A 72,089-nucleotide genomic window follows, 5' to 3' on the forward strand; every position below is an offset into this window, starting at 1 on the left:
GAAAGTCACCTGCTAGAAAGTTCCAAACAACTTTCTAAATAGTCTGGAGGGAGTAATGTTTGTGTATATATAATGCCCTGTTTTTGTATCTTGTTACTTTTGTACTTGATACAGAGTCTGAAGAAGACCTTGCTAGAAGGTTGAAACGTTACGTTTAGTTTATGTTTTTAATAAAATAAATTACTGCCTTGGTCAGCATATTTAGTTTTTCATAATCATGGAAACAAGGCTTAATGGTGTTATACTTGCACCTTAATGGTACTTATTCTGTTATTCTTGAGTACTCACCCTGAGGTAAGCATTGAATATCCACCATCTGGTGTTGGATTCTGTTGATGCGGTGCAGCAGAACAGCAGCCGAGAGGAACAGCAGCACAAGCAGAACTGTGAAAGTAAGCAGTAGAGCAGTAATAGTGTTGGACGTGGCAGATTCAACAAAGGGAGGTAGCCATTACGAATTCGACTGTGGAGACGTTTGATTGGGACGCGGCCATTCAGTTTATTTGTGCAGCCAGCAAGAAACAACAAATGTTAAAATTTAATACAATTATCTTGTATACCTTTTCTATTTTTTTCTTCCATCAATTTATTGTGTTTTGAAGGAAAGGTCCTTCATTTCAAATACAACTAAATGGAAGTGATAAGTTTTTTTTACCTTATTGTGCAAATATCTGCTTTTCTGAAGCCAAAAATTTGCAAAATATACACCCATTCTACGCACCTCGGTTTAAAGTGGAATCCAGATCACTAAAATGTTATTTCCCACAATGAATCATACATAGGATCCTTTAATTACACAACTATCATGCTACCCAGTTAACCCTGTCCATTCACACCACACGATGAGCTACACAAATCATGTTCTTCCCTTCAAAATGTATTTCAACAATAATAGAATACAGAGTGGTCACAAATAATTGAGTATATCTCATATTAAAGAACTAAGGAACTTATCCAACTGTGTTATGAATCAAGTGATTGAACAGTTAAAACAACCAAAATCAATTAAATATGTGCTATATTTGTGGCACGTGCAGTATGCAGTCAGTATTCATTTTCTCAATGGGCATGCCTTAACATTTTAGGGTTTATTACTTCAATGGCCAATACTATTCATCATTCAGATCCAACAATTAAAGACTACTTGAGTTGTTCTCAAAGATTTGATGTATAATACAATTGGATAATTAAGTTGGTTCTTTTATTATTCGTCACTAGGATTCATTCAATAATTTATGACTACAGTGTGGTCACGGTACATGATATGACAAAAAAGACAGAGACAAGTTGTATCATGTACAGAAGAAGCAAATAAGTTGGTTGAATTCTAAAAATCCATTTAATGCACAAATGATGAACCTCAGATTCACAACACTTTACACACGTTACACGTCACCAGATTACCATTGCAGTGTTGTTTCCATTATAAACGAAGTAATTTTTAGCACTTCACAACTTTTTTTGTGTATTGCAAATATTTAATTTATTTACCTACGATATGACTGACCTTTATATGCATTCAGGTTGATAAAATTATATTTGTACTTCCCTGTATGGAGTAGGCCTAAGAAGCCTGTTACATGTAATATTCCTGTTAGGTACTGAACGTTTCATGTAGGATGTAAAAATATATAATTTGACACATCACAACTGTATTTTTCTGTCACAAATGCACCAGTTTCACTAACAAGAACATCAGTAAAGACATCAAAAGAAACAACACAAGAACCAGTCATGCAAGCTGCAAATGCAAATAGATATCACACATGCAAGACATTTTGTGACAGTGCATATCAAATTTACGATCTTGCATATGAAGTTATGAAACAAATTCAGTATCATATAGAAAAATGAGAAGTTTTAGTCATGTAATAAAATTTCTTAGCCTTCCAACAAAGTGTAATTTAACTAACAAAACAATTAACAACATATAAATATATATATATATATATCTTTGTCTGTTTTAGTGGGAGGATTTTGGCACAAGAAGCACACATTGGTCAATTCTTTTTGAACTAAATGTGCAGAAACAAATGTACATTGACATAACTTTCAGTAAACTGTAACAAGCAACATAGGAATTTATAATATTCAGTCAAAACTACTATGTAGTGAATGCAAAACCTCTATATTGTTACAATGCATAATATTGCTTTATAGACAAGCTTGGACAATAAATTTAGTGCTAATACATTAATGATTACCAATTTGAACCTGACAAATAAAACAGGTAAAAGTGTTCTCCCCAGTGAACCACGAATGGGGGAGGGGGAGCAAAAAAAAATGTGTGTGTAAATCAATGTAGTGATATCCTACATTTTTATTTTTATTTCAATGTAACTCCACCCCAAAAAAAAGTAAAGGAGGAGGTTACAAAAAACAAAAGCATGTGCTACATTATGGAATTTATTAGAGAAAACACATACACAGTCACATTTCACAGTTCTGTTTGCCCTTTGTTGTGAATCAGGGAGGACTTTTTTGAGAATGTCTCCAGTATCAGACGCTAGGGATGGGGCAGATTAATAGAACTCTATCAATATTAACCAATATAGGCATGACAATGTATCAGTAAAATAACAACAATTTTACCAATCCGATATAGCCTGTAATTTGTGCACAATTCATATAAAGCTCTAAAAGTAAAATCTAAAACCCATTGCAGTTACCTAGTCAGTGCTTGAAGTGAGTGGGGATGCAAATAGATGAATCCCCCAGCTGGGAAAATTACGCAATGCATTCCCCAGATGTCCTCTTGTCCACAGATAAACATACAGCCCCCAACCAGCTACCGTAACATTCAAACAAACATCCCCAACCTAGCAATTTCCACGTTGAGCACTACCCCAGTTACAAACATTAATTATTAATCAGGACTATGGAACATTTGTAATTGTATATCAGACTGATACAACACTGAATATCTGCAATGGTAAACTTTATATTAGTACATTATCGGCATCAAAAAAACATATCGGTCCATCAGTTGAATGCCTACCCAGATAGCAAGGTAGACTTACCTCAAATCCACATTAAGTTTGCAATGCAAGTAACGGGAACTTGCAGGAAAATTTCAGAGCAAGTCTGTAAATTTGCAGCAAATTGAAAGCAAAGGTACTAATTACCAACATTTGAAATTGCAGTAAGTTCTAACTGTAACCTGCAGCTAACTTGCACGATAAGTCTCAAGGCTTGCTGCAAGTTAACATGAAACTTGTAAGGCAGGTGTTAAAGTCTCCAAGGCTTGCTACAAGTTAACCTGAAACTTGCAAAGTTGGTGTTAAAGATCTGAGGCTTGCTGGAAGTTAACCTGAAACTTGCAAGGCAGGTGTTGAAACTTGCAGCAAGTTGACCACAATCTTGCTGGGCAACTAACACCAGCAGGTGGTGGATCCGAATAAGATAAAGTAGTAGTAGGAAAAAATGGTGTATCAGAGAAAATTAAACCAATAGTTACACATACTTATTAGAAAATGTGGTTTCTAATGAGTGTGTGTAACTACTGATATAATTTTCTGTACTACACCATTTTTTCCTACTAGCCCTTCATCTAATTCAGACCCACTACATGCAGTAGGGTAAATATTCCCACCACAGAACCAAGTAGTCACATTTTTAACCAATATTTCCAAATCTAAGGACGAATGATATGTAAAATTGACACTAACTACTAATTGATAAAATGAGTAACATGAAGAAAAATGCAAAAAAGACAAAAAAAAATTGTCTAAAACTAAATTCAATGCCATTAAATGTACATGAAGCATATACGAACTATTTTGTAATTCTTATGTACACATCAAACTAATTAATAGTCTCCAATAAAAATACATAAATTTGCTGCAGAAAATAAAATAGCTAAACACATGGAAAATACTTGAACTATTTTTTTTAAAAAAAAGAAACAAAAGATATGGACTAATTAATCGGAGAAGTATGAATAAATCTCTCATCAAAGGGAAAGTGAATTTCTAGTTAAATATATTCATTTTGAGTTTACACCCAAATCCAGCAATGCGCTTCCCCCAAAATTATATTGGACAAGGCTTTACTACATTTGCAGCCTGCGGTTGTAAACAGATCATTGTAATTTGATCAAAGTAAAAGTGGATGTAGTGTTATAGATGTGGCATTCGTTCATTTTATAATAAAATTGCAGTTAATAAATTTCACCTGTAGCTTGTAAGTAGGCATAAAAGAAAAATAACACACGTGTAGTTTCAACTCATTATTTATATTTCTCATGTTTTTACAGATCATGTATTCATTCAGTCTTGTAAGGGGTCCTTAGTCAGGCTCTTCCATCACTTCCTGTTGGGTCTATGTGGGCTTCCAGCTTCATTTTTCTGAAATAAAAAATGGTGGAAAAAATAAGATTCGTGGCATCAATTCAAGTTCCATAACTCCAAAAATATTTTCTTTAACAAAAACACACACAAAAATACATTTCTGGGTACGGCTGAATTTACAGTGTACTCCAGAGGTGTGACATTATCAATACTTCATTACTTCAACATTGCAAGAATTCCTAATTTTTTTGATTACATGTGACAGTTTTCAATGCATTATAAAATGCGACATATTCTTTGTTCTTTTAAGCTGATTTTACACACACACACACACACATAGAGCAAATGATACTAAACCTTCAATTTAAAGTTATATCTCAACTACCATGCATCCTCTCAAGGAATCCAACCTTGAACCTTTTTTTACTAGGCGGTGTTAATCTTTTTTTTTACTTCACATTTCTGCCAGTTTTGGCTAATCATAAAGATGAGAATGTTGATGATATGATAAAATTGGTTAAAAGACACTCACAACGAACATCCATGTCCCGGCTGAGATTAGAACCCAGGTTCTCTGGCTTCATAGAGTGATAATATTATCATTGAAACAATAAATATACTTGGATACTAGAGACCCCAATACATACACATACAAGCATGAGCGTATAATTGTTACTTCCTGTTTTTAACTACAACATATTTTTGTCAAAAATTGTTTTCTATCAGAATAATTTCTTTGGTAGCTAGAATCCACGAATTAAAATAGAAGTAACATTTCTGAGCACCACAGTTGGAATAAAGCATGTTAATGAAGACCCTTACCTACCGTCTCGCACAGTGCTCTGAATTTCTCTTTTAGCTTATTTCTCACACCCCTCCAACTATAAATGAACACTTGCCTTTGTCTGTCGAAATCTTATTGAATTATATTTTGGGTGAACTGTCTGGCAGACATACCATAGTAGTTGTTTTTTTTTAACGTTCTCCTTCTAATGGCTCGTTACTAATTTTTAATTTCAGCAAAATATTACATATAACTTTGAACTCCTGCTTAAATATAGAAATTTTAAGAATTTGGAATTTCCTCCCTCCCCTTCCCCAAGACAACTGTTACAATTTTTGGCCCATTTTCTTCCTCATTGCATAAATTAACTTATATTTCTTTAACTATAAAATAATAAATGAAAGCTGCTTTAAAATAGTCTTCTGTAACCATGTAAAGTAATGTAAAACACGTCAGAAATTGAGAATAGTAAAACAGGTAATTTACAGATCAAAATCAAAACAGCAGTCTGAACAGACCCCTCCATACTAGTTGTGTGATTATTGACATCCATAGTACTTGTGGGTTAATAATAAATATTTTTTTTAAAAAAAAAACTAAACATAGTTTTTATCAAAATCAAATATAAAATGCTATTTTGGTGTTAAAATCTAAAATTGCTTTTAAAACCCTAAGGTTCTCTACCTTCATTGGTGTCTTGTAGAATTTTGTGCAGAACATTTACATGGAGATGAATGATGAAATTGATGAATGGACATTCACAAATATCCATGCCCAGGCCAGGATTCGAACCCGGGACTCCTGTATATGTATGAAAAGATAACAGTTTCTCTGCATAACTTCTATCAGTTCCTGCCAAGATAAGAACTCAGACAATACTTAACAATTTGAATTACACTAATTAGTGTCCAGTGCTTGCCAAGCCGATTTTTAAATTTAACATTTCACGTTTGTCAAAAACAATGTATTCAACATTCTGTATTTATTGAATATAAAACCAGAAAAGAAATGTAAATCTACTTACTCACTATTTTGGTGCATTTTGGCCTGGTTTCTCCACACGTTCTTCTCATCCCTTGCAATACTACTGCTAGTGTCCTGCATGCACCTGGAACAATAACATTTTGTGTTTCATGAAAAAAAAGTACTCAATACTTTACGAACAAAATGAAACCTAAATTATTTAGGGACACTTCAGTACACTTCAGCCCTGACACAACAGTACTTAAAAGTTACTTGGTATGAAAAAGAAGAAGAAAGAAAACATTGTACATAAATTATCATATTCAATTTTTTTAGCAGTTACAACAGGCCAATGCCCTAAAATGTCTCTATAACAAGGTTACTTTGCACAGTCACGGACACTTGTGGGTTGTAACGATTCCATTGAAAGTTAATGGAATTGTTATAACCCAGAAGTGTCCGTGACTGTATATACAATATACCATAAATAGGTTAGGATGAATACAATTTTATTTCAATGATACTCAAAAATATGTCATTTTCCTGGCCATTGACAGAGAGCCCCACGAACCATTGATGGATAGCCCCAAAAACCATTCACGATAGCCCCACGGACCATTCATTTCCGGCTAGGTTAGGTTAGGTAAGCGTAGTTAAAAAAAGAAAAAAAAATTCTTGTAAAAAAAGGCACGTTTGGAAACACTGGCGAGACACTTGCACAATCTGCAGGTACATAATGGAAACAACAGTATAATGTCGCTTTACAGAAAATGCAAGTTCTTTACATAAAAAGTGATTATTCCTTGTTCTACAGCATTCTATGGTGAACTTTTCAGTTTCCGCGAAAGAAAATACCTTGAAGAACTTCGACAATGCTACAGAAACTGATTTCAGTACGTAGTTTCTCCTGTATATTTGAAGAAATCCGTTCGGGCGATATCGCATATTACAAATTGCAGTGAAAAACACAAAAAAATCTGACTTTACAGACCAGCTTTGCAAAAAACTGACAAAGATCAAAAACATTTTTTTTACTGTCAATATTGACCATTTTCCATTTGCATGGTTACAATAAAGTGCATGACATGGAATCAGTGAGTTAATTTTGAAAATATGGTTTTCACAGTAAATCTGGATAATTCTTGTGATCATGAAGGCCACTGTCATTGCAAATGGTTGCACAGATATTAGAAAGCCAAAATATTTCAACACAAGAAATATAAGGTTAAAGCAAAGGACAAAAACTATTATACTCACAGGAAAAAGGTTGACTAATTTCATTTCCAATGGAAAGCTATCTGTCACCTGCAAAAGAATCAAGAATTAGTTAGTACAGATTAAATATAATGAGGTACAGTTACTCTTATATTACCGAACAGTGACAGTTAGAAAAAACTTGGTTGTGACTATTATCTTGTAATCAAAGAGTCTAGACTTAGAATCCCGATGGAGGTGATGCAGTGAGAGTCACATCAAACAATTATTTTTGAAGCTCAATATTTGTCCGTTCCTCATTTCAATAGTGGCATTAAATCTATCAAGATGAAAATTAGGCCTCTGCACACAACTTTAATGTTAACACAAAATATACACAAAACAGACATGTCACTAAATTTATGTTGTGTAAAGCATAAAAATGGACCTATTAAAATAATAAGAGACGTAATTTTCGAGAGTGGACATTTGGTCACCAGCTCCTTCTATAACATTTGAATTTATTTCTCGCATAAAATTTGATTGGTTTAAAAAAAAAATATGAAGTTTCTGGTGCATGGAAATAATGGAGTTTGGGGGTTAAAATGAATTCTGAAATAGTTAAGTTTTTCTCACAACGAACTTGTAAAGTAATTTGGTAACGGTACCAAATGTTTAACAATGTTCCCAAATTTTATAGAAGTATTAAGAAGTGCCTTAAAATACCTGACACATTTGTGGCTGATTTCCATGTGAGGCTCAAAGGGGGTTCGTGCTTGAGACCAGATGTCACATGAGCATGCATTGGAAGCATTTAGTGATGTCATTTTAATTCTAAAAGCCATAAACCTGACTCACCTAGCCTAACAAAGAAAGCATTTAGAGATGGTTTGTGAATGTTAGAGCCCTAAACTTAACATGCCTAACTTAGCAACGAAAGCATCATAGCTCTGTCCCCAACGCATGTGAAGTAAATGGTAGTGGTAGCCCGTATCCAAGCTTACATTAAGTGAATATCTGTTCACAAACAATCACATAGGAGTATACGGAAGCAAAAAAAATTGGGTAAATGTCTGTTATATCGGAGACACATTAAAATCAGATATTTTGTGTTTCGGATGGTTCGTACTTACCAATTGTGTATTGCGTACCATAGTTGAAGGTGCCATTATGCTTTTTACATGAAAATAACTACGATTTTCACAATACGAGTAATTCTTTTGGTTCCTTTCTTCCGTTGCAGAACACACAATATGGCTCACACAGCTGTGGATCATTGCGCGTCGGGCTTGTGTCTTGTCGATTTGGAGTGGCTATGCAGTGTTTCCACCTTCTTAACTTTAGTGTTCATTATGTCATCACAAACCATTGGCGGATAGCCCCAAAACTCATTCACGATAGCCCCACGAACCATTGACGGATAGCCCCAAAGACCATTCATGATAGCCCCACAAACTGTTGACGGCTAGCCCCAAGAACCATTGATGGATAGCCCCAAAAACCGTTCACGATAGCCTCACGAACTATTGACGGATAGCCCCACGGACCATTTCCAGCAAGGTTAGGTTAGGTTGGGTTAGGTAAGCATAGCTAAAAAAAATTCTCGTAAAAAAAGGGACGTTTGGAAACACTGGCGAGACTGCATGACTTCCGACACTCGGCCATCTGCAGGTACATAATGGAAACAATGGCATAATGTTGTTGCTTTGCACGAAATGCAAGTTTATTATATCAAAAGTGCTTATTTCTTGTTGTGCAGCATTCTACGGTGAGAAAATACCTCCAAGAATGGTAAGAGTCTAGTTTACGTCCTTTTCCTAAGAAATACATGTCATATATCGTTGGAAAGGTTATTTTATAAGGAATTCAACAAAGTAAATCCCAAGGCGAGGAAAAATTTCCTGGAGGAGAAAATCGAGAAAAACCGATGTTGTCCGGATATGCATGATTGAACGTACTGAGGACATTTTTCGATGATGAAGCACATATTTAGGGGTGAAATGAGTGCTAATGGAACCTAACATAACAGGCCTAACCTAACAGGCCTAACCTAACCTCGTAAGCATACCTCGTTCCCGTGAATGGTTAGTGACAGAAAGTGTAAAAAGAAAAACTTACTTACTCTACGGATGCCGGAGTGCCGGCTGCCTGCTAGCACGGTTTTGTAAACTGGCAAGAAGGAGTGCGCAAAGAAAGACGTAAACGGGTAAGAAGGAGTGGACAAGAAGGAGGTAAACTAGACTCTAGCCCCAAGAACTTTCAAAATGCTACAGAAACTCATTTCCGTCAGTGGTTTCTTCTGTAAAAATGAAGAAGTGTGTCTCCGATATAACATACATTTACCAAAAAATCGTTCTTCAGAAAGCATGGAATAAGTTATCACTCATATTCCAAAGCAAGTGTTACCAGACATAAATAGGAATCCAATTGTGTAAAAAAAATGTAAGACTGCAGAATATGGGCTGCTTAGGAGGAAAGCGATTCCTAATTCTATGGTAATGGTTTGAAGTTATTAATCAGGAAAAGTAACTTTCAAGGTGCGGAAATGTGTAATTTTCGAAAAAAAACAACAAGAAATAAGAGTTCAGGATGGGCGCTCTTGAAATCGTGGCACTGCACAAATGTAGTGAAAGCAAAAAAATGCGTACGTTGTTAGGTAGCTAGGTTTAATTCTCTTAGCCTAAATAATAATTTGTCATTGTATTTATGCTAACAAAACCTAACCTAACGTTGTAGGCATTCCTCGTCGAAATAATGAAAAAAACTGTGCGTAAACAATATGGACGCGAACGAATGGAGAAATGCATAGCTTTTAGTAGCATGAAAAACAGTTTTCATTGTATTTATGCTATTGGAACCTAACTAACAGGCCTAACCTAACCGTGTAGGCATTCCTCGTCTCAAATAATGAAAGAAACTATGCGTAAACAATATGGACACGAAGGGAGAAATGAGCCGAGAAATGCATTGCTTTTAGTAGCAGGAAAAACATGTTTTCGCACAAAAATATAAAACTAATCGGAAAAATAACACCGGAAAATGGAAGCAAAATGTACGTACTTTCAGGGAATATAAATTTTGTTCGTCTACGTAGAGGAACATGTTCTGCAGTGAGACCCAATTCTTACCATCATTAATCTCGAATGAAATCACTTTATATATCATGAACACCGTTGAAATTTAAAAAGTCTCAGATTTTAACTGCATGATCTAAGCCATGCGTACATATCCAGCTGATTTTTTTCTTTTCTTTTTAAGAGCAATCTAATCTAACTACTTGACTTAACAAAAAAAGCCATAAAGAACCTCGCCCGATAAATAAATGCAATATTATTTTTTATTATCATTTCTGTCATTTTCCCAGACAATGCTAAGAGTATTGTGAAAATATATACGGTATTGTTTCGTATCTCACATAGGTGTACGTTTTTACTGAATTGTTTAAAACTAGTTTTAATTATTACTTATGAACTGTATAATTATTTACTTACCTTAGTGGTCACAAAATTCTTCTCTTTCTCGTTTAATCGGCTTGATAAACCACACGAAAGATTTTTGTTTGAAGTACTTGTGATCATGTCGCCATCACAAAACAAAAGAAACCGTGTGCGTACTTTTGCATTCATCTTTCATTAATGAGCAATTCTACATGACAAACACATTCTTGTTTCAGCAATGACCAATTTTACATGACAAATAAATCTTTAGCATATTTTTGAGTTAGTGTTTTAAGTCCACTTTATGCACAGTAAGGCTAATCGGGACTGGACCTACAGTTTAAGGTGGGATCCGAGCCACTTGTGCCTCCACCGGGTATCGAACCCGGGACCCCTTGATTACAAGGCGACGACGCTACCACTGCGCCATCGGGGTGGCCCTCTCTTGAACATATTAATTTCATCATGGGTTAACCTATATTCTTTTAACGAGAATCTGAATAGTATATATAAAAATAGTACTCCAATCATCTGTGCCGTCGTGCAGGAATCAAAACGCCAAAGCCAATAAGAGGGGTTAAGAGGGCCGCGGCCCGAACTTTCAATGAAAAAAATCATAAAAATGGGGAGTTTTTTCACATATTCGATAATGTAATGCACCCAGGAACATGAAATTACTTTCATTCGGTTTAAAAAGGACCATTCTTTGAAAATAAGGCTAAAGTTTACCTCTCCTTCCCAAAATAGCGGGGAAAGAGAGGCAACTCCCCATTTGTATGAATTTTTCATTGGAAGTTGTGGGCCGCGGCCCACCCAACCCCTCTTATTGGCCTTGGCGTTTTGATTCCTGCACGGAAGCATGCCCTGATGTTCTAGCTGCAAAACAAAAGTTACCCGAAGTAGATTGGTCAAATAATCTACGAGTTATCATTTTTTCGGTTTCGCCGAGGCCTTTTGGCGCGTATTTTAAATTCGTACACTTATTTGACAAAAAATGTTATAACTCGTAGACTATTTGACCAATCTACTTCGGGTAACTTTTGCTTTGTAGCTAGAACAACAGGGCATTCAACCGTGGAGAAATCAAAACGCCAAAGCCAATAAGAGGGGTTGAATGGGCCGCGGCCCCCAATTTTCAATGAAAACATCATAAAAATGGGAACTCTTTACACATATTCCATAATGTAATTCACCCAGGAAAATGAAATGACTTTCTTTCGGTTGAGAAAGGACGATTCTTTTAAAATAAGGCTAAAGTTTGCGTCCCCTTCCAAAAATAGCGGGGAAGAGGGGGCAAGCTCCCTTATTTTTATGATTTTTTTCATTGAAAGTTCAAGTTGGGGCCGCAGCCCACCCAACCTCTTTTATTGCCTTTTGTGTTTTGATTCCTGCACCAGTGACCATCGGCCAACTACGCCTATATTTTCTATGGGTTACATGTGACCCATAGGCCGAGTAAATGTTAAATAACAATAAATGGGTAACGGGGTAAACGAGCAACTCTGGGAGAGAGAGTAAAGGCGGTCGGAGCGTGGTGCTGATCACAGCACCCTCAAAACGAGGGGGCGAGATCGAGAATCTGTGTTCGGGACAGGCCCGTAGCCAGGAATTATTTGTAGGGGGGGCGAAGTCAATCCTAGAGGGGGCAAATTTTTAATATATTGTGTCGCATTGGCAGATATGGTAGGGTACACAGAGGCACTTGCCCCCTCCCCCAAAAGCTATAAGTAACAGAAAAGGGATGGTATCTTGAAATTGCAACGAACAAAAAGAAACTTCGAGCAACATTAAATATCAATATTTCGATAATGACCTTTCCAGGTTGCCAAAGAATATAAAGTTTAACATAAATATGCTAAAAGGGAATGTACCTACTTGATATTGTAATTGATTGATTTGGTGTTTTAATTCCACTTTATGCACACTAAGGCTAATTGGGACTAGACCTACAGTTTAAAGTGGGATCCAAACCATTATGTGCCTCCACCTTACTTGATATTTACAGGTCGATAATGTTAATTGATGACTAACAACAGCTTTGGGCCTCTCTGCAGAACTGATTAAGGGAGCCCGTTATAAATCGTGCTTCATAATGATTCCCTCTAGTTTCCAGTATGCAAGATTTTTACGCACAAAGGAATCTATCGAGAATCCAACAACGCCATTGTGTTGTGTTGTACAAGCAAAATCGGATTAATTGCATAATAATGGTTACATATTATCTGCACTTTGATGAATTGTGGAAAAAATTGTAATACTTTTTTTGACCTTGCTAAAACATTAAAACATGGGTCCCTTAGTCCACCACGGACTCTATTTCCTTCAAAGGGGAGACTCTTGTATCACTACAGACAATGTTTGCCTACTGGTTACGTTAACCATTTTGCAAAATATTGTGTGAATTGTATTATATTATAGTTGAAATACATGTTTCGACACCTGACAAAAAAAATAGGAATCCCTTGATTGATCAATGACTTCTTGGATTTACAGTGTCATCATTAATATTTGATATTAAGTTTCATAGAAAGAAATCATTTTAATAGGGCGCAAATAATTTTACGGGGGCTCCCAGGGCCGACTCCCGCCGCCCTATATAGCTATGGCTCTGAACTTGGACTATAAGAATAGGAGAAATTGCGAGCGAAGCGAGCAAGAAAATTTTACGAAATGTATGTTTATTTGCATACATTTTAAATCGAAGGGGGCAATTGCCCCTGTGTGCCCCATGCAAGTACCCTTGGCCGTTTGGAAGAAAAATGCAAGGAACACGTCCTCCCCGATGGCGTAGTGGGAGCGTCATCGTCTTGAAATCAAGGGATCCCAGGTTCGATACCCGGTGGAGGCACAAGGTGGTTCGGATCCCACTTTAAACTGTAGGTCCAGTCCCAATTAGACTTACTGTGCATAAAGTGGACTTAAAATACCAAATCAATCCAATCCAAGGAACACATAAAAACTAATTCCATCATGAGTATCCAATTGTCCTGCTATTCTTAGATCCTCCTAGTCTTGTTTTTTTACTTCAATGTTTGCTTCCCCTAGAATGAACTTCCGTCCAAGGTCTGAAGGGGGGGATATGGCCCTTGCCCCCTGTGGTTGCGGCACTGTCTATGAGTGTCTCTTCATCAATTTCACGTCATCATTCATTATTGAGATTAGCTAGAAGTGGCAGAAAAGCAACGCTAAGTAACAAGATTCAAATATCCACTCCCTCCCTCTACCACATGAATCACTATTACCAAAAAGTAGACTTGGGAAACAAAAATTTAAGCAGTTCCAAGTTCATAGCAACACATCCAAGAAAAAACATCGGAACACATTCGGCACCATTAATACAAGACTACTCAAAATGTCACAACTGTTCTAGATACTTAAAATTGTGAAATTCTGGAAGGAATTCCCCCCCTCCAATCCTGATACCACATTATACGGAATCCCATACACCCTAATAAATCACAAAATTAATTAGTGTCTTTGTTATGTTGCTGGAGTAACACATATAATTTTAAACATTAGTGAGAATTTCAGGTAGGAATGTGTTCTGTATTTTTCACAGGGGGGGCAAAGGAGGCTCTCAGGGGGGGCAGTTGCCCCCCCCCTGCCCCCCTCTAGCTACGGGCCTGGTTCGGGATTCCAAACAGTCGAGAAATTGCAAATTATCATATATAACAGTGACCAAATCTTGCGTAGTTTCTGCACTTAAAAGGTCTGGAATTTCTTTAAATGGCCAATTTTTATTGCAGATGTGCAAAATCAATCACTTTGGGGGGAAGTTCAATTCTAGATTTTCACAGTGTTGGGAAATTTCGAAAAATTTACTACCTAGTCGGGGAAATGGAGATTTTCTCAATACCGGAAATCAGAATTATATTTAAAAAATCCCTTCCCAATGCCATTACAGCAGTGAACATGATTCTAATAACAGCTGAAAACAGTCTCCCAAGATTTTGTAGGACATGGTAGCAAATTGCTGAAACTTTACAGCCTGTAAATCATAGAAAAAAAATATTTTGATTAAATATCGCTTCAATTTAACCATTCGAATTCCATGAAATATTTCCAGATATCTCAAAGGGGTAAGTGGCCCCCTGGTCCCCTTCTGTCGGTCCCCTTGCTGAGAGATACCTCTGCGTTGAGCCAAGAAGCATCAATGATAGCTAAAATGTAAAAATGTTGCACCCTTCGGAGTACGCAATACGTTCTAATGACGACTTGAACTCCAGGCTTGCTGCAAGTGTGATACGCAAGTATCATGCAAATTGTCACTTATACACCTGCTGCAAACTTATATTCACTTAAAATGCAAACTCATGGTTCCTGCACACTTACAGTGAACTTGCATTCAACTTGAAGTGCCAAGCAAGTCTCGCAAGAGAAATGCAAATCAAGTGCAAACTTGCACTTAACTTACGTGCTATCTGGGTAGGATTTTCAAAAGGTTGTGGGGGGGGGGGGGTTACGCATAACAGGGTACTGTCCCATTCACTGACTGTTGTAGGGACAAGCAACAAATGCAATTATGAAACCCGACATTTGTTTTACAATTGTGTTTATTTTTAACACAATTAATATGAAAATTATAAAACAATAGCAATATAAATACAGTTACTTGCAGGCTAACCCTGAATCTTTTGCTTTCCTTTATTGCAGATGGTTCGCAAATACGAACAAAAGACCACCAGACAAGAATGGGCAGCGACGTCAATGCAAGAGGCTGTAGAAGCAGTTATAGAAGGATATGTGGGCTACTACGTACAAAGCTGTTCGTCAATTCGGTGTTTCTCAGACGACATTGGAGTACCACGTTGCTAAAAAGCGAAAGAACCCTTATTATGTTGTGAAGAAAGTGTTTGGACCTTATCAGTGTGTTTTTAATAAGGAGCAGGAGGCTGAACTAGTGCAATATTTAACAAGAATGGAAGTGCAGTTATTTGGTCTAACAGTGAAGAAACATTGTGAATGTGCATTTTAATTAGCCGAGCGAAACAACATTAAGCATCCATTCAATAAAGTAGACTATTCAGCTGGAAAAGACTGGGTCAAAGGATTTTTGATATGCAATCCTACCTTGTCTGTGAGAAAACCTGAAGCAACAGGAACAGCACGAGCAATGGGATTTAATAAGGTTGTAGTACAGACATTCTTTGATATCCTTTCTAAGCAAGTTGATGATCATAAATTAACTGGTGATAGAATCTACAATGTCAACGAAACCGGCATCACTGTAAATCCAAAGGGCCATACCAAAATCATGGCAAAGGCATGGTGGACAAAGGCAAAACTGTGACTGCTGTAATTTTCTGTTCTGCAGCTGGTTCTTACGTACCTCCTCTGCTGATCTTCCCTAGAAAATGAATGCAGCATCAGTTCTACACGGGGCTCCCTCCTGGTGCTACAGCAGAAGTGCATGAAACTGGGTGGATCAACAAGGGACTCTTTATGAGTTGGTTCCGGAAGTTTGTGATATTCACTGGAGCATCAAAGGAAAAACCATTACTCCTCATTTTTGACGGTCATAGGACCCACACAAAGAATTTGGATTTAATAGATTTAGCTCTAGCACATGGAGTTGTTCTGCTATGTTTACCACCACATTGCTCTCACCGCCTTCAGCCTTTGGATGTGTCGTTCATGAAACCATTGAGTACTCATTATGAACATGAAGTTTGCAAATGGTTACACACAAATACTGGGAGAGTTGTTACTTTGCACCAGATTGCCCCATTATTTGGTGCAGCATTCATCCAATCAGCTACAATGAGCATTGCAGTGAATGGGTTCAGAAAATCTGGACTGTGGCCAGTTGACAGTAATGTGTTTATTGAAGCAGACTTCTTGCCTTCTGCAACAACCGACATTCATCTCCCTCCCGATGCTACCACAACAAAAACAGCTTCAAGCCTTCATGCTCAGCCTTCAACATCTCAAGTGCCCATGCCTGCTGAAGTACCAGCGCCATCCTCCTTTAAAGTTTCAAGTCCTGAAGTCATTGTGCCTATTCCACACGTAGATCTAAGAACAAAAGAAGATCTTCAAAACGACGTGGAAAGACAGCTATCCTAACAGAATCACCATACACAGCAAAATTTAGAGTAGAACAAACCCATCAAATAACGAAAGCAGCACCTAAGTGGAAGTTAGTCTTTCCAAATCCAAGAAACACAAACAAGACAGTAAAGAAGACAAAGTCCCCATATTCAGCACAGAAAACATCAAATATTCCTTCTTCATCTTCCTCTTCGCAACATCAAGGGTCCAGTGACAGTGTTGAAGAGCATGATCATGTGCCTCTACTGTCAGGAATTTTCTGATGAAGGTTGGATCAGGTGTTGTGTTTGTGCACGATGGGTGCATAATTCTTGTGCAGGTGTGTCAAGTGAAGATGAAGATGCTGTTCATGTTTGTGGTTTGTGTGAAACTTAATTGTTTGAGTAAGTTTACACAATTTTACAAATAAAACTATGTTTCTATAATTATTCTAACTTAATAATGTTACAATTAAGTAGCATGTAGAGCACGCAGTTATGGTATCCCATCTTTCCTCCTCATGTAGGGCAAGACGGGGCAAAATCTCTTTTTTTTCAAAATCACAATATATCCCAAATATTAGGCATATCTTTTCAGTTTTCACATTTTTTAAATACTAACAAAGAATCAATAAAACTATTTGTGGCAATAAAAATCATATCTGATTTCATTTTGTACTTCAAACATGTGGTCAAACATTAGTCAACCAGTCTTGCCCTGCCTTCCCCTATGTTGTTAGCTTCTATGTCAATGAACATGTACAATTGGGGAAGATACTATGGACAAGAGTATAGTCGCAAACAGTAATGCCATACTTTGATTTCTACAGGTATGGATATTTGTAGGGTGTGTTCCAGGGAAATTGAAATAATATTATTTTTCAAAACACAGCTTTTATTTGAAATTATAATACTATTATGCTGAGTGCATACAACTAAGGTAATTATTGGCACCTTATAATAATTAGCATGAAGATGTGATTCGGTTCAAAATTACTGCATTCCTGCAACAGTCAATACCAATATTATTTGTCATTATCATTTCATAATACCAATCTGTGACTGAAATAAAATTATATGTGTGAAATATATAATTTTAGGGTCATGTTTATTTCCATAGGGGAGGGGGGGGGCATGGCCCGATGCCCCTTCTTCTGAATGCCCATGAGTGTGCCAAACCTTTAAAATGATTCTTGTATATAATGAAGACTTCAGAACTCTATTAACTCATCATTCAACTTGTATTTGAACTGAAAGAATAATTTTCGAATTTGGAAAATTCCTATTCTGGTACAAATACTTGAACTATCAATGCTTTTATAGTATTCCCATATGTAAGGGCAGAATGAAACAAAGTTACCACAAATATACATTTGAAACAACGTTTCAAGATTATGACTTCATTGCACATCAAAAAGCCTTTAGAACAAGACAACACGATTTTCAATTCAGTGAGCTACATACTGACGCGTATGTCAAACTGCACTGTTACTCACACCTGTAACATGCATAAAGTTTAACTTACTTTGAAATATCTGAGCCTGTGCATTGTCTATGTGGTTGTGTACAAACTCAGCAGTAGAGGGCATGCATTGTGCCAGGGTGACATCCTTGCTTTCTGAGTGGCTGATGTCCAGCAGGGAGTCAATTGGCGTTGGAGGGAGGGAACACTCGATGGCTGAGTCATTTCCACTGCCGGACATGCTGGAGTCTTCGTCATTCATATTTATATCCCCACTGGCTGAATCATTTTCATCCTTAATTTCCTATTTGAAGGAATACAATAACTATACAATTATTATGTTCTTTATGTGTGTAGTGTATGCATTTGTATAGTTTCTTTCTGTTAAATTCAGATTAACACATTTTTTGTTGTTACATTTCAAAAGAACATGCACTCACTTCGTCACATTTGTTTGTATAAGCAGAAATTTAACAAAATTGTAAGATGAAAATTATTCCTTTGGTTTAAACAATAAAATGCCAAATTATATATCCAAAACATCTACTGACAAGATTAATTGTGTAACTGCTTTCTAAAATATATTTGAATTGTTAAATTTTACCTAATGTTATGACTGTAATCTTGGTAAAGTCTAATCAATGTGAATGTGTTTTCTCCAAAAATGTAACAATAAAAAGTGTGTTACACTGAGCGGAATGTCAGAAAGAATCATGATACAAACTAAGTACAAGTATATGCACAATACTACTTGAAATTACTGTTAAGTTACTATAAAGGTGAATACAAATTCACCGATAAAACTCCAAGTATTGACTTACACCAAAATATTACATGAAGAAACTCTATGTCCAGTTAGTGTCAATATATAGGGAGTAATTTGAATGTTACAGTACAAAGATTGGTTGATTGATTTTAAAAAATTGTGAAGATTAAGTAGATGAAGGGACAATAACAAACACACATATGGACAGCACAAAACACATGTCCCATGTAGGATTATACTGACCATGGGTTCAGACACCAGAGCCTTGTTAGTCTGCAAAATATAGTCCAGGGTGTACTACATGTATGAGAGGTTGACATTTTGGTGCCTTTAGCAAAGGACCCATGGTACAAAGAACTGTTCCCTATACACAGACACCTCTTCCGTCAAATGGTCGATTCATGATCACACCAAGGAAGGACGCAGGTCTGAGTTGCGGCCTAGACATGGATATTTCTTTGAGTCTCCCTTTATCAATTTCAGATAAACATCATTCACCCTCATTGTAGCAATTATCCAAAAGTTCAAGAAAACTGGCACTAATAAGTTAATAAGAAATAAGAATGTTCCATATCTGCAGCTCAGACCTTGACGCAGTGCCACTAGTGCCCAATGTGTAATTCTCTTGGATGAGGAAAACTCAATGGTATCAGGGCAGGGAAAGGGGCCATTGGAACGCATGGCTTTATGGTTTTTCCTTTGTGCTGTTAAATCTTGAATAATAATGTGATGAAGTGTTACTGTAACATTCATTATTGCTAATAATATTTGGAAATAAAGACATAGGGAAAAGCCCTACAGTGCTGGATATCATGCAGTAGTGACAATGCTATTTGTTGCTTCCAATGATAAAAACCAGCAGTTTACAGAAGTTAGTGCAAGGAGTATACATCATTGCGCTGCATAATTTGGACATGCCAGTCTGTGTCGAGTGTCATGGGAACTGATTTCCAGACTGATATTTCTTGTTAGAGGTAAGTAGTTAATATAGATTGCAGATATATGGCACATATAGTTAACAAAAGATTGATTGATTGATTGACTTACTTTATTTTACTTCACTTTTTGTGCCACTTTTGGCTAATTTCCGAAGATGGGGATGAGTGATGATATCATGAAATTGATGAATCGACACTCACAAACATCCATGTCCTGGTCGGGATTCCCCAGAACTCCTGGCATCGTAGTGCGATGTGCTAACCACTCTGCCACGGAGACCAACAAAAGATTCATGATTTATTTATTTATTTATTCATTATTCATTACTAAACACAACAGGCGAATGCCCAATTACAGTGTTCTACATTTCTTATTTATCTTTACACTCAGTATATCAGATCTTTACCACCATGTACAATATATATAAGATACAGATATAATATATTATAAATTACATAAAAATATGGAAATAAAATAAACAAGGATAAATCAAGGATAGAAGTTATTTACATTAAAGAAATATATTAATTATGTGTGTAATAAATTACCTGTAAATAATTGACACACTAGAAAGTACGTACATATATGTAATTGAGTATAAACTACGAAAGAAATATATATTTACAAATATTGCGTTTATGTTTACATTGTTGACATTTGTTCTTCCATTCCTTGAATAACATTTTTGAATGTCCCAATAGGCATGTGAAATATGTCTAATTTTGGTTCCCTTTCGGAACATCTGTTGTACAGTTCACACATTCTCCTGATAGGTGATTTATTTATAATGTTCGATCTTCTGTTACTACAGTAAAAGAGGCCCCCTTTGGATCGTGTCTTGGAGATAGGAACACGTATGTGTATTTGTTCTAGAAGATGTTGCACTTGAATATTATTGTTCATGATTTTGTATAAGAAACAGAGCATTTGCGTCTTCCTTCTTTTGCTGAGAGAAGGCAGGTTGTGGTGTTTACAGAGGGAAGTGTATGATTCGTATCGGGGATATATGCCTGTTTCTTTATAAGTAGCGTACCTTACGAATTTAGACTGTAGCATTTCTATTTTATGCGTGTACTTTTTGTCCTGAGGAGCCCATATTTCTGCTGCATATTCTACTTTGCTTCGGACTAAAGCGTTAAATATTATTTTCATTATTTCTTTGTTCATAAACTCTTTACTCATTCTAATTGCGTACCCTAGGTTCCTGTGTGCCTCATTTACGACCCTTTCAACATGTGTTGCAAATGTAAGTTTTGAATCAAATGTAACTCCTAGATCTCTCATCTCGTTAACCCTTTTAATTTTTGTGTTATTTATTTTGTAATCGAATTCAATTTGCTTTCTGTTGCGCGAGTATGTCATCGTGCAGCATTTTGCTATGTTCAGATTAAGATCATTTATTTCGCACCACTTTGTTACTGTATTGATTTCACTTTGTAAGGATTTGCAGTCATCAATATTACAGATAGTCTTACCGAATTTCAAGTCATCGGCGTATAAGAGTCTGAATGAGTCACACAGGTACTTTGGTAAGTCATTGATTAGAATTAAAAATAACAGAGGTCCGAGATTCGAACCCTGGGGGACTCCTGAGAAAACTGCGAACTCTTCTGTTAAAATTCCATTATAAGATACGTTCTGCTTACGGTCTTTTAGATAAGAAGCAAAGAAATTTAGTGCTGGTTTGGAGAGGTCGTAACACGAGAGTTTACTCAACAAGATATCGTGGTTTACTCTATCGAAGGCTTTGGATATATCTGTATAGATGACATCTACTTGCTTTCTTTCTTCTAGATTAGTTGCTACGAAATGACTTAGGAGGGATAGGTTCGTAACAGTGGATCTACCCGGGACGAAGCCATGTTGGTTGGCAGATATTACTGGGGATACGTGTGACAACAATCTTCGATAAATAATACTTTCGAAAACTTTTGCGGGCGCAGACAATAAAGATATGGGCCTATGCTCTTCAATGTTACCGGTGCCACTATTTTTGGGTACGGGACGCACTGTAGATGTTTTCCATTTCCTGGGAAATACAGATGTGGTTAGGGAAAGATTGAATATTTTCATTAAGGGTAGGGCTAATAAGCTTGCACAACCTTTTAACACGTAGGGCGGAATGCCGTCAGGGCCACAAGATTTCTTTGGTTTTAACTTTTTTATTGCCTTTTCAACATCATCAATACTGATTACGTTTAGTACAAATTCTTCGCCTACGTCTATCTTTTGGTGGTCTTCGATTAAATTGCAGTCGTAATTCGCGGGCGTGCTCTTATAGGTGGAAAGGAAATGCTGGACAAAGGCGTTCGCAATTGCCTCGTCATCGTCTAGTGTAGTGTCATTGTATTTGAGGGACATGGACGTATTTTTCCTCCCTTTATTTTGAACGAAGGACCAAAAGTGTCTAAAATCGAGTTTTATATAATTTTCTGTTTCTGATATGTAATTCCTGTAAGCTTTTTCAATTTGCCTTTTGGTTATTTTGCGGAGAGTTTCAAACTGTGCACGATGAAAGTTGGTATTACCAATTCCACGTTTCCATTTCTTATGGTGGTGGGATTTGCTTTTAATGTTTTTAATTATGCCGCTGGTGAACCAACTAGGATATCGTGATGTTATGGATTTCTTTTTGTACGGGACGGTAGCTTCGAAAACTTTATCCAGATTTTCGTAAAAGATATCAAGCGCGTCATTTACATTCTTTTGATTGGATATTTCTTCCCAGTTGATGGTAGCAATTTCACGGTACATTACTTCAAAGTTTGCTTTTTGGAAATTACGCATGCTAATTGTTCTCTCTTTATTTGCTTTAACATGTTTCGAAACAAAGAATTCGATGCTAAGTTGGGGGTGATGTTCATCCTCCGGTACTAACGTTTCAGTTTCTTTACAGACCGACACGTTTTGGATGTTAGTCAGAACTAAGTCTAGTGTTTTGTTGTTGGTGTTTAACACATTATTTACACTACTTAAATTGTAGTAAGACATAAAGTTGGAGAGAGTTTTAGATTTTTGCGAGCCTTTGCTGAAATCATAATTAGAACCTGTTACTTCCGGCAAGTTAAAATCACCTACGAGGAGTATGCGTGAACTGGGAAGACATACAGAATAAATCGCTTCATAAAACGCTTCATAAATTGAAATAGTACACAAGGGTGGGAAATATACTATGCATATATACAGAGACATAATATCGTTAATTACAGTTTTTTCGAGGACACATTCAATTGGTAGGTCAGCTAATTCTATGGTGGTTGATCTGTATCTGTTTTGTATTCCTAAAATAACCCCCCCTCCATCCTTTTTTCCCAAGGTTTTCATTTTCCGGTCACATCTAGTTACGCCATATCTGTCATCAAACAGTTCACTGTCCCTGATGCCAGGTACCAGCCAGCTTTCGACTACAGCCACTGCAGCATAGTCGTTGGCAAAAACGCTTCGAGAGAAAGATAGTATCTTAGGTGTTCAACCTATAAATCATTTAAGTTAAAAATAATATTGTGTATTTTCATTGACCGTATTTTTTATTATAGGTCTTTTCACTTCTTACGGCGGGCGCTCTGCAAGCTGGCAAGGGAAGTGGGGAGCCGGGAATTCGCCGCCGACCAACCAGACATCAGCAGTGGCGCCGAGAGATACAACGTGGCGGAAATAAGTACTACGTGAACCTCGTTCTACAGGCTGCTGGGTTTCTTATCAAGCTGGATTGGTTGCTTCCCCGCTTCACACTTCCCTTGCCAGCTTCCAGAGCGCCCGCCGTAAGAACTGAAAAGACCTATAATGGCGAACTTGATAAATGAAATACATAAGTTATGCTAGCAAGTGCATTCAAAATTCTTGAAACAGAGGAGAGAAGAGAAACAAAACCCAAAACTGAAGAAAATGCAATAAAAACGTGTAACGTTCCAAACTCGTGGACCAAGGTTGGCTTAGCACGGGCATCTCTGGAACCGACTCCATAATGTTTACTATAATTCAGTCCAATCTGCATAGCAGTATGCAAGAGTCGTCGTCGCCCTCCACAGAGATAGGACTAGTTTCAGTTTTACCCATAATGCCTAAGACGGAGAGTAACTTCTCTCATCCGAGGATGGAGCGAGGCTATCTTTCACCGGAAAGTGGAGCGGATTCTCTGACCGGTGGACAGAGTCCAACCTCTTATCTCTCGTTCGGAGACGGAGCTCAGCTTAGCGGAGCACACCTTCTCTCGGCCGCAGGCGGAGTCTAACTCACCTGCCAGCCAAGTTTTTGCCTTTATATAGGGTCTGCGATGCTAGCGAAAACGGGCGGAGAAGAAATAAACTAATAAAAGTATATTCCTAAAGTAAGTTTTCCAAAATAAAGGGGGAACTCATTTTTTAAAATTTATACAATTCTCAATTTCTCAGATTCTTAGAAAAGTCATAAAAATAGAGGTGCGACTCGTACAATTTGTGACGAGACGGGTTCGTTACAAACGACAAAAACTACGGAAAAATGACCTAAAATCCAAAAAAGGCAGAAGATTTTAAAAGATACAAAACAAAACCATGTTTTCTAGTTTTAACTTAAGACAAACGGACTTATATGATTGTTTTCAAGAATAAAAAAAATATGATTTTTTTCGTCAACTTCCGAGACGTAGCCATGAGTTTTATTTATTTATGTATTTATTTGTCCCTAACAGAGCATACATAGCTCCAAGAGACTTATACCAATTCAATTGTTACATTATTTTATATATAAAAATAAGAGAAAAAGAGAGAAAAAAGAAAATACAATATAATAAAGAAAGATTCCAGATTTACAAGATTTAAAATACTGATGGCAAACATTGAGCATTAGATTTATATAAAATAACTATAAGTGATATATTCATAAGATATCGACACACGTGAAGATAACATACAAATACTCCATTGTATATATTCATTCGTACATTGCTATATTAATATAAGATGCATATATACATACATAAATTCACATATATAGGTTACCATATCCCATTACAATATATAAGAATCAGTCGTAATAATTTAATTTCTATAGTTATGAATTTCATTTGATTTATACTGCAGTAAAATTACAGCAAAATTTCATAAACATCGTATCATTTACTTTGGTCCTTACAGTAATGTTGTTCGCTTTATATCCGACCATTTTTGACAGGTACTCACCTTAAGAGATACCGCGCCGCCACCACCGATCATGTGCTCTTGGACCCCCAGCATTGTGGACTATCGCCCGGCATCGCAGTTTCCATTGCAGCAAGCTCCGGCGCAGGACAGGCATCGAAATTCTGCCCCACTCCTCCCTGCAAGCTTTCCATAGACCATCCAGGGTGCGCGGGCGGCGATGTTGAAGACGTCGTTTCAACAGTCCAAATGCGCAAAAATCCATTGGACTGGCATCTGGGCTTTTCACAGGAATGTCTTCAAACGGAATGACACGAATTCCTAATTCCTCTGGCATTTCTTGATAAAAACGTAGTGATGTTCTGGCGGTATGACTCGAAGCCTTGTCCATATGGATCATCATCACCTGGTTCGCGTCCATTCCATACAATTGTGGGATGTCTCTCCGATAGATAGGTGTCAGAATGGAGTCTTGGAAGTATCTGGCATTCACCTTCACGTTTTTGTCCACCTTGCGTATCATCAACTTACCCTCATATCCGAATCTCGTCACAACCATAAAGCCAGGAGGGAAACTTTCCCTACACTGACGAACAAAGTTGCTGCGCACCTTGCCGTCAATGTCACGGTATGTGATCGCCCGAATGTGACCACCAGTAGTGAGATGGACATATGATTCATCCATTGTGACAACTTTCTTCCATTTGGAACCCGCCAGGTACTTTTCATACAGTTTCCTGCAGTTCGTCTTACGTTCGGCAATGTGACGCGGTAGAAGGTGGTGTACACGGGCCTTCCGCACACACTTCAACCTGAGGCGCTTGCGAATCACGTTGAGTCGGGAGATTTTCTTGGCACGCCAATCGACGGATCCCCCTTAGCACTACGGGTGACACTTTGCTTGCAGCCCTTCCCCTGGTGGTTTTCGTGGGTGAATGTTTCGCAAGAAGAGCCTGTTGTGTGTAACGGGCCACAATAGCTTTCGCAGTAGTCACCCCGAGTGTTCCATTCTCCCGACACTGTTTCACAATGCGTACGTATGAAAACTTAGCATGGAAAAGGGCCATTACGTAACCCTCCCAATACCAGTTGATTTTCGGCGCCATTTGATAACATTCACTACCAACACTCACGCACCTACAAGGTCAGACACAACACTGCTCCCGCCAGCAGACCCATATTTCCAGCATGAAACGCCAGTTGGCAGCGCCGAATCGAAAATGGTCGGATATAAAGCGAACAACCTCTGTATATATTCTTTCAAGTTAGTATCAAAAATGCCTTCTGTTTTAAGGAAAATCTATGTCAGGGTTAATTTGAACTACATAATTAAAACTCATTCTTTGCAGAGGTGAACTCTTATAAGCCATAGTTCTTGGTGTCTTATAAGAAAAAAAAATTGTGCTTCTTAAATTAACTTTTCTAGCGTTAAAGTTATTTTTTTGTAAGAAATCACTATTATCTAGTAAACCATTTATCATTTTATAGAGTACTGCATGTGGAACGATTTCACGTCTACTTGATAATGTTAAGTATTTAAATTCTTGCAATAGGTCCTTATACGATATGGTATTTCTATATATAAATTTATTGTATTTTTTAAAATACAAATACCTCAGAAATCTTTTCTGGACACACACTATTTGATTTTATAAGATTTTAATATAAGTGACCAGATTATACTCGCATATTCTAACTTACGTCTTGTTATTATATATTTTATCAAGGTCATTTTGAAGTATAAAAGTAACCTCCACATTGGTTATCTCTATATAACTTCACATCATCAGCGTAAATTAGACAATTAGAGGAATCTATAACAGATGGTAAGTCATTTATAAAGAGTAAAAACAACAAAGGACCCAGGTTTGATCCCTGTGGTACACTTGAATTTACATTGAAAAGAAAAGATTTTGCATTTTTTACATAACAAATTGTTCTCTATTACTAAGATAAGATAGAAATAATTTAATTAGTTGGCTTGTCAACCCATAACTTTAGAGTTTGTTTAGCAGAATATCGTGATTGATCGAATCAAATGCTTTTTTTAAAATCTATATATACTACATCTACATCTTTAAGATTATGTAATGAGTCATAAATATATTCATGGACGTCCGCATGATTTTTTCCAGGGAGGGGCAAGGAAGGTATTTTTTCCAGGGGGGAGCAAACATGGCATATTTTCCCCAATAATAGTGTTCATACCTCAAAAAACATTGCTTAAATTTGAATTTATCATGTTCGTGCAATAATTAGCACGCATTATTGTGGCCGAAATTAAATTATGTGTGTGAAATATGTAATTTATGGTTTACTTTCGCTTTCCAGAGGGGAGCCACGGCCCACCTTTGCCCCCCCCCCCTTCCGGACGCCCATGAATATATTGTTAAAAATTAACCATGTTAGTACAGCTGACCGCTCAGGAGAATATCCCTGACGGAAGTGAAGTGACGTAGCAGCAGGCGACTCCATTATTAGGGTTGGGGGTGTGCACCCTGAGTGAAAGAACACATGTGGGCTCGCTGTAAGCGGTGCAGCGACGCAAGTCGTTTAGGGTTACCAGAAGTTCTCTTTTACCCGGACAAATCCTGTTTTTCGGGTACTAAAAATGCTCCGGGTAGGTTTTTAGGAAAATTTGGAAATATCCTATTTTTTGGGGTATAGACAGCTGCTTAACTTCAAGATTAGTAACAAAATGTTATTTGTAAACAATTGTTAGTATTGTTTCCGTTTTCAATTTCAAAGTAAAGAAATACAACACTCTCAGTTGCAAGCGCAAAGAAAATAAACTATTCTTGCAACAAAGAAAATTGTTGGACCTTTGCGTCTCTTCTGTTGTCACCGCCGCGCCGCGTGAGGTTTTGATTTCAAACCATTTGTAACATCTACCGCGGCTCTTGGTGAGCAGCAAGTTTCTGACAATAGGTAAGAATATGCAATTCGCCGCGGCTTACTTTGATTTGAGTTTCATGACAGAATTCAGAAATAAACAGTATTTTTTAACTGCCGTACTCTTGTTGTTACATGGCAGTTGAGAAGTGAAATTGTGTCGATCAGCGATCTGAATCATGCCAAAATGCAAATGTGTTTTAGTGACGTCTTACAAAATCGGTTTCCTGACTTTAGGCCTGGAAGAAAAAACTCAAAGGCAGAATGTCAATTTATGTTATTCTTTTAAAGTAAGAGACCAAGCTTCACAACCGTATAATATTAGGAGCATAGTGAATAAATATTAGAATATTAAGACATTTGCCTACAATGAGACCTTTTATTAGTTTTACGGAAAAGGTGTAAAATTATTTTACAGGGGTGTGTGATCTACAAGCCCACCAAAACACCAGTAAGCACAAAACGTGTGTCTTCGTCTAAAGTTAACATTTTGCAATATAAAAATGCCTTCTTTTTTAAAGTTTGTCATCTGGTAACCCTAAAGTCGTTGCCGTATATTCTTTTTAAAATTCTTTGAAATACAGTCTAAATAATGCACAAAATAAGCAATACAAAAGTATTCTGGCCACTGAAAGAAAAGCAGCAAACTGTTGCTGAGGACACACGCTCTGCGTGATTGACGCAAATCAACTCCCACGCACTTCGAAAATCCGCAGCGGAAGGCTTTCTGCTACCCCTAAAATATGCAAATGGACCGATCCTTTCCTTCACACCCGCTCCCCGTCACCCTCGTTTGAGGATCTTCTCGTGAGCGGTGATCTACCAGGGAAAAAACCCAATAGTTAAAACATTTTCCGCACTGTCTTTTGGGATTTACGTCCTGCCTAGGAACAGGTTTCTGACATTCACTACACGAACTCATAATTGCTCATAACCCGACATCGATATCTTGAACTTGCTCCTGTATGTCGTAACTTAACTTCACTGTCTTTGTTTACCTTTGATACAACATTATTTTACACCATTTTCTGTCTTACTCTTAATACACCATTTGGAATCCAAAAAATATCCAGGATAAGAACCCAAGTACTTACTGTAATCCATGCATCATGTATCACTCCATGCTTTCAGTAATTCACTCACAAAAATCAAAATGTTGCGAAGCAAGAACGATAGACCCACACCAACTATCCAACCATAATCGGTGTTGTCTGTTTTGCTTAACTACGTTCAACATTCAGTTAAAAATTCTCACCCATTTCTTTCTTGATATGTCGAATCACCTTATATATATGGCTATGCAAATATTTCATACTTGTTTATTTCAAGATAATGGTTGTATGCAAACACACACACACACACACACCATCACACACACAAACACACACACACACACACACACAAACACACACACACACACATACATTACTCCGGAATGTCTGGAGTAAGAGAACGCGAACGAGTCCTGAGCGCATGTTGCGGGTGTGTGCCTCATCCAGTGAACGCGTGGAGGGGGGGGGGGTCGCGCGGGAGGGGACTACTCGACTGGTCATTCGCGGTCCAGTAGTTCTGTAAAACATGACAGCTCGCAGGCCTGCTAGTCTCCCCACCTAGTCTGGTCCCGCCCACAAGCTTTCTCCTCTGCGCGTCGCTACTCCAGACATTCCGGAAAAGGAATATAATACAAATAATTGCAAGACGAGGAATCTCCACGTTCTTCTTCCTTTCATGTCTCCGCTCTTTGGGATTATATGTCTCTATGCCCCCAGCACGAACCAGGCTAACCTATCTGGGAACTCATCTTCAGGACATTCTCCTCGATCTGCCGTCTCCCTTTCTCTCTCTGCTGAGCAATGAGGAAAATGAAACGTGACAACGACGCGAGACGCATTGTTACATTTCATTGTTGCAGCGAGAACAAAGCATGAGCTGTAGATATTTCTACCGTGGTAACGGAAACTACGATCGTCTTGTTTGCTACGTGTGGTACAGGTAATAAATCACTAGTATTTTTTTTGTGTATTTTTCGTGTTCCTTTAGAAATGTTGGGTTAATATAGTTTGGGAATATACATACATGTTACCTACTACTATCAGATTAAAAATTATACATACTCGAGTTTGTACTCCAATTAAAAATTAAACAGTGGACCAACATTAAAACGGCTTATATCAAAATTTAACTTATTGAATTCTGCGTTAATCTACGAGGTTCACTATTTATATTTTCAGCCTAACAATGAAAAAACAGGAATTTGGCATTGAAAACTGCTTTATTGTTTTTCGAAGTATTCTCCATTATGGTCAATACACTTTGTATTCGTTCGAACCATTTGTCAAAGCAGTTTTTCCAATCTTCTTGAGACACCTCCATAATATGGTTTTTGAACGCATCAACGGCGTCTTCCGCCGATGAAAATCGTTGTCCACGCAATTCATTCTTGGCATTCGGGAACAAGAAGTCACTGGGTGCTTTCTTTCTTGCTCTGGTTCGGATTTAAGATTATTTGTTTTAATTGGGATTAAACATACCCTTCCGATTGACCGATGAAAGATAGCTATGCACCTACATACTGGACCCCCATAGGTACGTGGTACACCATACATCAAGTAATTTAATTACTAGAATATAAAGTTCACTGGAAAAGATTGCATGACAGTTTATTTAACAAAACTTCAATTTAGTATTAGAACAATAACATTATATATATACATAAACTGTCATTAACAATTATAACGTCAACGATAACATTAATATACAAATCAAGATAATTTTCAATAGTTATCCTTAACTAATAATTGACTTTCTCTCCTTTCGCTGACTATTTAATGTGTATCATTATTCATCCATGTTCACCTAATTACCTAAGAGAATATTTCTTTGTTAAATTTCCCCCTTTTCCTACTTGTCTGTAATGACGATCACTCGGTATAGATCAACAAGCAAATTAATATAATACTACAAACAACTCTACAAAATTAAATAAAATACTATTAAACTAATGCTCTACGAAAGAAATGAAATTAAACCATCACCACTACGTTCGTCTAAGTCCCTTGTTGACCTCTCGAGTCACGTCGAGTGCCCTGTTGGATTGTGATTTTGAACGTGTGCCAGCTGGAAGTGGAGTGTTTCGGTTCAGGATTCTTACATCCAACCGGCAAAATGAATGACGTAACCTGTGATCAGTGCCATCTATTGGCTTTTACCTTAACCATACCTTCTTTCATTCAGAGAGAGAGAAACCAAAATCTTACACAGGCTATAAACTGCCCTCCCCCAATACTTGAACATTACCTGTGGAGGATTTTAACATATATATACAACAATATTGATCACTTACAATAAACAAAATAACACAGTTAGATACTATAGTTGCTTCTCACAAATATCCTTCAATTTCCTTAGGATTCTTTTTTCATTAGATGTTGATTGTCGACATTTTTGTACCATTGAGGAATACCTGTCAATACAAAACAAGCAACAGTATCTCAACTCACATTTTACAACACATTCAAGAATATATATATGAATGGCTTATTGCAGAAAGGGACCTGAGTCACATTTTTGAGGTATCGGAGTTAATTTTTTCATCTCCACTGTGTCTAGCAGCATACTGCAGGGGGGTGCATTGAGGGTTGCAAAATTAACTATTCATTATGTTGAATATTTGAGCCAACAACGGCACATTTCTTTCTTACACTATTAATATTATACGATTTTTCATTGTTTTTCTCAGAATTGTGCAAAAGTGACTCAGGTCCCTTTCTGCAATAAGCCATTCAATTATGATGATTATGAACATGAAATCACAGCATTGTTTAAACTGACTCACTTCCTGGATACTCTATACAGTTTTATCTGATCAATATGACAACGTTTTTCAATAGATGGATTTTCAACCTTCTCTAACAATACAGAAACTGGGGTTAAAAACTTCTTGATTACATATGGACCCTCATACAGCATACTTAATGACCTTGTAATACCATCCAGCAATGATGCTTTAGGATGAGTCCTTACAACTACTTTATCATTGATTTGATAAGTCACATTACTGTATTTTTTCTTGTAATTTCTTTCACGTTTATGCCACTCACTTTTCATTTTTTCTAATGCAGGAGACCATTTTATTTGATTACCTTGGGTCAAATCTAACATTTCATTATCAGTCAATGGCCAATTTTGCAACAATGGATCAAAAAGTTTCCTTCCTAAGAAGAGTTCTGCAGGGGTACAATCTATTGATTGATGATTAGTATTATTGAAACAATACTGTAAATAATACAAATATTTTGACCACGTCGATTGGTTGGTGGAACAAAAACATCTTAGAGCTTGTTTCTGATTTCTAATCATTCTTTCACACAAGTTTGCTTTTGGATTCCATGGACTAATTGTAATATGTTTGCAACTAATACCATACAGAAATTCACTGAATAACTCAGAAGTATAATAACTAGCGTTATCTGAACAAAATTGAGAAAAATATCCAAAATTTGAACAATATCGTTTCAAATGTTGAATTATTATTTTCGACGAAACTTGTCGTAATGCTTGATACCAAACATATCTCCTTTCCCAAGTAAAATTTCTTTGAAGTTTTCTCAAAGTTTTGGACCAATTTGAATGTCCTCCACCTTTGGCATTGGTGTAATAATATTGAATTAACGGTTCAATTAAGTGTTTGGGGACTAGCACCTTGAATGGCTGTCCTTTATTTCTAATTTTCTTATATACAATTCCATTACGCACACAATAATTAGGAACTTATTCATTGGCCTTGATTTTGTTCTTTATGACATTTATCTCATCATCTTTATCTTCCTCAGACAAAATGGAATTTAACAATGTAGGAAAACCCCATGAATTTAAACAAACAGAATCAATTCCAGATTTATCTAAATCATCGGTATCGTACTGAGAATGATCATACATTCTTGAAAGAAAATCTGCGATTACATTACTGGATGATGGAATATGATGTAAATCGAAACTAAATGAAGAAATAAATTCAACCCACCTTGCAAATTTTCTATATTTCTTCGCTCTCTTCAACATGTGAAATAAGGCCATATTATCTACTCTAATGGTAAATCTTTTACATTGCAAAAAATATTTGAACTTCTCTAATGCTTGAACTAGACTGGTTAATTCTAGTTCATATATTGTTTTATTACGTTCTGTCTCCTTTAATCTCCTTGAAAAGAAATATACTGGCTTTAGTTTACCTGAATAATCTTCTTGCATTAGACAAGCACCATAGGCCTTCAATGAACATTCAATAACGAATTTTTTTGTAAAATCACGGAGAGCTAGGAATACATGCTCAAGAAATTTACCTTTTATTTCTCTGAAGGCATTTTCATGAAATTCAGTCCAACGAAATTTATTCTTCGGGCTTCTAAGTTCATTTAATGGTCCTATTATTAGAGCATATTCTGGGATAAATGAACTATAATAATTAAGTACGCCTAAAATTCGCATTAATGATCTACGATTTTTAGGTCGAGGAAGACATTGAATCGCTTTGATTCTTTCAGAATCAATGTGCATTTGCTTGTCTTTAATTACATAAGCAAGAAATTTTATTTCTTTTAACATAAATTTACTTTTGGATTTGGAAATAGTAACACCATATTTTTTGAGTCTATCTAACACAATACGTATGTGTTCAAGATGTTCATTTTCATTTTTTGAAACAATGACTATATCATCGCAAAAATATTCAACAATTTTACCCCGTAAATCTCCCAACATTATTTGCATCATGCGTGCTAGACAAGCACTCCCAATTGAGATTCCAAAGGGTACGGATTTAAATCTATAACTTGCTGTTGATGTTGAGAATGAAGTACAATCTCTAGAAGCTTCACTTAATCGTACCTGATGATACGCCTTTCTAACATCTATAACCGAAAACACTGACCCTTTGTTAAGGTTACTTAACGACTCTTGCATTCAATTTGCTGGGAAACCATCAAAAATTACCTTTTCATTTAGTTTTTGGTAATTAACAACAAGCCTTTTACTATTATTCTTCCCTCGTACGACGAAACATGGAGCTGAATAAGCAGATTGCGATTTCTCAATAAGATCAAGATCTAAAAGTTCTTTCACACAATCATCCACTTCCTTTTGTTTTTCGCGTGACTGTACATAAGGTTGTTCGCGCACTGGTATTTTGTCTTTCAGATGAATCGTGTATTCAAATTCATTAAATACACCAACTTTATCAGAAAATACTTCAGGGTATGAATTTAAAAACATACCTAGTTCTTCCGTGTAATCATGCGATGTTCCTGGACATTGTTGCTGTTCTCGTTCATGTAGAAAGACAGACGGATTATCAGGATTCGACGTATCTTCTGCCGCAATCATGTTGTAGCTACCAGCTGTTGCTCTGGAACGCCAAGGTTGCCTTCGGATGTTACTTCCTTGCGAAACTCTGTTCCTGCCACCAGACCAGCTTTCCGGAGTTCTCGATTGCCAATGTGACCTTGAACTTGAAACATGACAAACATTAGTTCCTTTACATTTACGTGTTTCCTGAAATGAATGGCTCGTATTAATAACACTGTCCGAAATCCACTCCATTTGCATCTTTTCACGAGAATACGGAAATGTAATAGTTTTGTCATGAGAATTTAATAGAAATTGTCTATCTTTAATGAACTGAACTCCTATGATAAAGTCAATAGGTAAGTCTTCACACACAAATGCACTAATGGGCTATGACATGTTACACAGTCAAGTCAACTACTTTGTTCAATTTTAAGCTACGTCCTGCACCCAATGTTATTGTCACTTCTTGAAATCTCTCTCTTACATTACAACCTTGTCGCAGTTCATTATATAAACGTTTGTTAATCAAATTGTAAGTACTTCCCGTATCTAAACATGCACTGACACGCTTATTATTGATTTCACTATCAGCAAATACTGCAATTACATCTTGATTATTGCCATCAGTTCTTTTCACTATTGGTGTAGCTGAATTCAAAGTTTGATTGTAATTACGCCAAACATTTTCTTTCCTTGGTTCATTAAATCTTGACGAAACTGGTGTAGTGCGAAATGACACTTTACTGGGAAACTGAACATTTTGTACTTTCTTGTTTTTTTTTGTCCATAAAAATCACGTTTCACATACTGATGCCATTGCATCTTTTCTAATGTTAACTTAAGTTTACTCAGTGAATCTGGAATTTCAGTAAACAAGAATTTTTCACTAACGTTAGGAACCAATCTGTCTACTAAGGTCTAAATCACCATCCCTGAGACCTTCTGTAAACAAACGGTCTCACCGATTCGATGTATCACTCCGCGTCAGCTGATCCATGACCGCAATCATCTGCTGTTACACTCATAGTTCGCCGCACCTATTCATTTTATATAAGAGCCTCTGAATGTGAGAACCCGTTCTCAAAATATCAGACGAATATGCAGCCGCATACATTGTTACTCTCCCGGTCATTCTCTCTTTCGTAACCCTTAAAACTGCAGACACTGACACACCACTGCACTGGGATACCAACTTAACCACTTCATTTACTGGTTTCTCAGGATACTACTGAGAGAACGTTACATAAATATCGAGTAGAATCTGTTTCTCACCCCTTTTCAAAGGCTGTCCTTGCTGGTGTTTTGAAAACAAGCTCGGAGTAAACGGAGACTTTCCCTCACGCATAGAACTCGGCATGTTATTTTTCTAAGGCTAAGTCAGGCAATATTACTAAGTTGCACTACTTCCTTGCTGTTCACATGATTATTTTTAGAAAATAACCAATGTTATAAAATATCATTATGTACACAAATCTCTAAGCTCATTGAAAGTTATATTACTACAAAATGTTCACACTTATCTTGCCTTGCCATGTCACCAAGTTATTTTACCAAGTGCACTATATTTGGCGAAACAAAAATCGTTATTAGGATGCTTGTCAAAGTTTCCAACCGCAATAAATTTACGAACTTTTTGTCTTGTTTTGATCATCATCAATATATTTATTGGACTTACAGCAATGCATATGGCTGTTTATGACCATTATATATTTTATTTACATAAGATACAATTTACATAAAATGTACAAACAAATTTCAAATACACTCCTATCTATATCAAACCTTAGAAATATACATTACCATGTTATATCATTTTGTCTAAAAAAAAAAGTAAAATATATTCAAACAAAGAAGCCAAATTTATGGGAAATGATTACTGGTGCAAAGAGTTAACCATAAAGGTGAAGCAATAAGTAAAAAAAGAAAGAGCATTGGGTTTAAAGTGAGACGTCATTTGCGGCAGCGTATCCCATACTACAAATTTGCCATTGTTTTACCTTACGTAATGAATCCTATAACAACGCTGGATTTTCGTGTGGATTATTTTACTTCTATGAGTTTGCAGTGCTTTCTGCATGCAGGTGGTTTTGTTTACAGAAGGTGTCAGGGTTTGTGATTTGAACTATAATAATCTAACAAATTCCGGTTCACTCCAATTGACACGTAGCACATTTCCTGTCCTTCAAAAATTGAAGTGCATCCTCATCTTCCTTTTGTTTACAAAGCACGAATTCTTGGAGCAATTCATTCCTACCTAATGATGTTACATATCTATCTAACATGTATTCAACCATGTTACTCCACGTTTTTCCTTCAATAATGAATTGTAACCAAATTTCTATCAATTGATGATTAACTTTAGGCGTTACTGCAATCAGTATATTACGCAGTGGAAATAGATTCAAGTCAATTATTTGTTGTAATTTAAAAAGAAATTCAAAAATTGATCTGGCGTTTAGATTATACATTAGTGGAAGATGTATTATCATATTATTCAGTGTGTCATGAGCTATTTTATTTGACACCTTTTGCAATGCATTTACTTCAAATACACATGGCATATTTCCTAATACATTACTTTCACGATTATCATTCAAAGGTGTACTACTCACATTATCCTGCCCAAGATCAATTAAATCAGTTACAGTTTTTACTTGAGTTTCCTTATTGTAACATTCTACTTGTTCAATTCTACCACTATCTAAACAAGTGAAATCTAATGGATCTTCCCCTATTGCAAATGGCCTTTGAAATGTGGAAGACATTTGAGGTCGTATCCCGGGTTGCCAATACGGAGCCCCTATCTGACTTACCGTAACAAATGGATTACTTCTCTGAAAATTTGACATTATCCCTTTTCCAGTGCTACCAATTATGAGAATGAATATTACTTGTCATAGTTCTATCGAACCATGCTCTACCTTTTATAGCCCTTTCTTTCTTGCTCTGGTTCGGATTTAAGATTATTTGTTTTAATTGGGATTAAACATACCCTTCCGATTGACCGATGAAAGATAGCTATGAACCTACATACTGGACCCCCATAGGTACGTGGTACACCATACATCAAGTAATTTAATTACTAGAATATAAAGTTCACTGGAAAGGATTGCATGACAGTTTATTTAACAAAACTTCAATTTAATATTAGAACAATAATATTATATATATACATAAACTGTCATTAACAATTATAACGTCAACGATAACATTAATATACAAATCAAGATAATTTTCAATAGTTATCCTTAACTAATAATTGACTTTCTCTTCTTTCGCTGACTATTTAATGTGTATCATTATTCATCCATGTTCACCTAATTACCTAAGAGAATATTTCTTTGTTAAATTTCCCCCTTTTCCTACTTGTCTGTAATGACGATCACTCGGTATAGATCAACAAGCAAATTAATATAATACTACAAACAACTCTACAAAATTAAATAAAATACTATTAAACTAATGCTCTACGAAAGAAATGAAATTAAACCATCACCACTACGTTCGTCTAAGTCCCTTGTTGACCTCTCGAGTCACGTCGAGTGCCCTGTTGGATTGTGATTTTGAACGTGTGCCAGCTGGAAGTGGAGTGTTTCGGTTCAGGATTCTTACATCCAACCGGCAAAATGAATGACGTAACCTGTGATCAGTGCCATCTATTGGCTTTTACCTTAACCATACCTTCTTTCATTCAGAGAGAGAGAACCAAAATCTTACACAGGCTATAGTGCCAAATCAGGACTGTACGGCGGATGACCCATCAATTCGATTTTTTGACTGTTCATAAAGTCGGTTGTTAGACGAGATGTGTGACAGCTGGCATTGTCTTGATGAGGAATGATCCGACGGCGTTTGATAGTTTTCCGTATTTGACCGAAGACCTCTGGCAAACAAATTGTTGTGTACCATTCAGAGTTGACCGTTCTACGTTCCTCTAAAGGCACAGTTGCCACATGACCAGTTTTTCCGAAAAAACAGGCGACCATTTGTTTCGATGTGCTTCGAGCGCGAACAACTTTTGTTGGATTGGGTTCATCTTGAAACACCCATACAGTCGACTGCTGTTTACGTTCCGGCTCATATGCATATATCCATGATTGGTCACCTGTTACAATCTTATATACGTCTTTCGAAGCACCACGATTGTATTTATTGAGCATTTGTTTGCACCAATTGACGCGAGCGTCTTTTTGAGTTTTTGTCAAATTGTGTGGGATCCAACGAGAACATACCTTTCTCACAGCTAAATGATCATGTAATATTTTATATATGCTGGTGGAACTAATGCCTATGGTTGCCTCAATCTCACAGTATGTCACATGACGATCTTGCAGTATTAGTTTTGCACAGCATCAATGTTTTCTTGAACAACAACTGATTTTGGACGACCTCGCGAATCTCGTCGGTGAGCGAATGGCGGCCACGATTAAATTAGTTATACCAGCGTTTCACAGTGGCAAAGGATGGGGCTTCATCGCCAAATGTGAAAGTAAGTTAATCGATGCACTCTTGTCTTGATAATCCACGTCAAAAGTCGTAAAAAATCATCGCACGAAAATGTTCACGAGTTCATTCCATTTTATTGTTGTCGCGCAATCTCCAAGGCAACATAAACAACACAAATCAAGCTATTGACAAAACATTTGAAGTACGTTATGGTCAATAATGCCAGACGATTCCGTGCAAACGTCAAATTGCGCCTAACTTCAATCAGTGTTGCCAAGGCTCAAAATATAAATAGTGGCCCTCGTATGGTAAGCAATTGTTTTCGAGTAGGCCTTATATTTTTTATCGTCGTGAGAACAAAAAAAGGGCGGGTTGTTTTTAGTTTTGCAAACGATTGCTCTCTTTGAAATTCTGTAAATAAAAAACGGGTCATCCGATCGTTACGAAATTTTAGTAGGGAGCAGGCAGAAAGGTTTTAAACACAATTATTAATTTTAAGATTTTCAAAATTTCTGTAAAAACAGTTTTTAGCAATTTTGTCCATCAACGTTTTCTTAGTATTGGGTAGTCCTACTATAATATCGACATTGTTTTGAAGCTCTTTGCGTCTGTTTTTGAAATGAATTATCATCGTGAATTCATTTCTCGGAGTAAATTCACACAGCGGAGTAAAGCTGTAGGTGGAACGTGGAAACATTGGCTCGCAGCGCCCGCCTGCAGTTTCCAACGTTTAACGGACATCACTGTTTGCCGTGTTGCCACATGCCGCTAACAGATTTACTCCGTTGTTAAAAACAGATGCAACTAAAAGATAATTTTACTTTTTAATAATATAATGAATCTAATATTGCTATTTAAAATGGATTATATTAAGTTACATTTTAATTATAAACAATCTCACCTTATATCATAGGCGTAGCTAGAACTTTATATTTGGGTGTGCACAAAGAAAAAAATGAGGTCTTGTGCCTATTTAATAGCATATTTTGCAACACAATCACTTGGCTCTTTAACTGCACTGGTGTTTGTAAAGGAATATAAATTCACTAAATGACAGTGTTGAAAATTTCTGAATATATGTAGTAGAAAAAATCAAATTGCATAGAAATTACACACACACAAAATGTTCATAAACGTTACAAACAAATACATCAAAATACACGTCATCTATAACAAGAGACGTCTGGCAAAAGGTACAATGTTCTTAAACTCATCAATAACTTCATTTATATCAATAGACGAAGCTTTTTCCTGTTCCACAAATAGCAAGAGCAGGGCTTCCAATCTATCCTGCTTCTGAGTTGCTCTTAATTTAGTTTTAACTTGGGTAAGCTTGGAGAAAGCTCTCTCACACGTGCAGCTTGTGACAGGTATAGAAGAAAGGCACTGCAGTACAGAGTAGAATGCAGTAATTATCTTTTTTCTCCAATGACATCAAAAAATCGAAAATCTATAGACACTCGTTTCATCAGCGATAATGCACACGTTTGTATCAAGTAATGACATTTTCAACTTCTTACAAACTGTCGCTTATTTTCTCTCTTCTTGAAACATCTGTCTTTAATTCTCTTTGATAAAGTAGCCTATTAGGGTGTGCCTAGGCACACCCGGCACACCCCGTAGTTACGCCTATACCTTATATCACTTTCTTTGAGATGTGTTATAGTTGTTGTTTAGTCTTACTGCGGGCGGCCTACAAGCTAGCAAGGGAAGGCGGTGTTGGGAAGCGATGAATGAAGTGCGATAACAAACAGAGTAGTCTGCTAGTACGAGGTGCGCCAAACACCTCTTCCCGCGACGTCGTAACTCTCGGCTCTACAGTTGTTGTTTAGTATTCCCGCACCCCACTTCCCTTGCCAGCATGTAGGTTGCCCGCCGTAAGACTAGACAATACATATAGTAACATAATATTAAATTAAAAAGAAGTAATAAATGTTTAGAGAATGTAGCTTTGGGAGAGAAAAATCTGCTCTAAACCTAATATTTGGGTTGGGTCTCGAGTACATGAGCCATAAATACGCACATTCTGAGAGTTCATCAAAACTAAGTTAGAAATGCAGTAATAGGCTAAGCAGTTACTAACTGCCCCATTCGGCTCCCAGGGATGATATTTTCGGACAGGAACCTTTTCATCAATGTTACCTCCTTGATTTGTTGTGGCAGAACTTCTGCTATCAATCTATTTAACACCATTAAGCCTTGTTTCTAAGCCTCGCGACAGGTTAACCTTGCAGCAACTTTTCGCATATATAGACCCAAACGTGCGCGCAGAAAATAGTTCCGCTTCAATACTGCGGATTTTCTCACTCTCTGTGATATGAACAGCTAGGCGGTTAAGGCGAGACTGGCACGGGGATGCTGAGTGCCGTTTTAGAGTGGATTGATACATAATACCTGCTGCAAACTTAACCTGTCGCGAGGCTTAGCAAACTATTCAAACTATGTAAAATTATGCACACTGAGGTTCAAACCAATGTTACACCTCCACACTGACGTCATTGCCAATGTCAAGACAACTAACTCACAACGACTTCTCCGTCTGAGGGTACGAGAAGAAGTCGCTAAATCGGACGAAGAGAAAAAGTGTAACGGGACAGATTGGTCAAAGTCTAATTTGCATGATTCCAGAATTGTTGCAGTATCATAAACTCTAATGACCGTTTGCACCAACTTGCGAGTTTGGAAATCAACGGGTCAGAGTAACCCTCGAGTTAGGATCATTTTCCATTACACCAATCTGAAAGGCATAACAACCCGTTCGAGTCACGAAACATCCGATACTCTAGGGTAGTAGGTAGCCTCAAAGCACGTGATTGGTTTACCTGTTTCGAGAAGGCGTGGTTCTACTCCTGATGTGGCTGAATGACAGAAAAAAGAGAGAAAGGACGGAGGTATCGGAATGTTCCTATCTGTAGACAGTGACAAGCAACTTCCACGAGAAGATATCAAGAGCGTGATAATGATCGAAAAAAAATATATGAGAATAAATTATTTCAGCTTGCAATCATAGTAAGTAGTTTTACAGTTTCTGTAGTAGATTTCGACGTACACATCTACCTCCACGTAGCATACATGATAGTTTTATGGTTATACTGTTCAACTTCCTCCTGTCACTGGGTGCATGTATCTGCATGTACAGTACAGTGCGTTCGTTTTGACTCTGGGCGCGTGAACAACTTTGAACAACTCTTACAGCACAGGTTAATAGCTACTCGTTGGTTGATTTGTTGTTTTAAGTCCACTTTATGCACAGTAAGGCTAATTGGGACTGGACCTACATTTTAAAGTGGGATCCGAACCACTTGTGCCTCCACCGGGTATCGAACCCGGGACCCCTTGATTACTGCGCCATCGGGGAGGCCCTTAATAGCTACTCGTTATGCAATCTATATCTGCAGGGTGTTATTTTAATGGCGCCCACGGACCACGGAAACGTATAGAGGACATCAAAACAAACAACTTTTCTCAGTAACATTTTTTCTCGTTGGAGCGTCGTTTCTTCGGTACAGTTGTTCAAAGAAGCCCGTTTTGCCGCCTGAATGCTGGCAACCACACACAACATTTGATTGCATTTGTGACGTCATATCCCGTTGTGAAAAGATGCGTTCCAGGGTTGCCAGGAACACACATATTCTGTGAAATATGACATAGCTACAATTAGCCACATTATGTACCTTAAAACAAAACGAGAAAACACGCTGTGTAACCTAACAGGAAGTAAACAAGCGATACGAAAAATGGTAGAAAGAATATAGAATTCAAGTGGAAGTGGTAATATCGAATTTTTTCTCAGCTTACACGTCAAATATCTGTAAATCTAGTTACCAAGTTGGCATCTACAATTTAGTCTATCCACTTCGTCCTTCTAATACTTTTGTCTGTGACACACTGAACAGATGACAAAATAGAAATGAAAGAATTCAAAATTTCAAAGGTAAGCAACAATAATACAATGTATATTCAGGGCATTATGAGGCAAGGGACAAAAATGGTTGATAATACAGGTGTATAAGTAGAAGTAATACAAGCTCCCCGACGACTGTGTTTATCTATGCACCGGATACACATGTAATAGTTTGCATCTGTGAACAGGGCAGTATACTTGCTACTGATTCATAATTCGATTGTTACTGTGGTTGTACGTGTTTTAGCCGTAATGTAACAACGTGAACCAACTCGGATACTTCCGCTATCAGCACAAAAGTACCACAAGGCATCTTGACACAAACCTGAAGATATCAACCTTGCAACGAGATTTGCAAATATTTGAGATGTAGCGGGGCGTAAACAGCCACATGTCAGCTATAAGTCCAATAAATTTTATTGATATTTGATATTTGACATGTAGGCTGAGAAAATACGATATTGACACTTCATTTTGAATAGGTTTTTACCATTTCTCATATCCTTGGTTCATTTCCCCTTCCCCTGAGATGACTGCTGATCTTCTGGCTAGTTGGCTATGATCTTCGGTCTACTGGACACGTTTCTCGCTTCTCTTTACAGCTAATAATGTGGTAGGTAGTTTGTAATTTTCACAAAATTTGTGTGTTCCTTGCAACGCTACCCTGCGCTGTTTCGCCGCAGGAAATTACATCACAGATACGATCAAATGTTGTGTTGGGTTGCCAGCATCCAGGCGGTCAAACGGTCTTTTTTGAACGGCTGTAGCGTCGAATCGACGCACCAACGAGAAAAATGTTACTGAGAAAAATTGTTTATTTAGATGTCCTCTATACGAATCTGTGGGCGCCATTAAAATGACATCCTGTATAATCTTCTAATATATAAAAATGGATGTATGTGTATATGTGTATGTGTGTATGTTTGTTCCGGCATAACTCTCGAACGCCTGGAGCGATTTCAACCAAACTTGGAACACGTATCACTTGCAATCTCGAAATAAATACTGTGGCGATAAGAGCCCCTGGCACCCATAGGGGTGTGGATGGGAGGGGGTGACATGTAAAAATAATCGAAAACAACCGATATTAATGTGGAATCCACACTTTTCGGGGTCGCTAAGATGAATAGTGACACTCCCAATGCCATTCAACTCCAAGACACCCCTGGCACTCCTAGGGGTTGGGGTGGGAAGGGGGTGACATGTAAAAAATTGAAAACGACCGACATTAGTGTGGAATCCATAGTTTTCGGGGTTGCTAAGATGAATAGTGACACTCCCAATGACGTTCAAGTCCAAGACACCACTGGCACCTCTGGGGGTGGGGTGGGAAGGAGGTGACATGTAAAACGACCGACATTAGTGTGGAATCCATAGTTTTCGGGTCGCTAAGATGAATGGTGACACTCCCAATCCCGTTGAACTCCAAGACACCCCTGGCACCCATAGGGGTGGAGGTTGGGAAAGGGTGACATGTAAAAATAATCGAAAACGACCGATGTTAGTGTGGAATCAATTCTTTTCGGGGTCGCGAAGATGAATAGTGACACTCCCAATACAGTTCAACTACAAGACACCCTTGAAACACCTAGGTGTGGGGGTGGGAAGGGAGTGAAATGTAAAATAATCGAAAACGACCGACATTAGTGTGGAATCCATAGTTTTCGGGATCGCTAAGATGAACAGTGACACTCCCAATGCCGTTCAACCCCCAAGTTCCTTTTAGACTATAGTTAGAAATCATTATTTTCCTGTCTAATAGAAGATTGGGATAAATAAATACCCGGGCAACGCCGTGCAATCGGCTATAAAAATTTAATTGTCTATATGCTAAAGATATGTGCATAAGTAAGCGAGACTTTACGGGACGAAAATGCCGGCATCTTCGCCCTGTCACGCCATGTCACAGGCTATCTCGGCCCAGAGCCAAAACGAACGCACTGTAAAATACCTGCAATTTTATAGATTCTCTACTGCACAATGTGCACGGTAAACATCTATCAAAGTATATATTTAATGACTGTATTTCTCGATTTTTATGTTCATAGTTTGAGTCTATTTCTTCCCACATTACATTTATTTAGTTTTGAAATTTTGAAGTGACACATTAACGGTTGTAGATGGCAGCCATTCCTCCGCTGCGCGTTGGTTAACTCTGCTTCTACTCGCCGATCTCTATGGGTAAAGTTGACCCTTCTTTTATGCCCAGCTTACCTTGTGTTTCTGTTGGTGCAACAGATATTCAGCCTACTCGTGGGTTGAGGTTACTCTTACTCGCGAGTAAATCGACGTTGGTGCAACCTGGCCTAAGCTGGAGAAGAGGGGGGAGATATAGAAAATAGTACTGTTGTTGTAAGAAATGTACAGCTGTAAAGGTGCATGTTATACGCAAATTGTTAATTCATTCCTAATTTCTTCACTTCTCGACTGTAGTTTTCCTGATTGTAAACTGAAAAGGGCTTATTTCAGGAAGTGTACTCTCATGTCATATTGTCGATAAGGTTTGGAGAGGCACCCTTATCAACTTAAACCTAAAAGTCAATACTAATACTGATATCGAAAGACTCGTGCCGATGTTACGACCGTTATGTCTGTCTATCTTTCCAGAACAATTCAAGATGGCGGAACAGTGGCTATTCAAGCGAGAGTTTGCGAAATCTCTGCAGGAGATGAGCTGCGAGAGGCTGGTGAGGATGCTGGTGGCAGTGTTGCCCAGCGAGAATCCCGCCTGGAAGAGGCGATTCAGGATATTTCTCAAGCCACTCCCTGTCGTCATCAAGGAAGATGTTCTGGAGAAGACACTGAAAAGCTTGAGAACCGAGAAATACGGTTCTGTGGCGTACCCGCTGTCCCTGAACGCAGTGGAGGCGTTGTACTCTAAAGGGTTGCGCAACATCGACGTCCCCTTGAACCACCACTTCAGGAAGGGACATTACAAGCAGCTGCTGAAAGTCGTGGCCGAGCGCGGAGGCGACCTGCGGCGTCTGAGGGTAGACGCGCAGAGTTTCTGGTTTCGGCACACTTTGGGAGCTTCTATCTGGGAAGAAGGACTTCGGACCGCGAAGAACCTTGTCGACTTTAGCCTTGGACGCCTCTGCAACGACGAGCTGCTCAAGGTCATAGGGTTGCAGTGCTGTCGATTGCAGAGGCTGAACATCCACCACTCCCCGGTGACCAATAGAGGGCTCTCTCTACTTGCGCAGAATCTCGTAGAGGTGGATACAGTGAACAACAAGGACTGGAGGAGCACTTTCTGGAAACTTCCAGGAATCTTTATACCCATAAAGAAGCTGATTCCTCCTGGAGAACCCGAGGGCTGCTACGTAAGAACCAAAAACGCTCTTTGCGACACTCTGAGAATCTTAGAGCTGGATATGCAACGAAGTGTCACTTACAAAGGCCTCATGGAGGTCTTGGAGCTGGTTCCTAACCTCGAATCCTTCGGCCCTGCCGATATGGAAATGTTCTTTAGGCAGATTGGCACACTCTATCAGCGCCACAACACGGGCTACTGGACGTTTACCGTGCCGTTGCTTAACTTGAGCTCAGTGTACTTTGGTTGCATCAAGGAGAGCACCTTCAAGGTAACCGCGGACGTGTGCCCGAAGCTTCGATACTTCTGCAACACCTCGTGTTCAAATTTCTTTGACCCTCAGCCACCTCTGAGCATCTTCAATGCTTTCCCCTGTCTAGAGTGGCTCCACGTCAAACGTTACGGCGAGCTTAATGTAGGAGAGGACATTGCAGGCCTTTCAGAAGAGATCAGAACCAAACTCACGACCTTCGGGTTTGCTAACAGGGACGCCATCGTTCCCGCAAATCTCTGCTTCATTCTGCAGCAATGTCCAGCTCTCCAGAATGTCTACCTGAGACTCCAGTACGTCGACTGGTACAAGCCCAAAGCATTTTGGAGACCCTCGGTGCAATTTCAAGACCTGACCTGCGCCACTCTAGTGAGCTCTGTGACTGCCAACGCAGTCTTCGGTCTCATCAGGTACGCTCCAAACCTTGAAACCCTTCACGTCAAATCTATCAGCGAGAAGAGTGAGGATTTTCTGCAGAGACTGTGCGACATTGTCGCCTCGCCAAAACTTCAAGTCATTCACGTGCATACTGACTTTTTTCTACAAACCCAAGAAGAGCTAGACATCTTCCTTACGCACTTCCAGAATGTAAGATACGCAGGAAGATTCTCTTTCGTTACAGGCTACCAAGAGTCCGACGAACTTCCGTGGTGAACACACACACTACTTGATGTAATTTTTTGAAAGTTGAAATTAGAAATTGGAAAGAGAAATTAGTAGAAAATTGTATAGTATTCAGAGATGTTGATGAAGTGAAATTATAGTAGTGTAGAGATCAACGTATTGAGAAGAATATATGGCACTAATGTTTCAGTAAAATTGTAAATGTGTTAATAGTGACAATTTTGAAAATAAAAGTACATAGAGACCAGTGTTGAAGATGTTCGAATGCGACTGGTGAAGAGTGTGATGGTCTGGTAAATGATGTAGTCCTGTAGGAAGTTCATGTTTCCAAACCAAAAACATGCAGTAATCTCGTTTTTATCTTCGGAAACTGTTATTTCAAGCCAAAAGTAATGTTTATTGTACAATAATTATCTACGTTTAAAGAAAGTGGCGCACGTATACTTCGTTAATTAAAAACGGAAATGCCTTGTTGTTACGAGAATTTCCTACCATTTTCCCTTCCCCCTGTGCCCTGAAGTAATAATTTTTGTTTTGAACAGATATAAATGTACAATAGAAGGATTGGTAAGTTGTCCTCCTCTCCATGAAAACTATGCAAAGTTTATGGATGTTAAAAAAATGCTGCAATATATTACATATTCATAAACGTATGGAGTGGACCGTGCACACTACCAAACAATACACTTGCTGTCGGAATTAGCTTGAGAACAATTAATACGTGGAAGGGATATAAAGAACTTCTGAAATTTAGTAAGGTTCTAATAAATACACAACAAAGCTTTGAGATTTCAGATTAGAAATTTACTTGCATTTGAATTATGAAAAACTAAATATGCTGACCAAGGCAGTAATTTATTATATTAAAAACATAAACTAAACGTAACGTTTCAACCTTCTAGCAAGGTCTTCTTCAGACTCTGTATCAAGTACAAAAGTAACAAGATACAAAAACAGGGCATTATATATACACAAACATTACTCCCTCCAGACTATTTAGAAAGTTGTTAGGAACTTTCTAGCAGGTGACTTTCACTTTCCAACTTTACTTTCACCTTAAAGGCTAAACACAATTACTTCCATATAGAATGTGGTTGGACTTTTAATCTCACGCTCTTTTCCCTTCATTTTTCTTCCTTCTCCTCTCCTCTTTATCTCATTTCCTTTCCACTCTTTCCAACATCTTCTTCCATTCTTTGTTTAACTTCAATCCCCCATTCCAGTTCATTGTGTCTTCTTCACCTTTCTTCTCTATTTCCTTCGCTTCCTTCCATTTTCTCACTAGCATTCTCTTCTCCCTTCCTATCTGCTTATCCTCATACCACTCTATGTCATGTCCTGTTTCTCTCGTGTGTTTAAATATTGCATTTCTTATTGGAATATTGGAACTTGAAATAGAAGAAGAAGACAAGTTAAGCTTTCTAGATATATTGATGAAAAGGAAGAGAGGACAAGAAATTGAAACCGCTTGGCATCAGAAGAAGTGTGCAGCAGGGGTATTCTGCCACAAAAGAAGTGATGTAAGTGAGATGACAAAAATAAATTTTATAAAGAACATGGAGGACAGAATCAAGAAAATATGCATGAAAGAATGTGAAAAAGAAGGCAAAATAAATAGCCTATGGAAACAGCTGGAAAAGAATGGCTATGCGAAGCAGGATAGACTGGACATAAACAGAAGAAGGAAGAAAACGGGCAGGGAAGAATTGGAAGAGAAAGAAAAAGAGAGAAGGTTTGGAATAAGGAGTATGGGGAAGACCACAGAAAAGATATGCAAAGTGCTTAAGAAAGCGGGAATTAAAACTTACAGGAAGGGAGGGAGAAGCATCTTAGGAATAGCGAGGAATGCAAACAAGAAAAAGGAAAACAGAGAAGAGGAAGAGGAAGGGATTATCTACGAAGTGAAATGTAAAGAATGTCAGAGTGTGTACATAGGAGAAACGAAAAAGAGGCTGAAAGACAGGTTGAAACAACTTAGGGATGATTTACGACTTAAGAGAGAAAGAAATGCAATATTTAAACACACGAGAGAAACAGGACATGACATAGAGTGGGATGAAGCTAAGCAGATAGGAAGGGAGAAGAGAATGCTAGTGAGAAAATGGAAGGAAGCGAAGGAAATAGAGAAGAAAGGTGAAGAAGACACAATGAACTGGAATGGGGGATTGAAGTTAAACAAAGAATGGAAGAAGATGTTGGAAAGAGTGGAAAGGAAATGAGATAAAGAGGAGAGGAGAAGGAAGAAAAATGAAGGGAAAAGAGCGTGAGATTAAAAGTCCAACCACATTCTATATGGAAGTAATTGTGTTTAGCCTTTTAGGTGAAAGTAAAGTTGGAAAGTGAAAGTCACCTGCTAGAAAGTTCCTAACAACTTTCTAAATAGTCTGGAGGGAGTAATGTTTGTGTATATATAATGCCCTGTTTTTGTATCTTGTTACTTTTGTACTTGATACAGAGTCTGAAGAAGACCTTGCTAGAAGGTTGAAACGTTACGTTTAGTTTATGTTTTTAATAAAATAAATTACTGCCTTGGTCAGCATATTTAGTTTTTCATAATCATGGAAACAAGGCTTAATGGTGTTATAATTCCATTTGAATTGGATGTTTATTTTCTGCTAGTATTTGATCATGATTCAATGGCCATGATTAATACGTATTTCTTGAGGGTATTGTTGATGATCTACACGTAGGACTGCGAATTTGTTCACTATTAACAATTCAATTTTCCAGTTTGAACCATGTGTCCAAATGCTCTTTATTTGTAATAAGTAGGGACCGGATTTTAAAGAGAATTCCTTTTTTCATTTTTTAACGGTTCATGGAATAAATAAAAACAGTGTTGATAATTGTCTTCAATCAACAAAATTATATGATTTTGACTTCCCTTTTTTTCCTTTTTTTGGCCCACATTTCCCTTTTTTCCATTTTTAAAAACATTTTCCTATGTCTCTTTTTGATAAGTTTTCAGCCCTCTTTTATAAAAAAAACATTTTCTTCGGTCCCTTTATTGACAAGATATCAAGAACGTTGTTGGATTGTATTTTCCAGGAACAAAATATTCGAAAATTATCTATTTGGTGCAGTTTATAGGAAAAAATGAACAAGCGCCGCCTTCTACGTTACCTTCACAAGTTGCAGCGATTTTCGCAACAAATCGATGTGAGCTTACGTTAGCGCCACGCCTGTTGAGTTGAAACTTGAAAGTGTACTTGTCTGCTAGATTTAGACTTTTATTGTGAAGTTTTTTTAATAGTTTTGACTTTACTGTGTGACAGTAAATGCGGCAAGCTAATTCAAGGAAGATTTCCACTCCACTAAAAATATTATTTTAAGTGAAAACCCAATATACACGTATACCATTCATATAAGGGATACATTAAATTTCTTGCATTTACTTAACCTATTGAAGTAAAGTAAAAGAACGCAAGAAATTTAATGTACGGAATCCTTTTTTATATATTACAGTAAAACCTCGTTAATCCGGACCCCGATAAGCCGGACTTTGCTTAATCCGGACAGGCAAAAGGCAAAAGCCCCCCCCCCAAAAGCAGAATGCAAGGTTTTAAATGTGGCTAGAAGTCAACAAGAGAACTTCCCAAAGAAAAGGCAGTCAACCACTGATGGAATTCTTTTTCCTGCAGACTGTACTGTACTGTATAGTGTATTTAGGCCTATGCCCTTTAAATACGTACATCATAATAAACGTGTTTTGTTTCTATAAACGGAGTTTTAATGCACTTTCTACTGTTCTTTTAGGTTATTACAGTTAATCCAGACTTTCGTTAAACCGGTCAACTTATCCCCCACATTAGTCCGGATTATCGAGGTTTTACTGTGTTTTCCTTTAAAATAATAAACTGTAGTCCTTTTTCACGTCCTTTTTTTGGCAATAATTTCCTTTTTTTATCCTTTTAGAGTAAACTGTTTCCCTTTAAAATGCGGTCTCTGTAATAAGAGTTTTTGTCATGAGATCAAAAATATAACAGTAGTTATGTACCCCCGTTGAAGTCGATAAATCAATTGATTGGAAAAGATCGATCAAAGATCAATTGATGATGTAGGTGTGTGGGCAAGCAAGTGTGGTGGTTTTGAGGGTTTTGATTGGCTGTTGGGAAAAAGTGGGCGGGACTTAATGATATGGATTTCCTGTTTTGAATGAGGAGATTGATAAGCGGGGGGCGTTTTCGGAGGGTTTGATAAGTTTGGCGGGAAGTGTTTCCTGTTGTTAATGAGTGATTGATAAGTGTTTCCGGTCTGGAGTTGATTAAGGGGGGCGTTTTCGGGGTCTTTGATAAGTTTGGCGGGAATGTAGGTTTGGATGAATTTGCAATTTCAGGGAGTCACGTGACTATTTGTGACGTCACAAATGGAAGTCACGTGACCATAATTGGAGTACGTGTTTCCGGTGTCTGAGGAAAGATGGCGTTGATGAGTTTGAAATTCTGGGAATCGTGATACGTGTTTCTGTTGTTTGATGAGAGATGGCGTCTAAAACTGTACTAGGAGTTGAAGTAATAAAACCGTTTGTACATACAAGTAAATGTTATTATTGTATCGAAATAAATAGATGTAATATACTTACAAAATTCTCTCCCTCCACCAATGCAACACTGTACCAGTCGAGGCGTTACGGCAGAATGAAAAATCTGCAGTGATGGTCACAACACATGCATATCAGTTCTGTGTAGAGTTTGGTCATTAGCGGTACGGATGCAACGTCTTTGCTGATTATGCATGCCAGAGATAACCAACCACAACTTCCGCGTTGAGTCTGCGGCGGGGCTTGATGATATGGGTTTCCTGTTGTTAATGAGGAGCTTGATAAGTGTTTCCGGTCGGGAGTTGAATTATGGTTTTGGGGGGCGTTTTCGGGACTTTGATAAGATTGCGGGTTTCTGTCGGTTGGGGAATTGATAAGATGGTCTCCTGTTGTTAATGATGAGGTGACGGTTTTCTGGGAATGTTGATATGGGTTGAGGTTTCCTGTTGTTAATCAGGAGGTGACTACGGTTAGTTTTCTGGGAATGGTGATATGGGTTTCCGTTGGGGGGAGTAAATGACTGTTGAAGTTGATAAGAGTCGACGGTTGAGAAGATAAAGGAGTTGGAAAGGAAATATGTTGGGATGTTGAAGCGATATGGAGAGATTGTGGAACACGTGTTGGGACATGTCGGGTGTTTCTTGGAATGGGCATGTAGAAGTTCGTGGGAACGTTGATAAGGTATGACTGTGTGCAGGATACGTTAGTAGGCGGTGGAATGGAGAGCGGGCAAAAAGGAAAAAAAGTTTCCGAGAGGCAGCATGTGAATAGAATAAAAAAAGTTGTGTTCTCGGAGGAGGTGGAGATTCATAGTATACCGGGAAAAGAGGAGGACCGACGAGGCACGTGGGCGTTGGATGCCTTGCGCGAGAGAATGCGCAGAGAATATCAGGGAATTTGAGGAGGGGTAGGTAGGTATATAAAAGGTTTTGGCGTGTTTCACTTACACAGTTCGGCAGACTGTACGCTATCAGGTAGTAATCATCTGCGATTTTGCTGACACTTGTTCCTGGACACCTTTGCTGATATTTGTTCCTGGACGAGCTAGGTATAAAATCAGTATTCCGAGGTGAGTACTATAGGTTTCGTACGCCTATATGTGAGTAAAATATAAATAGAACCAATGTTCGGAAATCCAAAATAGCGACCGGAAGTGGGGTTATCTTGGAAACGGTAAGACTTAGGAAAAATCTGTTTGCGGATTCATCACGTACGCCTATATGTGAGTAAAATGTAAATAGAACCTATGCTCGGAAATCCAAAATGGCGACCGGTAGTGGGGTTATCTTGGAAACGGTAAGACTTAGCAAAAATCTGTTTGCGGATTCATCACGTACACCTATACGTGAGTAAAATGTAAATAGAACCTATGCTCGGAAATCCAAAATGGCGACCGGAAGTGGGGTTATTTTGGAAACGGTAAGACTTAGGAAAAATCTGTTTGCGGATTCATCACGTACGCCTATATGTGAGTAAAATGTAAATAGAACCTATGCTCGGAAATCCAAAATGGCGACCGGAAGTGGGGTTATGTTGGAAACGGTAAGATTTAGGAAAAATCTGTTTGCGGATTCATCACGTACGCCTATATGTGAGTAAAATGTAAATAGAACCTATGCTCGGAAATCCAAAATGGCGACCGGAATTGGGGTTATCTTGGAAACGGTAAGACTTAGCAAAAATCTGTTTGCGGATTCATCACGTACGCCTATATGTGAGTAAAATGTGAATAGAACCTATGCTTATAATACTGACGTGTGCATAAATAACAGTTTTTTTTTTTTTTATTTTCAGATGGCATTGTTACCTTTTGATTTCGACCTTTTGTATGCTGACCTTAAGAACGAGAATCAGAAGGGAGAAAGAAGAAACCTATGGAATAAGAACCAGGCTAAACATGCGGAGAAACATATTGCGTGTTACGTCGACTTTTGCGAAGAAAACAACTTAGCGGAAGATCTGTTAAAAAATCTGGAAGAAGTGTGCAAAGATATGGAAGTGAGAATCGACAATCTGATAAAAATGTTTTCATGTATAATCGGGAAAAAAGAAAAATCTGCGGTATTCGGGGATTTCGTCGAAAATATAAAACGTGGGCAGTATGTACCTTCCCATCTATCTCTTCGAGTGTGCTTTGAATTGATGGAGTTATTTAAAGGTGTCAGACAGCAGAAAAAAGAGGAGAAAATGGGGGACGAGGAGAAAGGAATGGAGAAGAGAATGGTGGAGCTTTTGAAAAAGAGAAAATTGAACAGCTAGAACTAACATTACTAATACACTAACACACTGTTCAATTTTCTGCGGTTGCATTCGAAGAGATAGATGGGAAGTTTATTGATTTGTTGCAATACAATTATTCACCTGTAGAGTTTCATTATGTGTAACAATTTCTGTGTATATATTTTGTAAACTGATGATCGGCACTATTGATTTGTTACAACACTGATATTATATAATTACTCACCTGTAGAGTTTCATTACGTGTAAAAATTTCTGTGTATATATTTTGTAAACTGATGATCGACACCAATAAAGATTGCGATGTGTAAATATGAACTTATTATTTGACAAAATGAAATTAATATAAGGTACTTACATCGTCCCCGTTCTCCATTCTGATCCTTCGTTAACAATTTCAAAGTGTGAAATGATCGTAGAGAAACATATGCAGCTGCCGCAAACACAGATTCCAGTATCATATCGTCTTTCAAGATAGTAAGTTGATTGCTGAATCTGGCTAATTGGTATATCCGGTAAACTCTGATTGCAGTATCATAGCAAATCCGGTCTAGCTCAATTAGGAGCCGAGCTATTTTCTTATCTACGTCCTTCTTCCTTTGTCGAGAGATAAACATTTCGGACGTTCCTTCGTTAAGAATTTATCTACATCCTGTGTTTACAGATAAACATGAAAACCCTTACATAGCGATATCTACGAGGAAAACATGTGGTGAAGACGGTTAACCATTTCCAGGATAATTACATAGGGTCAGTAGAACCGTTAGGATCGGAGATAAATGTTGCGTCATGTTTGCGTATATAAAGAACGGCGTTCTCTCCACAAAACAGTCTTCGTGAAATAATCATTGTACGATCATGGACGTACAGTTATCCGCTGACGATCTGTTAGTGCTATATCGTGACGGATATTACACAACATCTGCACAATTACGGGAAGTGTTGGCGATTATTGCGCAGAAAATCATCGCGGGAGAAAGTATCTCTTTGGTCGAGGAGTATGACCACTTACTACGGACAGTGACAACATCCGCACCCGATCTTTCAGGAGGAGGATGGACAGATATTCCCGAAGAGTCCCCAGGCCCTCCGTCGACACCTGATTCTGTATCCCGAGTCACCAAGGAGGCGCAGGCATCCGACACAGGAACTAACGCTGCATCCAGATCACAGCCGGAGCCTTTGCCAGGACCGTCATGGAGACCGGACCCACCAGCAGAACAGCCATCAAATGGGAAAGGTAAGAAAAGGAAACGTGCTTCAGTGTCTCGTGAACAGATAGGGAATATAACATTACACAACATTCAAGAACGTGAATATCCTAAATTCCGTTCCAAGGGACGACGTGTTGAATTCAGTTTCTCACACCCGCCAGAAAATGTCGATCCTCACACTTGGATTCGCGAAGGAGTTGAAAATCTTCTCACCTACGTTAAAAAAGACAGCAAGGATGAAGACAAAATAGGGTTAACTTTGTCTAACATATCTGACCCAACTGTGAAAGATATTTACATTGGGTGGCATAGATGTGATCAGTTGCATAGTGATATGGTGTGGAACATTATGTACAAAATACTACAAAGTGCAAAAACCTTCACTGCTACAGATCGCTTAATTTTACGAGCAGACCATGTCAATATACCTGTTGGAGGTGGGGGTAATCGAACATATTGTTTACCTAATTATATGTTAAGCACTCAAAAAAGAAGTATTGTCGGTGTGCCGAATAGAAAAAAACCACTCTGTTTAGCTGAAGCGCTGGTCATAGGGAAAGCCCATGCTGATAAAAACCCGTCCTATACTCAATATAGAAGAAACAGAAATCTTCTTAAACCTGTTTTCGAACTGATGCGAAAAGCAGATGTAGATCTGACAGACAATACGTGTACTGGAAGTGGAATTCCGGAACTGAGAAAATTTCAGCAAGTTCTCCCTGAATATAAGATTATTGTATACAACAATCTTCGTGATGTTAAAGATGTTTTGTTTGAAGGACTGGTTGAAAACGCTTCCAAATTTATATACCTTCTCTATGATAATACCAGACAGCATTATGATGTGATAGTGAACCGTGTTGGAGCATTTGCGGCAAAACAAGAATGTCGCGGGTGTAACGAACTCATATTTCAAAAAGCTCATAACCATCTGTGTAAACAATTGTGTTCTATGTGCCGTTCAACTCCACCGTGTGTACCTGAACAGGGGGTTCGCAGAATATGCCAGACATGTCACAGAATTTTCAAAAATGAAAACTGCTTCACGAATCACGTTTCTACACCATTCCGAAACGGTACAGTCTGTAGTGAAATACAACAATGTCCCCGATGTTTCAGAATTATTCTAACTCACAATACATATGAAAAAGTGCATAAATGTAACATGAAGTACTGTACTGTATGTAATTGTGTGAAGCCTATCAATCATTTCTGTCACATGGCTATACCGAAACCTAAAGTGAATTCAAAATTTCTATATATATTTTACGATTTTGAATGTTATACAGATATTCCTTACTCTGAGAAAGAAAAAACTTTTCTGCATGTTCCGAATCTTATTGTAGTGCAGACAGCCTGTCACGCATGTTACAAAAAAGAGGATTTAACGGTTCCATGTTCTGTCTGTGGAACAAGAGAGTTTGTATTCTGGGATGATCCTGTAGACACATTTCTGTCCTATCTCGAATTGCAACATAAGTTTACCAACATAACCATCTGTGCACACAATGCACGAGGTTATGATTGCACATTTCTATTAAGGAGAATGTTGGAAAGAGAAATGAAACCTCGTGTCATCTTAGATGGAACCAAAATCATTAGTATGACATACCAAAATCTTCATTTTGTGGACAGTCTCAACTACGTTCAGACAAATCTTGCAGGATTTTCCAAACTTTTTGGTTTGCCTGTGCAGAAAGGATATTATCCGCATTTGTGGAACACCTACAAGAATAGAAATTACATAGGGCCGATGCCTCCTCCTTCTGCATACGGATATGAATATATGAAAACAGTTGAAGATCAACACCGTTTTATGTCTTGGTATGACATTGAATGCAATAAGAATATACCTTTCAACAACAAAAACCAACTTCTCCAATACTGCATCAAGGATGTTGTCTTGTTGAGACAAGGATGTCTGAAGTTAAGACAGAATTTTCTAGATATATGCAAAATAGATATTTTCAAGGATTGCATCACAATAGCATCTGCCTGTTCCCTGATTTACAGAGGGAAATTTATGCCGGCTAATACTATAGGGATAATTCCTAAAGGAGGTTACCATCATGCAGATCAGATGTCCAAGTTTGCATTGAAATGGTTAACCTACGTTGAAGAACAGAATCATGTAATACTTCTTCACGGTGGACGTACTCGTGAAAAATATGTCATAGGAGGACGTTACAGAGTGGACGGATACCACGAGGAGACGCAGACAGTGTATGAGGCGCTTGGATGCTACTGGCATGGTTGTCAACGCTGCATATCAATTAACAGGGATATGTATCCGAAAAATGACGATGAAGATGAAACCGATCAGGATAGTAGCAGTCAGAAACATAGTGACATGTTGAACACTGCAGCCTTCAGATACGAAACAACATGCCGTAAACTTGCGGCTTTACGTTCGGAAGGATACCATGTCGTCACAATGTGGGAATGCGATTTCAACAAAATATTGAAAGCAGATCCTGAACTCGATAGATATCTATCGACACATCCTATTGTTTGCTGCATTCCTTTAAATCCACGAGACGCCTTATATGGAGGAAGAGTTGAAAGTGTCAGGACTTACTACAAGATCAAAGAGAATGAGAAATTGCAGTACAATGATTTCACAAGTTTGTACCCTTATGTGAACAAATATTGTGCTTATCCTGTCGGACATCCTACCATATTTCTAGGAAATTCTATTCCGTCAGTAAATGAGGTTCTGAACATGGAGGGCCTCATCAAATGTACTATTCTGCCGCCAAAAACTCTTTTACATCCTGTGTTGCCTACAAAAATGCATGGAAAACTCATGTTTGTATTGTGTAAGGAGTGTGCTATCAAATTGAAATGTGAAGGTACATGTCAGCATTCCGATGAACAACGCGCACTTTCGGGAACTTGGGTCATTGCCGAGGTACGTAAAGCATGCAGTTTAGGTTACGAAGTGTTGTCGATGTCGGAAGTGTGGAAATATGAAACATCCATGTACAACCCTGTCACACAAACTGGAGGACTTTTTGCAGGATATGTCAACACCTTCTTGAAAATAAAACAGGAAGCGAGCGGTTGGCCTTCATGGTGTCAGAACGATGAGGATAAGAAGAAATACATACAGGAATATTTTGATAGGGAGGGTATTCTATTGGAAGAAAACAGTATAGAAGTTAATCCAGGAAAACGTACTCTGGCTAAACTCTGCCTTAATTCTTTATGGGGCAAATTCTGTCAACGGGACAATCTTTCCCAAACAACCATCATCAAGGAATCGAAAGATTTTCTCGATAAAATGACTGACCCCAATATAATGATCGGAGGAGTTGTGTTCATCAATCAGGATACTGTTTTAGTGAACTGGAAATATGTTGAAGAGGCTGTCAGTCTGAACAGGAAAGTAAATGTTCCTATTGCAGCCTTCACGACATGCCATGCTCGCCTCAAATTGTATGAACTTCTGGAAAAGTTGGGTGACAGAATATGTTATTGTGATACAGATTCTGTCATTTACATAGATAGCCCTGAAATGGAATATCACCCCCAGACAGGTGACGCATTAGGAGAACTCACCAATGAATTGACCGATTTCGGCCCCGATGCAGTTTGTGAACAGTTTGTTTCAACGGGACCGAAAAGTTACAGCATGAAAATAACTAAACCATTCTCCGAATCACGGTATATCTGTAAAGTGAAAGGGATTACATTGAATACCACCACATCGGAATTGGTTAATTTTGATACTATGTGCGACATGATAAATAATGAGAAACCTGAAGTTATAGTGGAAAATATTTTCAGAATTAGAAGAACAAAACAGTTCCAGGTTATCAGTACAAATGAAAGAAAGCTGTTTCAACCAGTATTGCTGAAACGACGATTCGACCATGAACATTTATCGTTTCCTTTCGGATACTGCACAGACTAAAATATGTATGTAGTGGTCCAGAGTTCGAACCCTTCTTCGGACGGTCAGTATATAAAATGTGTTTACAGACTGGCAGATCTTCATTTTTCTTCAGAACCTGTAAGACGTTTCTTCAGCATAAAACATGTTTCCTAAACTTTCCCATCCTTTCACCATGATGGTTTGCGGAGCATCAGGAAGTGGAAAAACTACCTTTGTGACAAACATAGTCGACTCCATTGTTCATCTCGTCGAAGGATCCGTGAAGAAAATCATATGGTGTTACGATCAGGAAAACAGTCTTCCGCAAAATCTTCGAGATGTGCAATATCATAAAGGTATCGTCGATTGGCAGTCGTGGAACGGAAAAACCCCCACTCTCATAATCCTGGACGATCTTATGATGGCTGCTCTGGGAGAAAAAGTCGCCGACCTTTTCACAAAAGGTAGCCATCACAAAAACATTTCGGTGGTGTTCATAACACAGAATCTTTTTCATCAAGGAAAAAATTGCAGGGATATTTCGTTGAACGTGAAGCATTTTGTTATTTTTAAAAATCCACGAGATATGAACCAATTTACTGTTTTTGCACGACAACTTCATCCTCACCGCATGAAGGAACTCGAAAAAGTATATATAGATGCTACGACGCAACCTTTCAGTTATTTGTATATTGATCTTTCACAGTCAACACCGGATCCTTTACGTTATCAGACAGACGTTTTTAACCAGAATTACTCAACTGTATATCTTCCCCAGGAATGTTTAAAACATCGAGATGAGGAAAACGAGGAAGATACGTACCAACTCACGTTCTAACAGGAATAGGCATTCTACTTCTTTCAAGAAACATTCACCTTTTTTGCACGTGTTGAAAAATTCACCTACCAAAATCCGTAAATCATTATTGAAAAGTGCTCCGAAAAAGACAATACGTTTCATCAGCGAATGCTGCTTGAACGTTTTAAAAGGAAACGTGAAAATTAAACCATCCGCAAAACGCCGTCTGACACCTTACAAGTCGGTCATACGCAATCTTGTGAAACCGAAAGTGAACATCGAGAAACGCAGAAAGCTTCTTGTTCAGAAAGGAGGATTTCTACCTTTACTTCTAGGATCCTTGTTATCGGGTCTTCTCGGTACTCTCATTCCTCATTGAGAAATGACATCTTCTTACAAAAAAATGATCGTCCTTTCACCGGAACAGTTAGCACGTATTCGTGGTTCCGAATTGTCTGTGACTCAAAAATTATCCGTTCTAGATAAGAAGATGAATGATATTCTAAAAATGAAAAATATATCAGACGATCAAAAATGGCGACTTTACAGAAAAGAACTGGACGAGTATTTATGGCTGAGTCGAAAATCCAAAGAACCATTACAGATTCCTATTGTGCAAGATAACGACGGTTCTTCTACTATTTCACCAGAATCGACGTATTTTCCTCAGAACCTGGCAGAGACATTACCCCGTAATACACGTCATCAGTTACAGAATATCATCGATGAGTACCAATCCACGGCACAACATTTGATAGACGAACGTCAGGAAAAAACACTTCCGGATCCGAAAACATTGAACTTCTCATCGTCGCCAACGGAAAGCCCTGGACCGTCTCATCGACAGAAGAAGAAGAAGAAGAAAGTGACCGTCCGTGTTTCCAGGAAAACTACACCTTTTCTGAGAACACCTGACGCTTACAAACTGGTTCCTCTGAGAAAAAGCCGTAGACAGAGAGATCGGTCATGGGAGTCTCTAAGTTGAAACACGATAAAATTCTCACCAAAATATATTACGATCCCCGACACCATGCTTCATTCTCATCTGTAGATCGTCTGTGGAAAGCGGTACGGGATAAAAATATATCCCGCGATACGGTGAAAAAATGGCTGATGCATCAGGAAACCTACACTCTCCACAAACCGGCGAGAAAAAGGTTCCCTCGAAATCATTACAATGTATGGAACATAGACATGCTTTGGGAAGCCGATCTCAACGACATGACATCAATACAAAAACATAACGACGGGTACAAATATCTTCTGACAGTGATCGACGTATTTTCAAAATATGCCTTTGCATTACCGCTAAAAAATAAAACAAGCAATTCGGTAACCGAAGCTTTCAAAACTATTTTCGAACAAAACAGACGGAAACCTGTAACACTGCAGACCGATCAAGGAACGGAATTTACAAATTCTACATTCCAGAAATTTTTAAAAAATGAACATGTACAATTTTCGACAGCTACAAATTATCCTGTGAAAGCTAGTGTAGTGGAACGTTTCAACAGAACATTAAAAGAACGGATGTGGAAATATTTCACCTCAAAACAAACAAGACGTTATGTAGATATTTTACCACAACTTCTCGAAGGTTATAATACGGCAATCCATAGTTCCATAGGAATGGCCCCTCGAGATGTCAACGAGACAAATGTTTACATTGTGTGGAAAAGACTCAACAAACCTGACAAACATGTCTCGCAACCATCTTCAGATCTGAATGTTGGTGATATCGTACGAATTTCTGTAGTCAAAGGACATTTCGAGAAAGGATACGAACAATCGTGGTCACGAGAACTTTTCAAAATCCATTCCCTTGTTCAGAGAACACCTGTACCTGTATACATATTAGACGACTTAAATGAAGAACCAGTAAAAGGTACATTTTACAAACATGAACTGCAGAAAGTTTATTCGGATCCTGACGAAGAGTATAAAATTGATAAGATTTTGAACACCCGGGGAAAAGGTAAAAATTTGGAATACCTGGTTCGTTGGCTCGGATATCCGCCTAGTTTCGATTCGTGGATCAAGGCATCTTCCGTAAAACAGTTATCGGGAAAATAATTTCCAAAACATATTTATATCAAAATATAACGGTACTGCGATCCAGTGAGTCTTCTGTGTTCGGCGAGAATGGATGATAATTTCTACGTTTACCTCCTATCATCTGCATCGGAGGAATATTTTCCAGACAACACACTCACCCATTTCACCGTAAAACTTGCTAAACGAATCGATCTGTCTCCAGAATTGTGGGAAGTCGGATTGGCAGAACTACATTATTCAACTCTATACGACAATGTTTTGGAAACTGATTCTGGAATGTTAACTCTTCCTGTTCGGACATATGCAAGTGCTGAGGACCTAGTCTCTACCATCATCGAATCTCTCCCCGACGACCTGGAAATAAGGAGATCCGTTCTCGAGAAATTCTGGCATTTTTTGACGGAACCGCAATGGGGAACATTTGGATCTACTATCTGTACGGATAACACACTCTATATTAACGAACAACCATTTTATTTTCCTGCAACAACATATACGATAGAGGATCTGATTTATTTCCTGAAAACAGACCCTGCTAATGTAGCTGTTCCTACTCATCTCAGGTTTTTCTTCAAGCAGGCCGTGTACAAACATCTATCCGTGATAGGGGTTCCTAAGCCTGAACCTGACGATGCTCCAACAAATACCGTTACACCCATAGACGAAACTGATGACTATGCTAAATTTCGATATGACATATTGAAATCTATTTATTCTACGCACGCACAGTCCAATAGTGTTGTGGATAAAAACCCATACATATTTATTTACTCTGATCTGGTGAAACAACAATTGGTCGGGGGAGAAATGGTACGTCTCTTGCGTCTTACCCGAAAACAGTGTTCGGACATAAATACGTCTTGCACAGTACCCGTAGCCCATCAAACATTCGACCCGATTCATTACGTTCCTCTGGATAAAGCCTCTTTCGAAACAATAGAAATTGCGTTGTACGATAGAAAAGGAAATTTCTTACCTTTGAGAACTGGGTCCGTACCCACAATTGCTGTTTTACATTTTCGTAGAAAAGCAAAGTCCTTTTAAAAAACAGTAGACAGCTATTTCTCTCAGTCTTTGTCGAAAAGCGAATGAATCACCATGAATTCGCAGACTGAATATTATAGTAACCAAATCCGTGGAGGAATTGGGCCCATCTACCGTTCAACTAGAAATCAAAAAGGGAGAGGATTGGGGTCACTTTTCGCAGGACTGTTTAGAATGGTGAAACCTCTACTCTGGAGCGGTGCAAAGACGATCGGAAGAGAAGCTTTAAAAACAGGAGCTAACATTATCACCGACATTGCAACAACCCAACAAACTCCGAAAACTATTGTTCGTCAACGGGTACGTGAAGCAGGTCAAAATCTTCAAAGTAAAGCACAACGGAAAATCGACTCTCTGGTAGGTTCCGGTATAAGAACCAAACCTGCAACAAGAATTGCTCAGTTGATGTTAAAACGTTCAGCCACCCGTATTGGAACATCTACGATCCGTAAAAAACAAGCATCCAAAAAACGAAGGAAAACATCTGCAAAATCTAGGAGAACACGTAAAAGAAAAATCAAACAGAAGGTCTCAGGGAAAGATATTTTTGGATAATGATGGAGGATAACATGTGCATGATCTCGCAGTTCGACCTCTTCCGGAAAAAACCTATTCAGCAAAATGTGGAGAAAACGTACACAGCCACCTACAAACCTATCGCTTCCATCGATAATCAGAATATAATTCAGTTTGTCATACCGGCGGCAGGAACTGATTTTCTCGATCTTTCATCTGCCTATCTTCGTCTGCAAACGCAAATGGTTAAACAGGATGGAAGTCCCATGAGTGCTTCCGAAACAGAAAATGCCCTCACAAAAAACTGCGGGGTCGTGAATTATCTTCTCCATTCACTCTTTTCCCAATGTACAGTGACTCTCAACGGCATTGCTGTAACAACCGCCGATAACAATTACGCATGTAAAGCAATCTTCGAAGCAGCTATCAATTACGGAAGCGATGCCGCAAACACGCATCTCACGAATGCCCTGTGGTATTTGGACACACCTGAACATCAAGATCAAATCACTGCCGACAACACAGGTTTCACCACAAGAAAAAAATTTTTCCAGTATGTTCCGACGACCGGAAATCCTACGGAAGTGACAGCCGTGGTCGACCTTATGGGAAAACTTCACATAGATTTCTTCCACCAGTCTAAATACCTGCTCAACGGTGTTGAAGTACGCATAGATCTAGCTAGATCACGTGACGCTTTTTACATCTGGGGAGACCAGACATCACCTACAGTAAGAATAAAAATTTTAAAGGCTGTTCTCGAAATAAATCACATCATTCCTACTCCTACCACCAGTTTGGCCATAGACAGAACACTCACTTACGCTCCTGCTCATTATCCGTTCACCAGAAGCGTCATCAAAGCTTATTCTTACGTCGCCGGAACGCAGCAGATTTCGATCGATAATGCTTTTCAAGGTCCTTTTCCGAATGTTGTTCTTTTTGCTATGGTATCCACCGCCAGCTTTCTCGGAGACAGTAAGAAAAATCCGTTCGACTTTAGAAGTTTTAACCTATCTTCTTTCCATCTTGTGAAAAATGGAGAACTCGTACCTTCCGAACCTTTACAAATCACCACAGGAGCAAACAGCGGATTGATAACACGTGCTTATCAAACTCTATTTTCCGGTACAGGCATTCACCACGCCAATTACGGACACCAGATCACACGGAAAATGTTCGAGAACGGATTCTTTTTCCTGATTTACGACATAACACCAGACTCTTCAGGAAACGACACGCACACCAGTCTCCAGGAACAAGGCATCATCGGAGCCGAGATGCAGTTTTCTCCTCAGCTGTCGGAAAATATAACATGCCTTTTGTATGCTGAATTTGAATCTGCAGTAGATATACCTAAAGATAGAAGTGTCATCCTCCATCAGTGAGACCGAATTTTCCATAAATATGTGTGCCTGTGTTTCTGACTCCCAGTGTTACCGAAATAGCTCTTATGTAAACATTATACTGCTTGTGATGGAAAAACCCACCAAAGTGATAACCCGTACTATTAAGCATAGTAGTGTTTCTTCGAAAGTGACAACTTCAAAACCTGTGAACATACAATTGTTTCCCGAACTATTTGACAACAGCCCAGGAAGCATAGAAATGACCAAAGACAGACACATTATTATACATTATTGAAAACATAAGCAGCATGAACACGTCGCAGATCAGACAGATTCTATCTCGAAACTGTTCCACCAGAAACATTTTTTACGGTGTTTACCCGAGAGATCTTTTACCTCAGTAGTGGTATTGATACTACGGACAGTGCCGGAAAGGAAGAGCTCTCCTCCAGCAGCTTTGCTACACTTAAAACTTGCTCAACATGCCCATATGAGTTTTTTGAGCAAGTGTGGAATCTTGTCTAATTCAAGATTTTTGTAAAAATGCCCTCGGGAATTTTTCAGAAACGAAGAGCTCTCTTAGATTGATTTGCACATACTTAAAACTTGCTCAACATGTTCATTTGTTTAAGTGTAGCACCTGCCTAACCCAAGAGTTTTGTAATTCGGAAAGTATTAACTCTCCTCAAGCAAATTTGTTAATATTTACAAAAATTGCATCAGCCAGTCTATAAACTTGTATCCATACCCACCTATACATATTTACTTCAGGTTTAAGTTCAATTGGATACCATTCAATTTGCTTATCCAATATTAAAACAATGCAATATGCAGAGCCTACCTCTAGAATTGGTCCGTGTTTGCATGTTCCCTCCCCCTCTGCGTCAGTGTGTGGAATTCCCGAGACGGTAGTATTGATTTTTTTCCTCAGCGCCAGTATTTACAGAAATTCCCGAATATTGCATCAGCCAGTATTGTGAGACTGACTGAGGGGAACAGACGTGTTGATACAGTGCTTCTCATACTTACTGGTTTAAATTCATATTGAACAATATAAAATCTGTTATTTGTTGTAATCCACTCATATTTAGAGTCAAGCTTATATTTGTCCCAGCCTGTTATACATAACAAGATTATTGCCATTCAAGATATGCATGTTCGTGCAGGCATTTGCGCTGGGTCAGTGTGAATGATTTTCCACTTGTAAGCTATTGGCTTTACAACCTGTCATAAGATTAATATTATTAATATTAATCCATAGAGATTACATTTAAAACCCAGGAAATTTTATATAAATACCAAAGCCAAAAATATTAAGTGTATACACACCTACACACATACACACACATACAAATCACAGTGCTGAACCCAACTGATATTTTTTATTCAGTATAAAATTTTGAATTGAAACCCAGGAAATTGTATATAATAAACAACAGCAAAAATGCCGAATCAAAAATATTGTGACCAATGCAATAAAAATATATTTAGCTCTAATTGGGCCAGACACCAAAAAATTTGTAACCCAGACAAATACAGAACTCCCACAAAAATTTGCCCCAAATGCAATAGAAAATACAGCATGCAATACTTCACATATACACATAAAGATACTTGCTCTGTACAACCATCTACATCTGGTCTGAAAAGAAAGCACGAAGCACCTCTTAATGCCAGAGCAGCAAAACAGCCACGCCATGAACCCATCCGTAGCAGTTTTAACGGCCAATTAAGAGATCACCGGTTTGTATCAGAGCCAAGATGTGGCATTGAGAATTTCTTGAACAGTATAAATTCTGATCTGCAGGCAATTCTTAATGCACAAAATGGCTCTTATAAGCTATCTCTCAAATTGTTTGTACAATATAAGAAACCAAACGGCACAAAATTTACACAGCCCCACATAACAGAAACTGTACCTGTATATTCAAATTCAAATTCAGACACAATAATAGGCAATTTGATAGATCAATTAAATATCAAACACTCTGAATTTGCGGCAAAAGAGTCAGGATGGAGCCTATGCGGTTCATCACACAAGCTCTATGTTAATATTTCTGAATTCACTCCATTACAAGGATCCACTTATGTGCCATTGCCTGCTAATATCAAAAACAAAAGAGCCGTGGTCAATATAAAAAATAATGACGCGAAATGCTTTTTGTGGTGTATATTAGCTGCTTTGTATCCAGTTTCAAGAAATCCTGAGAGAATAACTTATTACAAACAGCATGAACATGATTTTGATGATGTAATGGAGGGTTTAGAATATCCAATGTCAGTTCAGAATATTGATAAATTTGAAAAAAGGGCCAAGCACATCAATGGCAAACAATTATCTATTAATGTATTTATTTGTTCCACTGGCAATTGCCCGATAGCACCTCTCAGAATCAGTACAATTGATGATGAATCTGCTATTCCGATTGATCTGCTCTTAATTGAAGGAGATGATACATACCATTATACTCTGATACACAGTCTTGAAGCTTTAGTGAGAACACAACTAGACAAAACTCATACAATATTTAAGTTGTGCAGAAGATGCTTAACTGAATTTGATGGTCAAAAAATGGTAAATGGGGTTCGTGAAAAAAATGCAGAAATTGCCAAAAACAAGTTAATTGAGCATCTGAAATACTGTGGCAACCATAAACCTGTTCATATGGTGATGCCCAATCCAAGTGAAAATTGCAAATTCAAAAAGTATGAGGCCTCGTTGGAACACCCAGTATATATTGTCTGTGATTTCGAATCGAATCTCAAATCTCTTGAATTCTGCAATCCAGATCCCGAAGAATCTTCAATTACACCGTACCAGCAACATGAACCTTCCAGCTTTTGTTGTGTGGTTGTACAGGATGGTGTTGTTATTAAAGAATATTCATACAAGGGACCAAATGCCATCAAAATATTTGCACATAGAATAGAAAATGTGTGCCGTGACATAGCATCTAACATCTTATTAAAATCAAAACCCATGTTGCCTTTAACAGAGGAACAGATTGAAGATTTCAACAATGCAGAAAAATGCCCGGTATGTGATTGTGAATTTTCAGATACAAATATCAAGGTACATCACCATTCTCATACAGATGGTCGATATAAACAGGCCCTGTGTAATAGTTGTAATATTAAGATCAAGAGACCAAGATTTATCCCCATATTTTGCCATGGAGCATCCAATTATGATTTCCATCATCTGATCAGGTACGAGGGGTTTGACAAACAGAATTTAAATATTTTAGCTGAAAATGATGAGAAATATATATCTATTAGCAAGATAATTAAAGTTGATGGTGTTCCTATTCACATAAGATTTCTTGATTCTTACAGATTTTTATCTGCTAGCCTGGCCACACTGACCACTCAATTATCTGATGATCAGTTCAAAATCACAAGTGCATTGTTTCCAAATCAGGACCTGAAATTAATTAGGCGGAAGGGTGTATATCCATATGACTATGTTACAGATTTTTCTAAATTTGATGAGTGTTCCCTGCCACCACAAGAAGCATTTTATAGCAAAATCAGAGGAGCTGGAATCACTGATGAAGATTATCACCATGCTCAGTTGATGTGGAACAATTTAAAATGCAAGACATTTGGTGATTATCACATGGCATATTTAAAACTTGATGTAACCCTCTTAGCTGATATATTGCAGGCATTCAGAAAATCTTCCATGCAAAATTATGGACTGGACCCAGTGTATTTTTATAGTGCCCCGGGCCTAGCATGGTCTGCAATGTTTTTCAAAACTAAAATGCAATTGGATCTGATCCACGATCAAGATATGTATCTGTTTATGGAGAAAGGTATAAGAGGAGGGATGGTGCAATGTTCCCAGAGATATGCCAGAGCAAATAACAAGCATATTATGCTGCCTGATTATGATCCAGCACGGCCATCAAATTATATACTGTATGTAGATGCAAACAACCTCTATGGTCATGCCATGATGGATAAATTGCCATATGCAGGGCTTGAATGGGTTGAAGATTTCAATATTGAGGATCTTCAGGATTTTGATGACAGTGAATATGGCCTCTTCTTAGAGGTTGATCTGACAATTCCAGATAATTTACACAATAAATTTTCTGATCTGCCCCCAATTCCCGAGGTTCAGTGCTCACCTGGCTCTAAACAGAAGAAGCTCATGATGACCCTGGAGCCGAAACAGGATTATGTCATATATTACAAAAACCTCCAGTTCCTGATGAATCATGGTGTTCAAGTGACCAAAGTTGGAAAAGTTTTGAGGTTCAGGCACTCAAGATGGTTGAAGCCATACATTGATACAAATACAGAGCTTCGAACATCTGCAAAGAGCCAATTTGATAAGAGCTTGTTTAAATTGATGGTGAATTCTGTGTATGGCAAAACAATTGAAAATGTCAGGAAACATACCGATGTTAAAATAATTACTGACCCCAGCCGGAGCAAAAAATTGGTTGCAAAGCCCAACTTCAATTACAGAAGAATTTATGATGAGCACATGGCACTTTTCAACATGAAGAAAACAAAGATCAAATTTGATAAACCTATTTATGTAGGGGCTGTGATATTGGAATTGTCCAAATTACATATGTTAACATTGTATTATGATGTGCTGAAACCTTTTTATGGTGATCGTGTAAAATTATTGTACATGGACACGGATAGTTTTATTCTTGATATTCAAACAGAAGATGTTTATCAAGATATGTCACAGCCTGAATTGTTTCAATACTTTGATACCAGTGAACATACAAAGATTCAACCCCACAACAAAAAGGTGCCTGGCAAGTTAAAAGATGAGACACTTGGTGATGTTATTGTGGAATTTGCTGGGTTAAGTGCCAAGGTGTACAGTTTTAAAACATGTAGTGCTGTTGTCAAAAAGGCCAAGGGCGTTGGCAGAGTTACTGTGGAAAAAGATCTTGAATTTGAAGATTATAAAAATTGCATCAAATCCCAGAATTCAATCAGAACATCAGAAAATAGAATTCAGAGTGAGAATCACTTGTTGACTAGCAATATTGTAAGAAAAGTGGCCCTGGACCCACATGATGATAAGAGATGCATTTTATCATGTGGCATACATACTTTACCTTGGGGGCATTGTGATTTGAAAAGTGGCAAACAATGCCCAATTACAGAGCATGATTTGAAATAAATAAACATGCCTATGAACTTATTTGGGTTCAAGAAACAGGCTATTATGGACCTGCCAACACCACAACCCTCTTCTGATATGCTGTCTAAACTGAGTGGCTTGTTAATTATTCATCTGAACAGCATACTTACAGATGTTGATGAAGAAACAGGTAAAATATTGTACATATTTAACAATAATTTAAATCATTACCAATTACCTGTAGGTGGGCAATTGCAATTTATTACAACCCCTGAGGGTGATGTCAAGATTTCAGTAGGGAGAAATATTTATAGAATTAAGCACTCAAACATGGTTTCTGGCACTGTATATACTGTTTCTGCTGGTGACTGCTTATATATTGAGGTCCCTGGATCCTATGACAAGCTTATACCCTTTTTTATAGAATTAAGAATCAGATACTCTATAATAAATAACCATTAAAAGAAAATGCCTAATGATATATTTGGCCATACAAGGCATGAAGATCACAGTGATGAGATTCTGATGCTTGATGTCAGAGTCAAGAAATTAAGAAGTGATTTACAAGCTTTACAAACCACACTCAATGCCAGTCTTCAATTAGAAATTACAAATTTACAATCACAATGCATGGACCCTCTTCTTAAAATTGATTCTGAACTCAAATTGTTGCTTCAGAAATATACTGATCTGGCAACATTAGATAATTTTCAAAGTTTGGAAGAGGCTGTAGCAGCTCTTCAAGCCAAATTTAAGACCCAGGCCACCAACTCCGAGCAATTGAAACAGCAATTGGAAGAGCAGATAAATAATGTCCAGGCACAGCTCCAAACAATTGTCAAAAGCATAAAATCACAGGAAGATTTTGATCTAGTCATTTCCACTCTAAAGGAACAGATTCAATCACTCCAGATACCTAATCTGGACCCTCTGCACAATGCCATAGCCGAGGTTAAAGAAAAAATTGAGACGCTTGAAAATTTTATGAACAACTTGCCATCTTCTGATGCTTTGAATGCAATAACTCGGAGTGTAGCAAATATTAAGCTGCAACTTGAAACATATGAAGATTTTGGAAAAATTCAAAGTACCATAACCCATCTTGAAGGTACAATAGCAGCAGTGCAAAGTGATTTGGCAAATGTACAAGAAACTCGCCTGCCTGGGATTGTAGATACCCTTGTCAGTGTCCAGCAACAAATCACAAAGCTTGAAAACCTCAACACTGAATCTGAGCTATCTCATTTTCATCATTTGATCGATGATATTCAAACAAAACTTGAAATTTTACAACAATCCACACCCTCTCAGGCTGATATAGCCCTGCTCCAAAATGCTATGCAAAATGTGGCTGATGCATCTGAATTAAATAATGTGAAATTGGCACTTGAATCTTTGCAAAATACAGTATCAAATCTTCCCACATCACAGGAACTTAAAAATATTAAGAGAGCTGTGAATAGGATATTGAAATCAGAAGATATCAAGAATATCCAAGCAGAGATCAAACATCTCACTCAAGCAGTGGCCACTCTACCAACAAATCAACATATTAATGAATTGCATGCCCTGTTTGAGGATATCAGAAGACAGGTCCATGATCTTACTGCTCAAAATTCAAAATTGGCAGTTGTTGAAAATTTGCAACAAATTGTAGCTAACATCAAGCAGCAGCTAGGGACCATGGAATCCAATCAAGCAAATGCTCTGTCTGTTTTTGCCACCCAGCTTCAAGAGATTGTGCAACAATACAAGAAACTTGTTGTAGACATAAAAATCAAGCCAGGCCACGATGATGTTGTTAGGACCATCAATGAGCACCTTGAATCTGTAACAAGCAGATTGCTTACAGCAGAAAAGGAAATAACAGGCATAATCGAGAATCCAAAACATACAGTAATTCTTGAATTGTACAGCATCCCCAACAAAGAATATGATTCTCCATTTACACCAGGTGGCAAAATATATATGCTGTCCCCTGCACAATTTTATTACCAGTTTTTTGTTGGGGGCACATTGAGACCAATCAAGATCAAATATTGGCATCAGCCACAGGCACACCACTACCCTACCTTATCAATAACAAATGCTGAGAACAAAGTGAAAATCACCAGTGTAGAGTTAGAGGATTTTACAGACCCCAATACATTAGAAACATCTTATACTGAAGATGATGGCACTCTGGAATTTAAAATACAAATAGGGGACAAATTATATTTAGAAAATCCTGCAGTCTCAGCTGCTGAACACCCCATAGTTGCAATATTCTTGTTTACATATTATGTCTAGAGAAATTATAGTTGATGAACTACACAGACAAGCCAGGCATAATTTTAAGAGACTCCCAGTAGTCACAAAGGGCATAGATGATTTATGGCAGAGCGACTTGATTGAGTTGTCAAGTGGGCAGTTGAAAAACTTAGACAAAATCAACAAGGGCTACAAGTATCTACTCACTGTAATAGATACATTTTCAAAATTTGCCTGGGCTGTGCCACTCAAATCCAAGACTGGAAAATGTGTTACAGAAGCCATCAGGACAATCATCAATCATTCAGGAAGA

At 38.0% G+C, this 72,089-nt stretch overlaps 1 protein-coding gene and 1 long non-coding RNA gene across 2 annotated transcripts; one reads left to right on the forward strand and one right to left on the reverse strand.

Annotated features, from left to right (window-relative positions):
• Positions 1-4,221: 4,221 nt before the first annotated feature.
• LOC145985706 (uncharacterized) lies at positions 4,222-10,855 on the reverse strand. The gene is made up of 4 exons (XR_014441432.1): positions 10,722-10,855; positions 7,294-7,341; positions 6,098-6,181; positions 4,222-4,346 (listed from the first exon to the last, which is right to left on the reverse strand). It is a non-coding gene; the product is annotated as an uncharacterized LOC145985706 (long non-coding RNA).
• Positions 10,856-29,830: 18,975 nt separating this feature from the next.
• Positions 29,831-47,022, forward strand: LOC145985707 (uncharacterized). The gene is made up of 2 exons (XM_083119771.1): positions 29,831-29,864; positions 45,175-47,022. The coding sequence occupies exon 2, from the start codon at positions 45,186-45,188 to the stop codon at positions 46,803-46,805; it is 1,620 nt and encodes a 539-aa protein (XP_082975897.1). The 5' UTR covers positions 29,831-29,864; positions 45,175-45,185; the 3' UTR covers positions 46,806-47,022.
• Positions 47,023-72,089: the final 25,067 nt, after the last annotated feature.

The sequence above is a fragment of the Lepisma saccharinum genome, chromosome 3 (assembly GCF_977018435.1).
Source record: "Lepisma saccharinum chromosome 3, izLepSacc3.1, whole genome shotgun sequence".
Lineage (NCBI taxonomy): Eukaryota > Metazoa > Arthropoda > Insecta > Zygentoma > Lepismatidae > Lepisma > Lepisma saccharinum.

What these genes read in the sequence shown, in the direction of transcription:
- LOC145985707 (XM_083119771.1), top strand. Translation starts at nt 45,186, where the DNA reads ATGGCGGAACAGTGGCTATTCAAGCGAGAGTTTGCGAAATCTCTGCAG.